The following is a 69421-nucleotide window of genomic DNA, read 5'->3' as shown; positions in this document are numbered from 1 at the left end:
TACAGGCATGCACCACCCCTGCTGGGCTAATTTTTATTTTTATTTTTAGTAGAGATGGGGTTTCATCATATTGGACAGGCTGGTCTTGAACTCTTGACTTCAAGTGATCCACCCACCTTGGCCTCCCAAAGTGCTAGGATTACAGGTGTGAGCCACCACGCCCGGCTCCTCCCAGTTTCTTAAGGTGGAAGTTAAGGTCATTCACTTCAAACCTTTCTTCTTCTCTAATATAGGTATTTAGTATTTTATGTGCCTTTCCAAGGACTGCTTTAGAGGCACCCAACAGATGTTTATATGTTGGGTTTTCATTTTTATTCAATTCAAAATACTTTCTTATTCCCCACTTTGATTCCTTCTTGACCTAAGGGTTATTTAGGAATGTGTTACTCAGTTTCCAAATGTTTGAATTTTCCAGATATCTTTTGGCTGTTGATTTCTAATTTAGTTTTATTATGGTGAGAGGACAAATTTTGTATGAGTTGAATGCTTTTCAATTTATCAAGACCTATTTTATGGCCCAGAATATGGTCTATCCTTATAAATGCTGGTGAGAGGAATGTGTGTTCTCTCGTTGTTGGGTAGAATGTACTGCAAGCATCTACCAGGTCAAGTTCCTCTCGTGGTGTTGTTCACATCTATATCCTTACTGAATTTTTTGTCTATTTGTTCTGTCAGTTATGGAGAGAATGGTATTGAAATCTCCAACTGTAATTGTCTGTTTTTCTATTTTTCCTTTTGGTTCTTTGAGCCTTTGCTTCTTGTATTTTTTATCTTTCTTCTTTCACTTTTTCACAATTATTATTTTCACAAAAAATAAAAATTTGCTTATTTTATTATTTATCTGTTTTGTATAATTTCAACGTTAGATATTCTAGATATGGAGGTACATGTTCAGGTTTGTTACATGGCTATGTTGTGTGATGCTGAGGTTTGTGGTACAGATCCTTTCACCCAGGTGGTGAGCATAGCACTCAATAGGTAGTTTTTCAACCCAAGTCCCCCTCCCTCCCTTCCCTGCTAGGAGTCTGTGGTGTCTATTGTTCCCACTTATGTCCATGTGTTCTCAAAGTTTAGCTCCCACTTATAAGTGAGGACTTGCAGTATTTGGTTTTCTTCTTTCTTCCTTTCTTTCTTTCTTTCTTTCTTTCTTTTTTTTTTTTTTTTTTGAGAAAGAGTCTCATTCTGTCACCCAGGCTGGAGTGCAGTGGTGCAATCTCAGCTTACTGCAACCTCCGCCTTCCAGGTTCAAGTGATTCTCCTGCCTCAGCCTCCCGAGTAGCTGGGATTACAGTTGTGCACCACCATGCCCAGCTAATTTTCATATTTTTAGTAGAGACAAGGTTTCACCAGTAGAGACGAGGTTGGCCAGGCTGGTCTTGAACTCCTGACCTCAGGTGATCCACCCACCTCGGCCTCCCAAAGTGCTAGGATTGCAAGTGTGAGCACACCGCACCCAGCCATGGTTTTCTGCTCCTGTGTTAATTCACTTAAGATTATAGCCTCCAGCTTCATCCATGTGACTGCAAAGGACATGACTTTATTCTTTTTTATGACTGCATAGTATTCCATGGCATACATGTACCCCATTTTCTTTATCCAGTCCACTGTTGATGAGCATCTAGGTTGATTTCAAGTCTTTGCTATTATGAATAGTGCTGCAATGAACCTATGACTACATGCATCTTTTTGGTAAAATGATTTTATTTTCTTTTGGGTATATATCCAGTAATGAGATTGCTGGGTTGAGTGGTAGCTCTGTTTTAAGTTCTTTGAGATTTCTTTGAGATATCTCCAAACTGCTTTCCACAGTGGCTGAACTAATTTACTTTCCCACCAACAGTGTATAAGAGTTCCCTTTTCTCTGCAGCCTCACTAGCATCTGTTATTATTTGACTTTTTAGTAATAGCCATTCTGACTGGTGACAGATGGTATCTCATTATAATTTTGATTTGCATTTCTTTGATGATTCGTTATGATAAACATTTTTTCATGTTTGTTGGCTGCTTGTATATCTTCTTTTGAGGAGTGCAAGTCCTTTGCCCATTTTTAACAGGGTTATGTGTTTTTTGTGTATTGACTTGTTTAAGTTCCTTATAGATTCTGTATATTAGACTTTTGTTGGATGCATAGTTTGCAAATATTTTCCCCATTCTGTAGGTTGTCTATTTACTCTGTTAATAGTTTATTTGCTGTGCAGAAGCTATTTAGTTTAATTAGGTCCCACTTCTTAATTTTTGCTTTTGTTGCAATTGCTTTTGAGGAGTTGGGCAAAAATTCTTTGCTAAGGCTAATGTCAGTAAAGGTATTTTCTAAGTTTTCTAGAATTTCTTTACACTTTGAGTCTCTTACATTTAAATCTTTAATCCATTTTGAGTTAATTTTTGCATATGGTGAAAGGTAGGGGCTCACTTTCATTCTTCTGTATATGGCCAGCCAGTTATCCCAGCGCCATTTATTGAATAGGGATTTCTTTCCCTTCTCCTTGTTTTTGTCAGCTTTGCTAAAGATCAGATGGTTATAGGTGTGTGGCTTTATTTCTGAGTTCTACATTTTTTTCAGTTGGTTTATGTGTCTGTTGTTGTACCAATGCCATGCTGTCTTGGTTGCTGTATCCTTATAGTATAGTTTGAAGTCAGGTAGTGTGATGCTTCCAGCTTGTTCTTTTTGTTTAGGATTGCTTTGGCTATTCAGGCTTATTTTTTTTTGGTTCTATACAAATTTTAGAGTTTTAAAAATAATCCTGTGAAAAATGATGTTAGTAGTATGATAAAAATAGCATTGACTCTGTAAATTGCTTTGGGCAGTATGGCCATTTAAATAATATTGGTTCTTCCGATTTGTGAGAATGGAATGTTTTTCCACAGATTTGTGGAAATCTGACTTTGACTTCCTTCAACAGTGTTTTATAGTTCTCCTTGTAGAGATTTTTCACCTCCTTAGTAGGTGCATAAATGTTTAGAATTGCTATGTTCTCTTGATTGACTGCTTTATCTTCATGGCGTAGTCTTATTTCTTCCTGTAATTTTCCTTGCTTTAAAATGTACATTGTGTAATATTAATATAACCACTATAGCTTTCTTATGTCCAATGTTAGGGTAGTTTTATGGCCTTAATTATGTCTTTTTTCCACCCTCAAATTTATAGGTTGAAGCTCTAACCCATGATGTGACTGTATTTGGAAATAAGATCTACAAGGAAGTAATGAAGGTTAAGTGAGGTAATAAGGGTGGAAGTCTTAATCTGATAAAGCTGTTATCCTTGTAAAAAGAGTAAAAGATATCAGAATGTTCTCTCTCCACACCTATATAGAGGAGAGGCCATGTGAGGATGCAGAAGAAAGAGATAATCTTCAAGAGAACCCTCATCAGGAATCAAATTGTCCAGGACCTTAATCTGGGACTTCTAACGTCCAGAACTGTCAGAAAATACATCTCTGTTGTTTGAGCCACTCAGTCTAGAATATTTTGCTATGGCAGCCAAAGCTGATTAATGTAAATGGCATAGCTTGTTTCTTTTCTTTTATTTTTTTTTTGTCTCCATATTTACAGTATGTTTCTTGCCATCTGTGTATATTTGAGTCCTTTTTATATAGATCTGGCAATCTGTGTTTTTTAATGAGAGTGTTTAGACCATTTACATTTATTGTGATTATATTGTTAGGTTGAGTCTATGCTTTTGCTGTCTGTTTTTAATGTTGGCATTTTTTTCTTTTTCCATTTTTAATTTTTTCCTACCTTTTAAAGATAACTTGTGGATATTGTTGGTGACTATCTCCTTTGCTGGCTTATTATATATAGCTCTTTTATTGTTATATTAGTGGTTGCTTCAGGGCTTATAGTATATATCATTAACTTACCACAGTCTATTTTCAAACAATATGCCATATCATGTATAGTATAAAACCTTGTAACAGTATACTTGAATTTCTCCACTACCTGCCTTGATGGTATGGTTGTCATACATTTTGCTTACACATGTTATGACCCCTGCATTACATGCTTTTGTTTAAGTAATTATCTTTAAAAACAGTTAAACAATAAGAATAAATTTTAAAATACTTACCTGTGCAGTTACCATTTCTGCTTGTTCTTCTTTGTGTAGATTTATGTTTTTATATCTGGCATCATTTTCCTCGTTCTTAAAGGATTTCCTTGAACACTTTTCCACTGCAGGTCTGCTTGTAATGAGTGCTTTCAGCTTTTGAGTGCTGGAAAAAGTACTTTGCCTTTATTTTTGAAAGATACTTTTGTTGACTATAGAATTCTAGGTTGACTTTTTAAAAAAGACTTTACTTTTTCAGAGCAGTTTTAGGTTCACAGCAAAATCAAGATGAAAGGACAGAGATTTGCCATATACCCCCTGCCCCCACACATGCACAGCCTCCCCCACTGTCAACATCATCCACTGGAATGGTACATGTGTTACCACTGATGAGCCTACATTGACAAACCATGATTACCCAGAGCCCACAGTTTAGGTTTCACTCTTTATGTAGCGCAGTTATATGGGTTTTGACAAATACATAGGGACATGCACCCACCATTATAGTATCATATAGAGTATCTTCATTGTCCCTCAAGTCCTCAGTGCTCCACCTGTTCATCCCTCCATCCCCACTAACCCTCGGCAGTTAAAAAGTATTTTCACTGCTTCCATAACTTTGCCTTTTCCAGAATGTCATACAGTATGTTATACATAGACTGTATGTAGCCTTTCCAGATTGACCTTTTTTTTTTTACTTAGTAATATGCATTTAAGTTGCCTCCGTGTCTTTTCATGGCTTCATAGCTCATTTCTTTTTAATCTTGGATGATATTCCATTGTCTGGAATATTATTTTATTTATAATTGTACTAATTTATTTATCTACTCATCTACCAAAGGGCATCTTTACTGCTTCCAAATTTGAGCAATTATGAAGAATTTTTCTTCTGCAATGTCTCTAATCTATTAATCCCATCCAGGGATTTTTTTTTTTTTTTTTTTTTTTTGAGACGGAATCTTGCTCTGTTGCCAGGCTGGAGTGCAGTGGTGCCATCTTGGCTCACTGCAACTTCCACTTCCTGGGTTCAGGGGATTCTCCTGCCTCAGCCTCCCCAGTAGCTGGGACTACAGGCGGGTGCCACCACGCCCAGCTAATTTTTGTGTTTTTAGTAGAGGTGGGGTTTCACCACGTTGACCAGGATGACCTCGATCTCCTCACCTCGTGATCCACCCGCCTCGGCCTCTCAAAGTGCTGGGATTACAAGTGTGAACCACTGTGCCCAGCCCCCATCCAGGGTATTTTTAATCTCACACACTGCAGTTTTCATCTCTAGAAGTTTGATTTGAATGTGTGTGTATGTATTTTGCATGTCTCTACTTAAATTTTTGAGCATATGCAATACAGTGATAATAACTTTTTAGTGTTCTAACATCTGGGTCAGTTCTGAGTTCGTTTCAATGAATTTATCTCCCAATGTTGTATTTTTTTATTCTTTGGGTGCCTGGTGATTTATTGGATGCCAGAAATTGTGAATTTAGTCTTTTGTTTTTGTTTTTATTTTTTGAGATGGAGTCTTGCTCTGTTGCCCAGGCTGGAGAGCAGTGGCGTGATCTCAGCTCACTGAAACCTCTGCCTTCTGTGTTCAAGTGATTCTTATGCCTCAGTCTACCCAGTAGCTAGGATTACAGGCGCACACCACCACCCCCAGCCAATTTTTTGTATTTTTAGTAGAGATAGGGTTTCACCATATTGGCCAGGCTGGTCTTGAACTCCTGGTCTCAAGTGATCTGCCCGCCTCAGCCTCTCAAAGTGCTGGGATTACAGGCATAAGCCACTGCATCCAGTGTGAAATTAGTCTCCTAAGGTTCTGGATATATTGTATTGCTATAAATATTCTTAAATTTGTTTGAGGTTCAGTTCAGTTAGTTGGAAGCTATTTATTCCTTTTGGTTCTTGCTTTTGTTAGGCAGGTCCAGAACAGGGCTCAATTTAGGGCTAAGTATTCCTCAGATCCTGCGATGAGTCCCAGTGGATGCTCAGTCATAGTTTTCAATTAACAAAAACATTCGTAAATAAAGGAAATGATCAATGATCAAATGGCATCCCAAAGGCGAGGGGCTGATAGTCACTTCCACTGTTGTGCAGTGAGTACTCACGTCTGCTCCCGAATCCTGAGTAGACTGGGAGAGCCACACGACATTCCCAGGTTACATAAATAGGACCTGGTTTGGGTTTGGTGACTACACCTGCGCAGGCAGGAGGGGTCTCGACTCCTTGAAGATACTGGTATTTTTGTCTCTTAATAAAAGCTGCACTGGCTTCTGTCCCTTCTCCTGGAAAGAATTACAGCAAATGTTCACCCGCCCTGAATGTGCAGCTTATCAGCCCCTAATTAGGTTGCTCCAGTAAGAAATGGATTGTTTCCACTGTGATGGGAGTGGATCTAACATGACAGTTATTTATTCCTTTCCTATTTCAAACACATTCAAGAGGCACTGAGAAGGGCGCCCACTGACTTTCCAGCCAAGCATGCCAGCTTCTCCGTTGTTGGGCTGCAAGGGCTGCCAGCGCCGGCAGCTGTGGATCATTCCTGGGGTCCCTTACGGCGCAGGTTGAGGGCTGTGAAGGGCCTGCAGGCAGCTGAAAGGGGAGTTTTGCGAGCCGCTCCCTTGCCCTTCACATCTTTCCCACCCCATCTGCATCAGCACCATTCCAAACCAGAGTCCTGGAATGCCAGCGGGGTTTGTCCGTTCCACACAGGGGCTCGATGGTGCGTTTACTGATAATAACTCACTTCAGGAGCTAGTGCAGTGGCTACGACTCACTCCTTCTTTCACATGTTGAAGATTAGGCAACATTATGAATAACTTGTTTGCCCACCTTGCAGCATTCTTCAGGATTTTAACCCAAATTCAATGGCTTTAGCTCTTTGGTCTATTTCTGGACTTGTGGTTGATGCCTTGTTTCTCTGAGGCTGGAGAACAGTTTGATGTAACATGGTTGTATTTTTGGGTCCTTGAAAATCTAAGGACACCTGGGTCAATTGAGTCCTGGGTTGGTGGCCTCCTAGGTCTGTTGAACCTTGGGTCTATTGCATCCTGGTTCTGCTGTGTCCCAGGTCTGTTGTCTCCTGGGTCTGTGGTACCCTGGGTTGATTGTCTCCTGGGTTGGTTGTCCCCTGGGTCTCTTGTGTCCTGGGTCTGTTGTACCCTGGGTCTATTGCATCCTGAGTCTGTTGTACCGTGGGTCGATTGTCTCCTGGGTTGGTTGTCCCCTGGGTCTCTTGTGTCCTGGGTCTGTTGTACCCTGGGTCTATCGCATCCTGAGTGTGTTGTACCCTGGGTCGATTGTCTCCTGGGTTGGTTGTCCCCTGGGTCTCTTGTGTCCTGGGTCTGTTGTACCCTGGGTCTATCGCATCCTGAGTCTGTTGTACCCTGGGTCGATTGTCTCCTGGGTTGGTTGTCCCCTGGGTCTCTTGTGTCCTGGGTCTGTTGTACCCTGGGTCTATTGCATCCTGAGTCTGCTGTACCCTGGGTCGATTGTCCCCTGGGTCGATTGTCCCCTGGGTCGATCCTCTCCTGGGTTGGTTGTCCCCTGGGTCTGTTGCCTGCTGGGTCTGTTGTACCCTGGGTTGATTGTCTCCTGGGTCTGTTGTACCTTGGGTCTGTTGTATGCTGGGTCAGTTGTCTCAGGAAGTTGCTGCTGTCTGTAGCTATTGTTTCTCTTTGTCATGGGATGACCTGATCAGGCTGCTTTCCTGAGGCTTCCTTGTGAAACTGAAAGAGTCTTCGGAGAACTCCAGCCCCTACACAGTGAGACTTCCATCACCAAGGCCTGTCAGAGAGAGCCTGCGTCCACTCTTGGCCGCTCCATTTTTGAAAAGAGTTGCGTTTTTCCATCTGCATTTCACCTGTCCATCCAACAGCCTTGCACTGGGAACACGGGGGCACTAAGCCTGAGGTAGGGACTTGGTTCCAAAGGCACTTCTCACCGGAAATCGGCCCCCCCGTTTATTTCTGTGCAGGTGACTCATGCTCATTAGGCTTAATCACAATGATTAGATTCCCGAGATGCACAGCAAGTGATTTCAATACTCATGAAATATTTTGTTAAATGACTGTTTCTACAACAACAGAAACGTGATATTTCCTTGATTATTAGTTGTGCGGGGATTGGGAATGAGACTTATTTCTTTGATTCATTCTTTTTTAAGCTTCCAGTGAACTCCTTTTACTTTGCTTGTTCCTTCAAGCCTGAGCCCATGCACATGTGTGTGCACTCCGGCCCTCTTCATACCTGAGCCTGCGCCCTGCAGAGAGCAGGTGAGGCTCCCACACCCCTGGGCATCTGGGGCCTCCCCTTCCAGCTCCTGCAGGCCTGTAAGCCTGGAGGTGGGGCTGCCTCCAGCTTTCCTCTCAGGTGGGCATTATCCCAAGGTGGCAGTGCACCTGAGATGTCACAGAGACAGTCCCATTCTCACTCTTTCCCAGCACACCAAGGCGCGTGTCCCTGAGGACCTCCCCATTGGCGGCACAAGGCCCCCAGGAGTCAGCCCACACCTGCTTCTGCAGAGCAGAGGCTGCAAAAGGCAGAGCGGCTCCAGCCCCTGCCCAGGCCAGACCCAGAGCCGGGGGTTCAGCTTCTCCCGGTGGTGCCCAGGCAGACTCCAGGGCCTGCCCTGTGCCTCCCGCACCCTGGGTCCCCCTTTCCCGTCGCGTGTGGGCATCCTCGCACACCCTGGCTGCTCTGTCATCTCTCCTCCTCTCATTCGTTGGGAGGGGCTGGGCCTGTCAAGGCCTTCCCAGGGCCTGGAAGCTTCCGAGCCAGCAAGGGGCTTACAGGACAGGGCTCCCCTTCCCCTTCTAGTCTGCCATGTGGACAGGACCACAGGGTCAGAAGCAGATCTCTAGCCTTTCTGATCAAGTTCACCAAGCCAGGTCCTACCATGCCACAATAGCTTTGCTCCCACCCACCCTCCTTCTGGTACCTCCTGCTCTAAACCAACTGAAAAGCACTCCATCAGCACAGCTTCACGGCCACCCCTTGGCTCTGCCACTGCCTGATGGGCATCTGGTGTGTCCCACAAACTCAATTCCTGCTGGGCCATCATTGTTGGCCTTAGGGGTTCACCTGCATGAGGTCTCTGCCCCCAGGGGATGCCTGGGCCCCTTTCTATCATGCAGCCTCTGACTAGCCCCAAGTTCCTGCTCCAGCTCTGGGGCTCTGGGACTGCGCAGACAGTCTGCGGGAGGGGGCAAGCTGGCTCTGCCCACCTTTCCACTCTGCCACTTCCTCTGAAGCCCCCGCCGCTGGTCTCTGAAGCCTCTGCTCATGTATGGAAGAGGACGCAGGGGCCTCCACTGACTGTATTCTCAGGATTGGTGTGGACCGAGGGAGCTCCCAGCAGCAGCAAGTGTCTCGATGGTGTGCTCTTGACAATGGTGCCCGATGGTGGGGGCACGGAGGGTCGCCAGCCCCGGGCAAGATGCCAGCATTACTGTGGGCACCCTGGACTCAGGCCAGTGGGAGCCATTTATCTGCACGCTTCCTCCGGCACTGAGGGTCACTGCCCAGGCTCTTCGTGGCTGCACCTGCAGGAGCTCTGGTCTGATGGCCATCAAAGGGCTTCAGACCTCAACCCTCATGGGCACCTAGATCCTTCATGTCTTCTTAGATTCAGGAAAAAAAGATGCTCGTGGTAGACAAGTGAGGAAATGCAGGGACACAGAAAGGAAACCCTCACCCCGTCAGAGAGATAACGGTGCATACTGACACGGTTTTGGCTCCGTGTCCCCAAACCAAATCTCACCTTGAATGATTGGCGGCCTCCCCAGCCATGTAGAACTTTGAGTCCATTAAACCTCTTTCCTTTATAAATTAACCAGTCTCAGCTATGCAATATCATCTTTGTTATTTCTTATTTTTGTAGAGATGAAGTCTTGCTATGTTGCCCAGGCTGGTCTTGAACTTCGGGACTCAAGCAATCTGCCCACCTTGGACTTCCAAAGTGCTGGGACAACAGGCATGAGACACTGCACCTGGCCTCCTGCCTGCCCAGATTTTAAAGAAAAGTGCAGCCATACTGTTCTGTTAGGGAGACGTCTCCTTAAACTTTGTAATACCCCTGGAGCATCGTCCCAGGGCGGTGGAGCCTCCTCTGTTACCTTCACAAGTGAGTGCCTGGCGCTGCAGTGGGGACTGCAGGATCTGCCCAGCTGTACTTCTACCCATTCCTAGCACTTCCTGGGAGCAGGCCCTGTTCTGAGTACCTGATGCTGATTGACTTTTTTTTTTTTTTTTTTTTTTTGAGATGGAGTCTTGCTCTGTCGCCCAGGCTAGAGTGCAGTGATGCGATCTCGGCTCACTGCAAATTCCACCTCCCGGGTTCAAGCAATTCTCCTGCCTCAGCCTCCCTAGAAGCTGGGATTACAGGCATGTGCCACCATGCTGGGCTAATTTTTGTATTTTTAGTAGAGACGGGGTTTCACTGTGTCGGCCAGGCTGGATTTGGAGATCAGCCTTGGCCTCCCAAAGTGCTGGGATTACAGGTGTGAGCCGTTGTGCCAGCCCCTGATTGACTTTTCATTATCTGTAACATGAGCAATCACCCCACTTAGCAGATAAGGAAACTGAAGCACGAGATGGTGAAGTAACTTGCCCAAGGTCACACGCCGCTTGCCCAAGGTCACACACCTGGTCAGGAGCAGAGCCAGGGTGCAAACCCAGGACGGCTGGCTCTAGAGTTTGTTCTTTGGCCAATTCTGGGGTGAACGGTGTATTTCCACCTTTATCAAGGGTCTGATTTCCTCCCACATGTAAGGAGGTGGAATTTCTGAAGCAGAGTAGGTGCACATTAACAGGCTGCTCTGAAAGCTTTCCAACATTCAGAAAAGCAGAGCAAACTGCTCCGGTACAGGGTGGGTTTCTGTCGTCTGAACATCCAAACTCCAGAATGCTCCAGAATTCAAAACGCTTTGAGTGCCAGCATGATGCCACAAGAAGAATTTCACCTCATGTGATGGGTCGCAGTCAAAGGCTGTCAAAACTTGGTTTAATGCACAAAATTGTTAAAAATATTACATGAAATTACCTTCAGGCTATGTGAGTAAGGTGTATATGAAACATAAATGAGTTTTGTGTTTAGACCTGGATCCCATCCCAAAGATATCTCATTATGTATATGCAAATATTCCAAAATCCAAAAAAAAAAAGAACGGAAAAATAGAACTCTGAAACCCTTCTGGTCCCAAGCACTTCAGAAAAGGGATACTTGACCTGTATTTCCCATCACCAGATTCAAGGACTGTCAGCCACATTCTGTGGAGCCTGAGAGCCAGTGTCCTTCAGGTCCCCGGCTGCTGGGGGCTGCATGGTCAAGGGCCATGTTCCTGCTCTGAAGTTCATCCCTGCATTCACACCAAAGACAGGTTCCCCACAGTCTGCGTCAGCTGATAACTGAGTGCAATAGGCATACTAAGGCAGTTGGTCCCGGGAGGACCCCCCATGGCCTCCCCAACTGTCCTCACTGAGGTCCAACATGCCCCACTCAATCCAACACCAGGGCATCCCCTTTGTTTTAGACACTGTGTTGTTGCAGAAACCTGGACATTTGTCCTGTAGGGTTTTCCACAGGCTGCACTTGTCTATTAGCTATTTTCGAGTGTCATTTAATGTGTTCCTCTATCCTGAATATTTTCTGTGAGCTGGAAGATGGCTCCAAAACACTCATCAGATCCAAGTTCCCATTTTCTTTTGACAAAACACGTCCTTGGTGGTGCCGTGTGCTTGCTAAGGCGTCACTGACTGGGGGTGGCTGCCCTCAGCCTGACTCCCACATGGGGAAGTTCAGCATTACCAATGTGTCCAGGGATGGCCATCAGCAAAACCTGAGAGCACTGTCACCCCATGTCCTGGGTGGCTTGTCTGTGGCCACATGGTGCACCTGCCCTCCCCAGAGGAGACAGGGGCCACTCAGGCTGGCAATGCTGGCACAGTCCTTATCTGTGCGTCAAGCTGTAGGAACTTTCATGATTGCCTTTCCTGCCAGTAAACATTATATTTAATTTTCCCTTAATATTTGATACGTATAATTCTATAACATACAATTAGACAGCATCATAATGCAAGGATGCCCCTGTAAAAAATAAAGCAGAGGTTCCTCTTCAAAGACATCCCCCCCCCCGGTTTAATTAGGAATAAATAGTAACTTCTCTTAGGAACAAAATTTATTCAAAGATCTGTGCTAACATTCTTAAATATCTTCTCGCCATAATGAAGAAATCAATGTACTTTATGTTCTTAGCTCCCACAAACACCCGTGAGTCCCTCCTGGAGCCAGAACATCACAGCCTCTGGTCCAGCCGCGCTGCAGCCCAGGAATCCCGTGAGAGGTTCCCTCCTCCCCTTTGCTGACAAGAGGCTCACACGGCTTTGTAATTTGCATTTCTTTGAGTGCTAATGAGGATGAACATTTTTGCGTGCTTATATTTTTCTTTTGATATTTGCTTATTGGCATTTTTAAACCATTTTTCTCCAAGTGGAGGGACTTTATCCTTTTTTCTTCTGAGTTTTAGGAACATATCTTAATAAAACATAAATTGTCAAATTCATCCATATTTTCTCCTTGTGACTTCTGCCTTTTGGTCTTTGCCTAGTAAACTGTTTTTCCATCCTGAGGTTATTTAAAATGATATCTTTTTGAGCTTCCAATATTTTATGTTTTGTACAAACTGTACATTTTAAATCTGTCTGGAATTCATTTTGCTGTAGAGATAGGTAACTAACATCATTTTATAAATACTTCTTTAGTGGTCTCAATACAGTTTAGAGGATAATTCATTTGTTACCAACAGATAACAAAATACCATTTTTATCATACGACAAATTCTTCCAGATGATTCTTGGGCCTATTTCTAGACTATTCTATGATTCCATCGATCTCTTTCAATCTCTCTCTCTCTCTAAGTAGCATACTATTTTATTAATGTAAAACTATTTGATAAGACAACGTTTCTTGGTTATCTATCATTTTATTTTTTAAGAAAAAAATTTCAAATCAAACATCCATTTTGTAAAGTTCTACTGAGATTTTCATTGGAATTCTAATTTTTTATCAATTCACTTCGTGAGGTTTGACATCTTTAAAAAGCTGAGCTCTCCCCTCTGGGAACATGATATTTCTTTCCATTTATTCAAATCTTTCTTCATTTCTCTTCTTTGGTATCTGTCCTGAATATATCTTGTTAGTTGCTGACTGCATATTTTATTTCTTTTGTTGCTGTTATGCATGGAGATTTGTGCGGCTAGTCCTTTTTGGTGTATAAGACAGTTACTTATTTGGGATAGTGATGTTGTTCTGAATTATATTATTACTCCTAGTAATGATATCCTGTGTTTTAAAGTAGACCATCCTAACTTTTGCAGACAATCATGTTGTTTTCCCTTTTCAGGTATATCAGAACTTCAGATTTTAAAATTTATTTGGACAGGGCCTCAAGGCAGTTCTGTCTTATTTCACTCTCCCCACCCCCTCTAGCCCTTTCCAGGAGCTAAAACCAAGGCTAGCGCTGGAGGGAGGGACCAGTGGCCGCTCTAAGCATGAGACCTGCTGCTGCCAGGTTTGGAGCAAAAGGCCAGGAAGGAGGTCCCACTGGGCTGGGATGCAACTACAGTCCTGGTTCTGGCCAAGTGGAAGCCAAAATAGCTTCATTTCAGAGTCAGGTTTTCCCACTTTGAAATGGCTAAATTCCACTATGTAGCAATGTATTTAATAAATTAGCTATTTTGATGTGGCTTTTATAGGTGCTTACGATACCAAGAGGAACAATTCACCTGTTCATTCATGCATTCTTTCAGTAGCTATCTACTCTGCATCTGGCGTAGTCCTAGGCTCTGGGAATTTATCAGTAGAGAAAATAAGCAAAAATCCATAAGGTATGTGCCATATGAATACAATGCTGGGATAGGGAAATATAATATTGAAAGAACAAAAAATCAAAGCACAGGGAAAGTGAAGTTCAGGCAGCAAAGCCTGGAGTCCTGCATGGTTACTAAGATGGAGCTGCATTTGGCCAGGCGCGGTGGCTCACGCCTGTAATCCCAGCACTTTGGGAGGCTTAGGCGGGCGGATCACGAAGTCAGGAGATCAAGACCATCCTAGCTAACACAGTGAAACCCTGTCTCTACTAAAAATTAAAAAAAAAAAAATTAGCCGGGCATGGTAGTGGGTGCCTGTAGTTCCAGCTACTCAGGAGGCTGAGGCAGGAGAATGGCGTGAACCTGGGAGGTGGAGCTTGCAGTGAGTCGAGATGGCGCCACTGCACTCCAGCCTGGGTGACAGAGCAAGACTCTGTCTCAAAAAAAAAAAAAAAAAGATGGAGCTGCCTCTGGGGCTGTGCTGGCCTCCCTGGTCACCAAACAAAAGAGGAAACAAGATGAACACATGGTATGCTTTTCCCAGAGGCAAAACACAGACCTGGTTCTCATGTTCTCTTTCTGTTTGTGGCCTTGCTGATTCCCAGAAGGAACTTGATCTATGAGAGAAACAGAGATGCAAGTTTATTTGGGACAGACTCTGTGGGTGCCTGAATGCCATGGTAAAGATCTGGAATGAATGCAGTGAGCACTGGGCAATGGTGTGGAGAAAATAGCCCAGAGCTAGGGGCCAGATTTGTTATCTATTTTTTGAATACTAAGTGACTTTCATCAAGTCATGTTGCCTTTTTGAGCCATGGTGTTTCTATAAAAATTGAACAAGATTCTCTCTCCTAAAGTTTGCTTTATTTAATGAATTATTACATTTGAAAGTACTTCTTACATTGTGAAGTGTTAGAAAAGTGACGATGATAGCAGTGATATCACTTTGATCATTGAAGTGGGGAAGGGGATTGGAAGGAGGAAGCCTGGAAGAAGGAGATCAGGTGGGGGATCACAAATGCCCACCCGGGGGGCCCAGCAGGGGATGCTGGGAAGCGTGGAGGCAGCCTCCTCAGCATCATGTGCGTGACCCACTCCTGACTCCCACCAGAGCCCCAGGAACAAGGCAGAGAAGAGGGGAGGCAGGAGAGGAGACCTGGCGGATCCACGGGTGGCGTGCCTGTTACCTACCTCGATGTCACAAGCCAATGCAAATATACTGGGATGAAACAAGCACCACTGTCTATTATTAGTGTCTGGATTTTGCAGGTCTGCACTTTACATCATGGCCTCCGCTTCCTGATGTTGGGACCTCTGCTGGTAGGATGTGATGGGTGGAGGGGGTGCTGGGGGCCAAGAAGTCCAGAGCCAGTTGTGACTGCGGACCAGAGCACTTCCAGGTCCCCTTCCTGTGGCCTGGGCTCTTCCCAGCCCCGTGGCTGGGTTCCCAGAAGGAGCTGTCCGAGAGAGAGCATTTGGTGAGCAGGTGCATGCCCTGGTGTCCTGGCCTCAAGAGTTACACCCAAGACAACATCCCTCAGCTCATAAATAAATAAGTAAATAAATAAATAAAATGTACTGCAATGTGGCTTGTGGTGTCCTGAGTCTGTGGGCCCTCAGAGGCTGCTTGGCCCCTCTCTGAACCCAAAGCTCCCCTTGGCCTTGGCATTGGATTCTTCCAGAAGTTGAGCTGCTCTAGAGCAGACAGGACTGCATCAGAAGAATCCCGTTTTCTGCTCCCAAAGTCTGCCCTCCTTCTTGCTGTCTTCCCCTGCTTGGGACATCCAGGCCTGGACGCCCCTTCCTCTCACCTTGGAAGCCCCTCAAGAGCACCTCAGTAGGGAGCACTGCCTTTGAGGAGTGAGAGCTCCTCTTACACCTTGCTTTCTGGATGCCAGCCATGTTTAAATAGAGAGATGCTTTTGTTCAGTGGGACTGACACATACAATGACAACTTCATAGTTACATCAATTCTGATAAGTACTTTTAAAGCATTTGGCACTAAAGTGTATTATTTCAAAACAATTGAAATTAATGTGTAGAAATAAAAAACAGTATGCATATCCAGAATCTGACACTTCTGTTCTTCCTGGGGGAAGCAGTTCGTGGCGAGGTCCCTTTCCTTCCAATTACAGATGCGGCCTGGTTCTCAGACTCCTTGTCAGTAGGAGAAATGTTTCCATCTCCAAGGGTGGGCTGTGCCTCTCCCGTCACACCACAGAGCCCATGGGACACGCAGGCCAGGAGCGGTGAACACCGGGTCTATGGAGCGTCCTGGATCTGTGGTACTTCCCGGGGGCTTGGGCCCCTTCTTCTCTGAGTCTGTTGGATTCCGGCCTTATTTTCCTTCCTTCCAGATTTGTCTCCATTTGGTATTCCATGCAGTCAGTGCCCTCCAAGGCTGGAAGGCCAGTGGAAGTCTTCCTGTAGGATCTAATAGGTACATAGAGGGCCAAAGCCACAGTGGGCGGAGGCCTTTCCAGTTAAGTGGCAAGAGAGCCAAGCTGCCCCACTACATCCTCAAGGCAGAGTGCTGTGCTGCTGCCACTGACTTTATGCTAAACGCTGGAATGCGGAGGCCTTCACAAGGGACCCCCAGTCTTTTACCAGCTCCTCTTTCGAGTGTGTGCTTTGGAGAGCTGCTCTTCACCAACACCACTTGGCTTCTGGGACCCGGGAGGCTGATCCCGCTGTTCTGGGACTTCAGGATGGCCAACGGCAGCCTGGATGGGTGCAAAACAGAGGGGCCAGGTGGGAGGCCTCTCCTGCATCGAAAGCCCTCCAAATATAATGAGCCAAGGGTTGCATCAGTGAAACATAACGCTGGCATCTTAGGTGAGACCCTCCCTTGTAGGCCCTGTAGAACCCCAAATCCTACATTTGTTAGTAAATGGCCATATTTTGGAGAATTTCTAGATGAGCTAAAGAGCGTCTTGTCTCTTAATCCGTTTCTTCAGGCGGAGGCGCCGGGGACCTGGAAAACATATTTAACCAAATGGATTTTTGTTTCCTATCAGAGCAGTTCAAACTCAGCCCTGCTGCAGGCCCAGAACTTCCTATTTATATCACAAATAGCCCTGCTTCCAGCCTTGGAAAAAAACTTAAAGATGGACTCTCTTCTCTTGTGGAAACAAATGATTAGCAGTGATTTGTTCCCGGATGTGGGCGTAGTGGTCAGGAAGCATTTAGGATGATACCTAAGGATCCTCCAACAACGCATAGAAAAGCCTTGATCTGGGTCCACCCTCAGACTCTCCAGAAAGAGGAGTGGGGTCCCTGTGTGGCCAGGTGGGCTTGAGGACCAGGGTCCTGCAGGGGAAATAACAGTGGCTGATGGAAAAAGAGGCGGCAGCCAGTCAGAATTTTGTGAACTTGCTGTCTTTGCTCCCAGCTTTTCCAAAGAAAGCTGAGTTTAGATCCCAAGTGCATTGTGCATGCCCAGGCAGGGACGCCTTCAAGCCTGGGCCGCAGCTGCCCTGCAGTTTGATGTTCAGTCTGATCTCAGTGCCCTTCATCAGGAGCTAACAGCCTGGTGCTCGGCGGTGGCCCACACATGCTGGCTGAAGGAATGAATGAGCAGATGAATGAGTGAGTGAGAGGTTACGACATGTGAGATGGGGCCTGGGCAAAAGAAGAAGCGTCTGTGCAGGTAAAATGAGACTGAGTCTGGGGAGAGATACAGGAAAGGTAAGTTGGATAGTAGAAAAATGTGTGAGCCTTGCCAATTAACAAAAGAAAAGAAAAAAGTATACCCAATATCCAATATCTTCCCATATCTGATATTGCTCAGTGTAGCTAAAAGGGGGGACGTTCCATGGAGGAGATGGAACCCCAGGCTCTTGCTCAGGCTCTAAGACCCGACACCCCGTGTAGCTTGTGTTGTTCTAGTGTGGACACCCAGCCCCTGGGAGCCCAGGTAGAGGCTTGGGCAGACTGGAGGCTGGCTCTGGAAGGACTGGGTGTGACATCTGGGGAAGATACTGAATCTTGCTGCAAGTCAGTTTCTGCATTCCTAAGGCAGGAGTTTTCTTTCTCATCCCTGCCTGAGGATGAAGTGACTGGCAGATGCTCAGTACAGGTCATGGTACCCCGACGTGGGACCATCACTCAGTGAACCGCAACTCACCCTGGGCAAGACCGACATGCACGCAAAAGGCTACATTGCAGATATTTATTACAGTTTTCCCTGTTCCAGGAAATCTAAGACTGGCTTTGGAAGTTCTGGGATGTAGCAGAAATTCCAGGGTTTTGTAATCTGATCTCTGACACCTTCTGGGCTGAGCTGCATGACCCTGGACAAGTTCCTCATTCAGCTGCTCTGAAGGCCAGGGCTGTTTTGCTTTTCCTTTTGGAAAATGGGGGTCCTGAAGCCCACTTGCTGAGAAGCTGGAAAGACTGGAGATCACACAGGCAGGGCCTCCGTATAGGAAGCCTGCAGTGGGGGCAGCTATTGTCATTGCTACTCTTGTCATTCATCTGTCACTCACGGAGGGGGAGGAAGATGACAACAGAAACGAGGTGAACTTCGCTCAGCAGGTGCCCCACAGGGACCTCCCTGCCAAGTTCCCTGCAAGGAGGGAACGTCCTCTGGATTTGGAGGCTCTTCCAGGAGGAGGCCTTGAGTGGGTCCTGGAGGGATTCCAGGCTGTGCGGAGGTGGAGGCTCCGTGGGTGGGGCTGGAGCTCGAGCCTCCCGGGGCCAGATAGTGTGGCTCAAATGTTTACCAAACCAATTATTCCTTCGGGCTGCTTTTGACGCACTTCTGCATTGGCATCTATGAGCCTGGGCAGTCTGTGAGCCGCTGTAGACCAAACTCCAGCACCACCCACCATGGCCTTAAGTACAATGTAAACGATCAGCAAAGTTTGCAGAGGCTCCAGGGCAACAGCTCTGGGGAGGATGGGTGTGTCTCAGGGACTGTCCATAGTCAGCGTTCCTATGGAGAGGGAGAGTAAACACACAGGGCCCCAGAGTCCCTAGAAAGAGATAACCTTTTCTGCACACGAATGGCAATCAATTGGCTAATCCTCAATGAATGCCAAACTCTCTGCATTCAAAATCAATTCCACAGTTACCAACGTGCAGGCATGATCTCAGCCACGTGGCCTGAACAACCTGGTGCCCTTCCCACCCGAGCACCTAAGCTAGCAAAGAAAGCAAGCCCACCCTGAGGCTTCCACCCTCCACCTTCCCAAGAGGCAGAGGGAGACCGGCCGCGAGGCTCACCTGGGGCCTTGAATTCTAAGTCCCTGGAGGCACCAGGAACCCCCTGGTGCAGACGGAAGCCCCAGCCAGGGGCTGGGGAGATTTTCATTTAAATGGAGATTTTGACTTTCTGCTCTTGTCTAGCTTGGAATACTAATTAGAGCAAGTGCTTGGATAATTTAGAATGCGGCACATTTGCAGATTTGACATTTTCTTTCTCTCTCTCCTTTTTTTTGGGGGTTGGGAGCATTTTTTTCCCCTTTTGTAATGTTGAAAGTCTAAAGTGAAACTCAAATCTGCCCCTTTCCAAAATCTAACATCACATGACTCCAGGAGAAGGGATGATAGAGGAAGAGACCTCCACCAGTCTCCCCAGTTGTATCCCAAGCCCATGTTCCCAGATTCTGTAGATCCTACAAGACGTCCCACATGGAGCCAAGGACAGCCGCAGGCAGCGTTGTCTGAGAAGCTCCCAACACATCTGGGGTGGGGCAAGTCCAGCTGGCTGAGGGTGTCATGCACCAACTACGCAGGGTACGTCGGAAATGGCAGAGGAAATGGCCTTTTATTAAAAACAAACAAACAAAAAAAAACAACAAAAAAAAACATTTAAAGAGAAAGACCCTAACTGACGCCACATGCCAGGACGGACATGTCCCAGTGCTCAGGGACCCTCTGTCCTGACTCTAGTCCTGTGCGGGAGGGAGGTGCTCCCCGCCTGACTCCTGCCATTGCTGACTTCCTCGTCTTAGGCCTGGCTAAATGCTCACCTGTGTGTGGTGCATTGTTGATGAGTGTTAGGCCTTGAACTCTTTAATGGATTTGGAAGGTACCTTTGCATGTGGTGTGAGTCAGGATCTAACTGAATCTTACTGTGAAGGCCCATGTTCCCAATCCCTTTTGTGGAATAATCCACCCCTCCCTTGTTGTCTTTCATCCCTTTTTCTTTTTTTTTCTTTTCTTTTCTTTCTTTTTTTTTTTTTTTTGAGATGGAGTTTTGCTCTTGTCGCTCAGGCTGGAGTGCAGTGGCTCGATCTTGGCTCACTGCAACCTTCATCTCCCCGGTTCAAGTGATTCTCCCGCCTCAGCCTCCTGAGTAGCTGGGATTACAGGTACCCACCACCACACCCAGCTAATTTTTGTATTTTTAGTAGAGACGGGGTTTCACCATGTTGGCCAGGATGGTCTTGAACTCCTGACCTAGATTGTCTGCCCTCCTTGGCCTCCCAAAGTGCTGGAATTACAGGCGTGAGCCACTGCGCCTGGCCGTTTTATAATTTCAATCCCTTGCTGAGCAAAGGACCTCTTAGGGATATCGGTCCTGTTCCAGGAATGTTTTCCTGTCCTGGCATTAGTAGCTTTATTTCTATAGTTTTGGGATACGGTTTGGTATCTGGTAGGACAGATTCCCCTTATTATCCTTCACTTACATATTAAAATATTATTATATGCTTTTCTACCCCCAGATAAACTTAGGGATGATTTTTACCACATTTTAAGAACAATCTTCATGAAAATCTTGATTGGAATTAAATTAAATAGCAAATTAATTTAGCAAAAACAATATTCAATATTTTCTTTTTATTCAGCAAAAAGTACTGTGCTCCATTTATTCAAATTATCTTTTATTCCTTTCAATGAAGATTTATTCTTTCTTTCAGTTAAGAACCATATGTTTCTTATTAGTGTATGTTTCTCATTGCTTTTTTGAATATTTCGTTTTTTCTGGCCTTGATCTAACTTCATTAGAATGCTCGCTGTGGCGAGGGACAAAACAAGCCCCAGACAGAGCTGACCAATAGAAGCGGCATGGCCCGTGCCGCTGAAAAGGCCGGAGGCGGCCGTGTCCTTCCTGGTGTGCTCAGCTCTCTAGCTGGGCTCTGCTCTCCCTTGAAGGTCAGCTCTGACCCCCACCTGGCTCCCCTACAGCTGGAGCCTGGCCCAAGGGACCTCTGCACAGCATCTTCCAGGGGAAGGCACTCTCCCACTCCTACCCCAGGCCTGAGCACTCGTGCTCCTGAGGATGGAATGACACTCCGTGGCCCCTGTGATGGGATTAGCGCCTTTGGCCAAATTGATCAGAACTCCTCGGGGATACGGGGCTGGGGCTGGCCCCTTGGTGGCACATGGTGGCTTCACAGTGGAGAAGGTGCTCCCCAAGGGGAACCTGTGTGCTCTTAGGACGGGAGGGCGATGCTGGATTTGGGAAGGGCCCCACAAAAGTCCAAGGTGTTTAATAGAATTAGGGATTTTAGGTGGAAGACAGGGGGAGCTGGGGAGATGGAAAACTCAAGCCCCAGTGGGCTGGATGGTATTTGGAGGTGGGGCCTTTGGGAGATGATTAGGTCATAAGAACAGGGCCCTCATGAATGGGATTAGTGCCCTAATAAAATAGACCCCAGAGGCTGGACAAGGTGGCTCACACCTGTAATCCCAGCACTTTGGGAGGCCAAGGAGGGTGGATCACTTGAGGTCAGGAGTTTGAGACCAGCCCGGCCAACATGGCAAAACCCCATCTCCACTAAAAATACAAAAAATTACCTGGGTGTGGTGGCACATGTCTGTAGTCCCAGCTACTCAAGGGGCTGAGGCAGGAGAATCACTTGAACCCAGGAGGCAGAGGTTGCAGTGAGGTGAGATCGTGTCACTGCACTCCAGCCTGGGTGACAGATTGAGACTCCAAATCAAAAAAAAAAAAAAAATAGACCTCAGAGAGACCCTCCTCCTTCCTCCATGTGAGGACAGTGAGAAGGTACCAGCTGTGAACCAGGAAGCCCTTCCCTGGGTGCCGAATCTGCTGAGGCCTGGATCTTGAGCTTCCAGCCTTCAGAACCCTGAGAAGTCCATGTCTGTTGTTCCTGAGCTGCCCAGTGCCCTGTCCTAGCAGCAGGGTTGGACTCAGGCACCCAAGGAAGGCTGCTGCTGGGCCCACAGATGCTGGGGTCAGCGGGGTCCTGGGAGAAAGGAAATCTGGATCTAAAATGGGGAGAGCAAGAGCAGACCTGATGGGACCTGAGTCTCCCTCCCCCGGCCTCAACCTGGACGGTGCAGTGGCCACCTTGGCCATGGAGCTGCACAGGGGGAGCCGCTGCAGGCTGAGAAGGAGCAGCTGCCGCCGGCCCCTGCAGTGAGTCTGCAGGGCTGGCCAAGGCTTTACAGGGACTGTCAGAGCCTGGCTGCTGCTAACTCGAGGCCAGGGAGCTCCTGGAGCCCAGAAGATGCCCTGAAAACCGTGGCACTGGCTCCAGTCCTCAGAGGCTTAGGCTCCAAAGCCAACTGTGCCCTGTACTGCCCGCAAGGTCATAGACAGACCCGGGGAATGAGGCATAAATCAAAACCGCAACCCCTGCATTCAAAATAAAGGTCATCATTTTCCTGGGAACCAGGATGGCCCAGGATGGGTGCCCAGCTTTCCATACAAGCTGTAGGAATTGCATTGCAATGGCAAGGAAGCTGGGTTTTGTTCATGTATTCAATTAATCCAACAAAAATGCACAGAGGCCTTCCTCTGTGATGGCCAACACAGTGTTTCAGAGAGAGAAGGCCCATGCTGGGGCTCTGTGCCACGGGGTAGAAAGGCTACATCCCCAACAAGATAAAGAGCTGCCTAGGTCCTGCGTGTGAGGAACCAGGGGAAGAGCATGGGTGTGGCTTCTGCCAGACTGAGGGACCCCCAAGGCCATGCTCCGGGGCGCTGCCGAACCGCACCCACAGTGAGCAACAGATCCAGGCAGGAGAAGATCTGGGCAGAGAGCTTCCCAGGCCTTGGAGACTGAGTCTGCATGAACCTTCTCTCATTCCCAACCTACGCGGGAGTTGATCATCATTGGAAGGTTCCAGGCCTTGGAGACTGAGTCTGCATGAACCTTCTCTCATTCCCAACCTACGTGGGAGTTGATCATCATTGGAAGGTTGCTTAGGAGTCTGGGGATCATACCTGTGGGCTTGACAGATGCAATGATGATCTTGGGAGGGGCATATGTCTTGCCCGTCCCCCAAATAATAATGGCCGACGCACCACAGCACTTCCAGTGCGCTGAGCCTGTTCTAAACCTTTCACATGTCATAACTCAGCTAATCCTCACAGTAATGCTCAGGGGTAGAGAGTATCTCTACTTCCATTTCACAGATGAAAAAACAGGCCAAGAGAGGCCAAGCAATGCACCCAAGGTCCCAGCTGGGGAGCAAAGGGGCTGCAGTCTCACTCCCAGGCACTCTGGCCAGGTTTTCAATCCCCACTAACACCGTGCCTGCCCTGCTGCCTCCTGGACACTGTCCAGCAGACCCATGCCCACGGGGACTGGCCTTGCCCAGGGCTGGAGGCTGGGACTTCACCACTCACAATGTCCCCTCCTCTGCGGACAACGCCCAACCCTCCCACACAACTCTGATGTGGTCCTCTCCTTCATTACCTCTACCCTTCCTTCCTTCCCTCCTTCCTTTCCTTCCTTCCCTCCTTCCTTCCCTCCCTCCCTCCCTCCCTCCTTCCTTCCTTCCCTCCTTCCTTCCCTCCCTCCCTCCCTCCCTCCCTCCCTCCCTCCTTCCCTTCCTTTCTTCCTTCCTTCCTTCCTTCTTTCCTTCCTCCCTCTTTTCCTCCCTTTCCTCCCTCCTTCTCTTTCTTTCTTTTCTTCTTTTTTTTTCCTCATGAAAAGACAAAGAATTGGTCCCTCTAGGTACAGTGCAGCCCCTATACCCCATCTCTTGATCCACAGGCTGTGTGTATATCTGTGTGTATATCCGTTTGCTCCTATTATAAATCCAGGTTTCAGTGAGAGAATGTGTTCTGCGCAATTTTGCTTTTGAAAATTTGTGGAGATTTGTGTAGCATAGATGCAGATAGAGTGTAATGTTTATGAATTACTGAAAATGATAAAGACTTTCTCTCTTTCTGGTATTATTTTATTTAGTAATTGAATTATTTCAATTGTTTTAAGCTTTGTCACTGTTCTTATTTCTATACCCATAAGATTGTGAGGTATCCAAAAATCGTTTATTAAGCATCCAATGTGTTTCTTTCGTTTTCTTCATATATTTCCAGGCGTTTTGGACTTGTATTTTCATGTTACCTTGGTCAGCGCACGTGGGATTCTACTTTATCTTCATTGTAGAATTAAGATATTAACAACATACATTGGCATTTTATTCCATTTAATTCCATTTATATTGAAATACACAATGTTAGAAATTAACATTGTCAAGTCTGTTTTTAGTTTGCTTTTGTCCAATAGCTCTTGGGTGATACTTTAATTTTAACATTCCAACATTGTTTAGTGTTGTTTGTTTGTGCAATGACTTTGAACACACACTACCTGGAGTCAGCCACACTCCATTGGGTAAGGGGACTGTCCTCCTCAAGGAGACATCGCCTCAGACCCCAGCTGCAAATTCAGGGTCCCCAGGTCACTGTCACTTCTGACCAGCTGGCTACAAAGTCGGGGGTCCCCAGGAACTTCTTCAGTTTCAATAAATCACTAAAACAATTCACAAAACTCAGGAAAGTGCTATAGTTATAATGACTGTTTTATTATAGCATAAAGAGACAAATAATAGCCAGCTACAGAGAGAGCTACCTACAACAAGGCCTGGGAGCTTCCGTCAGCCCCAGGGACCGGTTGCCCTCCCGGCACATAGGTGTGTGACCATTCACAGGGAACTGCCCATCAGGATGTTCACCAGAGCTTCCGTGTCTAGAGTTTTCATTGGGGTTCCATTCCACGGGCATGACTGACTGAATCAACAGCCCGGAAGTGGAACTCAACCTCCAGCCCCATCCCCTTCCTGGAGGTGAAAGACCAGCTGATATGCCATGGCTCAAAGCAGTTCCCCCCTCCACACCTGTCCTATTGCATGGGTGCTCTTTCTGGTAGGACCAGCCCCATCAGGTGCCATCTCCTGAGCACAGGTTTTCTAGGGGGTCTCCCTTAGTCACTTTCTTGGCATGGACTCAGCTGTTGTCCAAGGACACACTATGAGTAACAAAGACACTTCTATCAATTAAGAAATATTAAGAATGTAGAGGTTACCTCGCAGGAATGGGTGAGAGGTGTGGTGGACAGAGACTGGCCAGATTCATTATTACACAATGCATCAACAAGTAGCTTCTTTCACTTTATCCTGAGCCGAGATGTTTTGGTCTGTCTTTTATTAGAAATGTTGAATTTTCTCATATCCAGTGCTGTGAGGGAATGGTCCGTTTTCACTCAGCACTCTCTCGTACTTCCCTCAGCTGGGACATGTGTGGCCCTGCTCATCTCACTGACCCTGCACTGGGGAGGCAAATCCCCTTCTCGGACCTACAGTGATTCCAGAGCCTTCTCTTCTGCCCTGCCCTTGGAACTGGAGTTGGAGGCTATACTCTTCTTATTTTGTTGATATTCTGGGATTTTCCACCCTGAGTGTTCATGACAACTTCAGTCTGTGATGGGGGGGTAGGGTGGAGAAGACTGTGAGTTCCAGCTCTGTCACTAACCTGCCCTGTGTGTGAGCAATTACACATGCGTGTGTGTGGTGTGTGTGAATGTGAGTGTGCATACATGAGCCAGGGCAAAGTGTGTCATCTCTCAAAGCCTCTGGTTCCTTACTTTGCATTAGGACGATATCCTGGCCACCCATCAGTGGACGCCCACATGGCGCTGGCCTTCCATGTGGTATCTGGTCCCCTCCTGCTCTCTGCAGAGTTGGCCTCTGCGTGTTCATTTCACAGATAGGGACAGCGGCTCACAGAGGCTAGGGAGCCTGTTCAGGTGACATAAGGAGGGGACCTGGCTGCACTCTGACCAGCGGTGGCCTAGGGTGGCTCCTATCAGCCTCTAGGATGCAGCCTCCCTTGCTAAACACAAAGCCACATTCGCAAACTGTCCACCGAGCTCTATGAAGTTTAAGCTCAAAGAACCCCAGGAAAAGGGGCTAATGAAGAGCCTACTCCTGCCTTCCCTGGGGTGATCAGGTTTCACTTCGTTCAAGGGAAGCCCCCTTTCCCACCGCCTCTCCCCAGAACACAGCGCTCTGAGTACCAGGTACTGTTTCAACGTTTGCCTCTGATCCTTCCCGTGTTCTCAGTACAGCTGAGCTGCACTGGAATTTTCCAAAGGAACGTTGCTCAGATCTGAGGGAAAATTAGAAAGGAAAACCACAGCAGCACAAATGGCCCATAAATAGACCTGCTCCTAAATGGCAGAGTTCTGGGTTCTTGTTTCCCTGTGAGCACACAGAGGGCTAGGAGCCCCCTGTGCTGACCCCATTGGATCCCCCGACCTGGGGCAGGTGGGCCCAGTTCAGCCCAGCTGCCACCCTCCTCACACAGCTCCTGGCTTTGTGGGCCAATGGACACATTGGCCCTTTTTTAAGGAAAGGGGCCTGTTCCCTCTGCATGAGAGCTGCAAGAAACTTGGAACCTCTTTGTGCTGGCCTTGAAGCCCACCTGTGCTCACCGTTCCTCATCATTCTGTTCCTTGACTTTTCCAAATGCCTGCAGCTGTGGTGAGCAGAGATTCCCCCCCACATCCATGCCAGATTCTTTGATGCAAGCAAAGAATGCTAAGCCAGGGTGGAGACACCCCTGCCCTGGGGAGCACAGGGTGCCCAAGGAGGTTCTCTTCAGGCTGGGGACCCCCACCCCCAGGCAGGTGTGGCTTTTTCCTAGAACACACAGAGTACCATCCTTCAGACGTGACCTGCTTCTCCAGGGGTTCTCTCTGAGCCATGTTGTCAGGTGCTTGCCAAGGAGGATGGTATGAGAGGGTTGACTAAACTCTGTTATAAGTGAAAACACCTCATCCGTCCAGTCAAAGGCAAGTGCAGCGGGAAGAAAAGGCCACTCCAGAGAGTACTGCTGTCCACCCAACTGGTTCCGCATGACAATGGGGACCAGTGCTTGCCAGCTTTTGTTCTGCTCTTGGAGCTGTGCCTCGCTTACAGCTCAGATAAGCCGAGGAGAGTTTAAAAGACAGCAAGCACTCTGCTTGGGTGGTTATCAAAGCAAATTTTGTAGGAATTCAAAAACCAGAAAGCATCTTCCAAAGGTGTCCGCTGAAACAGTTTGCCTTCCTGCATGCATTCATCCATTCCTGTTCATACATACCTCCATCATCATACATCCGTCATTCCTCCATCCATTATCATTCATCCATCAATCATCCATTCACCCATTCATCCATCCATCATCCATCTATCCATTCGTTCATCATCCATCCATCCATCCATCCATCCATCATCTATCCATCCATCATTCATTATCCATCTATCCAGTTATTCATCATCCATCCATCCATCCATCATGATACATCTGTCACTCCTCCATCCATTATCATTTGTCCATCTATCATCCATTCACTCTTTCATCCATCTATCATCCATCTATCCATTCATTTGTCATCCATCCATTCATCCATCCATCTATCATCTATCCACCCGTCATTCATTATCCATCTATCCATTCATTCATCATCCATCCATCATCATACATCTGTCATTACTCCATCCATTATCATTCATCAATCTGTCATCCATTCAACCATTCATCCATCCATCATCTATCCATCATCTATCTATCCATTCATTCATCATCTATCCATCCATCCATCCATCCATCATCTACTCATCCATCATTCATTATGCATCTATCCATTCATTCATCATCCATCCATCCATCATCATATATCCATCATTCCTCCATCCATTATCATTCATCAATCTATCATCCATTCAACCATTCATCCATCCATCATCTATCTATCCATTCATTCATCATCCATCCATCCATCCAACCATCCATCATCTATCCATCCATCATTCATTATCCATCTATCCATTCATTCATCATCCATCCATCCTTCCATTCATCCATCCATTCCTCCATTCATCCATCCAGCTATCTATCCATCCAGCTTCCATCCATCCATGCATCCATCCACCATCCTCCCTTCTACACACTCACCCACCTATCACCATGCCTCCTCCCTTCCCTTCATTCATCCGTATTTGTTGGACTCCCTTTTGGTAACCTCTCACCACCTACCTTGTTATCTATCACTATGACCTACTGGCAGATAGTGCCTGGAATTCCAATATTATATCGTTACTCTTTCTTGCTAAAATTTCTGATCCCTCTTAGAATAAAATGCTTCCAAAAATATTTTCAGGTATTGGCACTTCAGGGTGATTAAACTTTGGAGGGTGAAGCTGCCGCCCTCCATGGCCTCCTTAGTAGTCAGCCCATTGCACACAGCACCCTACCCTCGCCCCCAGCTGATGGAGTTCTTGTCTTTAGGTTGCAGTTAGGGATGTGAGATCCAGGTGGGACATGGCCCACCCCCACCAGGGGAGGAGGCGTGCGGATCAAAGACAGCTACATGCGTTTCATTGCTCCTGGAGAGAGATTGGTCTTTGGAGGGCGCATGGCCTAGTTTTGGCTGAGATGCAGGAGGAGATGTGCTGGGCAGTGCTTCCTTTGTGGAGTCAGAAGACAGAGCAGCCTTCAGAGGAAGCCTGTGTCATTCCCCTTCTTCCTGAAGGATGTCATGACTGGAAGAGGATCAGCTATCTTGCAAACTCAAGGCAACAGGCACACTTGCTGTAGACGGTAGGACAGAGACAAAAAGAGCTTGGTTTCTTAATGGCCGTCGTGAGTCACTGCCCAGCCCCGACCACCTACCCTGAGGTCCCAGATAGCTTTGTCTCTTCAGGACACTGCTGGCCAGGCATTCTGCTACCTGACCTGAATACATACCAATCGATACAGAAAAGGAAGGTGAGAGGAGCCCACCTGCCAGAGGGTGGGAGGGGCGCCTCTGTGGCTGGCGTGGGCATTCAGGATGCTCTTTTGCAGAGAAGCGCTGATGGCAGGGGAGGCATTGGAGGCCTTTTCTCTGTGGGGTGTTGGGCCGGGGGCATCCAGCTTATAGAAGAGAGGCTGGCGCTCTGCAGGGCCGGGGAGAAGGCAGCCTTCAGAACCAGACGGGGCTGAGTTTACATCCAGCGTCTCCTGTTCCCTGTGTGACCCTGGGCAAGCAGTTAACCTCGCCGAACCCCAGTTTCTTCATCTCTAAATGGGAATAACCGCGTCCTGACCTAAATAAAACCCTCGACAAACAGTAGGTGCCTTGTAAGTGGCAGCTCCTCGCCTTAGGTTGCGGCGGTGGCGGGGGAGGGGTCAGAGAGGACAGGGCAGCTATTTTCAAACATCCAAGGACCTGACCCCTTTTCCGAGGACAAGGGAATAGATTTGTTCTGTGTGACTGACTGAAGGGAATAGACACAGTGGTGACAGACGGAGCTTCAGGACAACAGGTTCTGAGGAATACAGGAAGGAACACTGCAGCTGCTGGAGCTGTTCAATAGGAACGGCTGCTTCATGAGGCCCCGGAGCCTTGGAGCAGAGGGTGCCATCCACTTGTCTGCCCTCATCTCCAAGGGAGTCCTGGACCAGGCGAGAGGTGGGCCTTGGTGATGACTCGGCCGGTACAGCCCTGGGGTGCCAGGTTGAGTGGGCGACGGGTGGAGGGTCAGGGACAGCACCTTGCCACTGTCCACATTGAAGTCCTTGGTGTGTGTCTGGAAGCCAAGTCCCCTTTCCCCTTCTCATGGTGACTCATGCTGTCTGTTGAGAGCACGAAGTTGCCGCCTCTGGATTTTCCCCGTAACCAGCCTTCCCTCTGTGTTCCAGACAAGGTGGGCCAGGTTCCTCTAATGGCCCCCAGATCAAGAACTTCTCAGTAGTTTCATGTAACTCAAGGGAGCGCAGGAGGCATTTCCAGTCCCACGTAGCATCTCATATGCGCTAAGTGCAGCCCTGGCCTCCGCCCGGGGCTTGTGTGCGCACGCCCAGCACAGCTGTCAGGAACAGGGTCTGGCACCTGGCAAGGACTCAGGTGCTGGGCAAATGTGCTCCCTACTAGCCCTGGAGGTGTGCTACTGACTTCTGTTTTCATTCCCCAAGGTTTTATTTTAAGTAAATCCTCAAATTGGATTAAACCCACAGCAAATGATCATCACCACGTTTTTATTTTTAACTAGTTCGCTTGGGTTTCGTGGATGCTGGATATTCAGGACGTTAGCAATGTTCAGGAAGCTTCTATTTCTTACTGGCTTTGGGGGTTCCATGCAGGGAAGACCCTTGACTAGGAGCCCCCTGGGGGGATTGGGGTCAGAACACCATCCAGGCTGCCCCGAGGCTTTGTCCTGGGACCCAGTGACAAAGGCCGCCTCGTGGTGGAAGGAAAAGGGGATCAAAGGACTGTCCAGAAATGCGGGACCTCATCTGGCTGGCATCTGGCCACACACTCCAGAGTTGGGGAGGAGGCAGGGCCCAAGGGAGAGGTGGGAGAGGCATCCTTTTGGCTTTGGGTCTGGGCCACTCTGGACAGCTGGGTCCTCAGAAACCAAGTCCTCCTGCCCAACATGGTCTGACCCACATGAACAGGGCCAGGGTTTTCAAGTAGGAGTTTGGGGCCACAGCTTGGGCTGGATAGATAGTGTTGCGCCTTAGGGTTCTAGGGCCTCAGCCATCCTGTCTCGACAGTTTTGAGATACACCTGAGCTTGGAGGTCCAGAGATGTCAGTTCCACCCCCGGTTCAGATCCTTAGGGCATCGTTTATAGCATGATGAACATGAGGATGCCCTGTGAGGCCATCATGTGCAGGGAGCAGGTGGCCATTGCCAGGCCCGGGGTGGCCAACCCATGCCCTCTGTGCACCTCCTGCCCGAGGGCCCCCTGCCCACTCCGGAGCCCCTGCTGTTCCCATTCCTGGCCCGGCAGTGGGGAGCCTGTGCCTCTGGAGCTGAGAGTGGGACTATGGGCTGCCAGCTGAGGAGAAGAGCCCTGGGGGCTCTGCCCTCTGGTCCACTTCCCATGTTAAGAATAAAATTCTTCTGAGGCTTATTCCAGACGGTAAAGCAGTCTCTACTCACAGGGGCCCCTGCAATGAGGTTTTGCAACAGGGGAGAAAGATTGTGCTCCATTTCAAACACAAGGAAATGTGGGGATTCAGAAGCAAGGCTCCAGGTGGAATTGGTGGATGGAAGATGGCTAAGAGGGTGGGTCACTCTGTCTAAGCTGACCAGGCTGGATTCTGGCTAGAGGCAGGCCAGGGTGACCGACATCACCCAGAGGAAGGTAGGGGATGAGGAATCCGGTCAGGCATTGAGGGTGCTCAGACATCGAAACTGGGGCTTCTGGCTAAACTAACTTAGGGTTCTTGCTAACTTTGAACTCTGCCAGCATAAAGGCAGGAGCCCAGGGTGAGCCTAGGTAAATAGCAGGCTCAGTGCAGCCTGGCTAGAGCTGTTAGGGAGAGAGTCTGTGTTCCCTGGCCCGGCCTCCTGCAAGCACCTCCGTTTTTAGCTGTTTCTTTGGTTCTGCTGGCTCTGCCCACATGAGGAGTGCTTACCCTGACGTGGGTCGGATGTTCGTCCCCTCTAAGTCTCAGGTTGAAATGTGACTCCTGTGTTGGAGGCGGGGCCTGGTGGGAGGTGACTGGATCACGGGGCTGGAACCCTGCTGCATGGCTTGGCCATCCCCTTGGTGATGATTGAGCCGTCACTCTGAGTTCACAAGAGATCTGGTGGTTGAAGAGCATGGCGCCTCCTCCCGCTCTCTCTTGCTTCCACTCTGGCGGCAGAAGATGCCTGCTCCCTCGTCACCTTCTGTCATGACTGGAGGCTCCCGGAGGCCTCACCAGGAACTGAGCAGACGTCGGTGCCATGCCACAGCTTGCGGAACTGTGAGCCAAATCAAAGCTCTTTTCTACATAAATGACCCAGCCTCAGGTATTTCTTTATACCAACATAAGAATGGCCTAATACCCTCCCCTGAGCAGGGGCATCTGTGGGCTTCCCAGGCCTTCCTCACCCATCTCTTTGTTTGGGCCTCTCCATGCATCAGTGACTTAGCCGGCATCTCCTCAGTCCACCTCCTGCCTGGGTGTGGCTCCCTCAGCCCCTCCCATGATGCAAGTGTGGGTCCCGGGCTCTGCAGGCAACTGCCCCCCCATGGAGCTGCCTCCCTTCTCTCCTTCCACTCCATTGCTCCTTTTACCGACCGAGATGAAACCCCTTCACCTGAAACTGTGGCAGAGATGGTGCTCTGCCTACTGCCTTCCACTTAACATTACATCCTGATATTTTCCAGCCTCTGTCGTCCTTGTAATTAACATTTAATGATTGCAAAGATATTCACAAGGGCATCCACATGCAAAAAAATATATAAATGTAGACACTGACCTTACACCTTTCACAAAAATTAACACCAAATGGATCATAGACCTAAATGTAACATGCAAAATGGTAAAACTTTTAGAAGATAACATGGGAGAAAACGTAGGTGACCTTGGATTCAGCAAGGAGGTTTTAGACACAATGCTGAAAGCACAGTTCATGAAAGAAAAAAAAAAAAGGTAAGTTGGGCTTCATTAAAATTAAAAACTGCTGCTCTGTGGAAGACACTGTTAAGAGAACAAAAAGACAGGCCACTGACTGGGAGAAAGGTTTGCAAAACACATGTCTGATAAAGGACTTGTATCCCAAATATACAAAGAACCCTTACAACTCAACTACAGGAAAGCAACCCAGTTAAAAAGTGGATGAAGCTGGAAGCTATCATTCTCAGCAAATCACCACAGGGACAGAAAACCAAACACCGCATGTTCTCATTCATAAGTGGGAGTTGAACAATGAGAACACATGGACACAAGGAGGGGAATACCGGGGCCTGTCGGGGGGTGGGGAGAAAGGGGAGGGAGAGCATTAGGACAAACTCCTAATGCGTGCGGGGCTTAAAACCTAGGTGACAGGTTGATAGATGCAGCAAACCACCATGGCACGTGTGTACCCATGTAACAAACCTGCACGTTCTGAGCATGTATGCCTGAACTTAATGTAAAATAAAAAAAAAATGAAAAAAAGCAGGCAAAAGACTCGAATGTACACTTCACAAAAGAAGACAGATAGACACAGGTAAGCATATGGCTCCAGGGAGTTGTAAACTAAAACCATGAGACACCCCTGCACACCTATCAGAATGACCAAGACCCAGAACACTGACTCCACGAAATGCTGGCGAGGGTTCAGGACACCAGAAACTCCCATGCATTGCTGGAGGGAACCCAAAATGGTAGAGCTGCTTTGGAAGACAGTTTGGTGATTTCCTATAAAACTAAACATACACTTACCATATGGTTCAGCAATTATACTCCTTGGTGTTTACCCAAATGAGCTGAAAACTTCTGTCCACACAAAAACCTGCACGTGCATGTCGATCGCAGCTTTATCCACAACCGTGGAAGCAACCAGGATGCCCCTCAGCAGGTGAATGGATGAGTAAACTGCGACACCTCCAGACGATGGAATATTACCCAGCACTAAAAAGAAATGAGCTGTCAGGCCGTGAAAGGGCCAGGAGGAACCTTAAATGCATATCACTAAGTGAAAGAAGCCAGTCGGAAAAGGTTACAGACCGTATTATTCCATTCAAAGGACTTTCTGGAAAAGGCAAAATGATGGAGACGGTAAAGGACCAGTGGTTGCCAGGTGTTTGGCAGGAGGGAGGGAGGGATGAATATGGCTGCACAGGGGGTTTTAGGGCAGTGGAACTATTCTGTACAGTATTGTAATGGCAGATCCACATCATTATGCATTTGGCAAAACCCATAGAACACATAGCAGAAAGAATGAACCCTAAGGTGAACTATGGACTTTGGTTAATAATAATGGATCAATCGTGGTTCATCAATAATAACAAATGCACCATACAATGTAAGGTGGCAATAATAGGGAAGGTGGGTTTGTGAGGGAGAGGGCTAGAGGAGGGTAAGGGAACTGTTTAACCTTCTGCTCAATTTTTCTGTAAACCTACAACTGCTCTAAGAAATAAAATCTATCTCAAACAATATATTCACAAAAGAACCATATACTTAGAGCCTTCAAAGTTGACGGATTTATGGCCTTGTTACACATTATAGTTGTGAAAGAGATGGCTGATTGCTCCCAACACCTGTATCCCCAAGTTTTAGCTGGGCACAAAGCTGCCCAAATTAAATAAATATTTTCTCAACCAATTTTACAGCTAGATATGGTCTGCCTGGCAAAGTTTTGGCTAATAAAATGCATGAGGTTGTGCATGCAACTTCTCACAGGGAAGTGTACCTGATCTCCCCTTTGTCTCCTGGCCGGTGGGAGCACAGATGTGATGGCTGGAGCACCATGCAACCATTTGGGACCCTGACACACTCTCGGGAATGGAGGTCATTCATGGTGCAATGGTGAGATGTGAACCTAGGTCCCTCACTCTGTGGACCTTCCCTACACTCTTCCTCATATGCAAGAGTGACAAGCCCCTGTATGCACAGCACACTCCCCACCTGCTCTCCTGCCTCCCTCAGCCTAACCTAGTCCTGAGCAGCTCATTGATGAGCATCAAGCTCATGAGATAGTGAAGGAGTATTTTTCATTTAAACCTTCTTCCCATTGTCGATAGAGCCCTCGGGAATGAAAAATGTAGCATAAATTGAATAAACATTGACTAATATCCAAAAAATGCAGAAAGGAGAACAGCAATAAGTGTGGAAGAGCTGACACATATGATGGGACAGGGGCCAGAGCTCCGACGGGGGCTGCCCTGGGGGAAGTGAACCCTCAGGTCCTGTAGCCAGGCCCTGTGTGGACTTCACAGGCTCATTAGACCCACAGGTAGGTTGGTCTTCTCAAAGTAGCATTGACCCCAAAATAGCTGTACGTATAAAGCTACATACACAGACTTGTATATGTACTGCTGTGTATTGCTTTGCAAAATATTCCAATGTAAGCCCATACAAATTAAAAAAACAGAAATGCAGTCAGCCTGCATTATCTCACAGGATTTTCCACATGCCCTGAAACATCAGTGGTTCATGGCCCCAGGGTTTATGGAATATGGAATGTTGGCATAACCATCTCCTTCTTGCCAGGCAGTGAAGTGGATTCCTGAATTCTGTGACTGTGAATAATGAATAATGTGATTAACCCTGCAGGGCACAGAGTTCTGTTTGCCCACTTGTTGGAGTGACTTGAATTGAGATTCCAGGACAGGGATTGTTGAGTCACAGCACAGAAGCATCCCAGCGACACATTTCTGTCTGGAGGCCCCTGGTGTCTGGATACTGTGGCTCCAGGAGGCAGTGGGGATGGAGAAGCCCCAGCATGTGGCATGTGTCACTTAGAGAGTTGGCCCGGCTGGCCCCGAGCCCTTCCTGCACCCACGATTGGAAGAGGAGGGTGGTCTGGCCATCCTCGTGCTCTCTCGGGCTGGGCTTTCTCCCAGAGCCTCACCCACCAAACCCCGCACACTCAGGCTTCCTCCCCTCCCTCCCTTCCTTTCTTCCTCCATCTCCCAGTCTTTACTCCTCTTCTTCTTCCTGCTTCTTGTTCTTTTTATTTCTCTGTCTCTGTCCAGTGAGTCACCACCTGGGCTCGCCACCTTCTATCTTCCTCGGAGCCAAATCTGCCAGGGGACTGCGCTGACAGCTGCTCCCTGAGAAGGGGCTGGGGTGCCCCTTGGGAGCAAGTGCAATGCTGCAGGGTTTGTGGGCACAGGCATGCATCCAGGCAGGGCTCAGGTGGTGTGGTATGGAGCAGGAACCCTGCTGGGGAGGCAGCAGCTCCTCAAGGGCAGGGCTGGACCTTGTCTTCTAGCCATTCATTCATTCGACAAACACCCATCTAAAGCCCATTCTATGCCAGGCACTGCCCGGGGAGCAGAGTGAACAGGACCAGGGCCCTGCCTTTCTGGCGCTGGAACGTCAGTGTTGGACACCAACAACATGCAAAGAAGCTGCAAAATGGAATGCCTTACAGCCAGGATCAACGCTAGGAACAATGAACACGGCCACAGCTTCTTTGTCACTGTCCTCATCAAAAGGGGTCCACTTCTCACCCGACTGTGGGCTGCCTGTGACTTCCTCCGACCACAGAGTGTGGGAGAAGTGACGGTGTGAGTCCCGAGGCTGGGCCTGGAGACACCTCGCTGTGGCTCTCTGAGGCTTCTGCCCTCAGAACACCATGGCAGGAAATACCTCCAGCCTCTGGGGATGGGAGGCACATGGAGAACCGAGGTGCCCCAGCTGGCAGCCAGGGCTGCCCAGCCCCAAGAAACCACAAGCACCGAGCCTTGGGTTGGGTGCCCAAAGCTGGAGATGGGTGGCGCCATGCAAGGAAGCATGGCACAGGGTGAGAACCTCGAGCCAGCTGGGAGTCACAGTGACTGGGGAGGAGGAGGCGACATTTAGGCTGAGACTAGAGGATAAACAGGAGTTATTCAGACAGAGGATGCAGGTCCGGGCATCCCAGGGAGCGGGCACAGCCACTACCAAGGTCCCGAGGAAGGAAGTGGAGTGGATTACCTGGTGACAGGGAGATGCCGGTGGCCATGCATGGTAGGTGGGCTGGGGTTTCTGTTCCGTGTCCTGGCATTCTCTGCAGTCCCATGTCTGGCCTCACGCTCAGGGCATCACTGGTCAAATGAATGCCTGTTGATTGATTGACTGCACCTGCTATTGGTGTCAGCGCCTTAAACCCACAGGTGTTTCCTGCTGTTTCGAGACCATGGGTCGGCTGGCTGTTGGGCTGCTCTGGTCCCTGCTTGGCTGGAGTTGGCTGGAACTGCTTCTTTGTCTGAGGTCAGCAGGTGGGCTGGTGGGGCTGGGTGGCCTCGCCCCTGCATTTGGTGGCCCATTGGCCATCAGCCAGGGAAGGGGTGACCCTGCACCTCTGTGCAGTCCTGTACTGGTGCTTGTGGAGGAGTTGGGCTTCGAGGAGAACCAAGAGCTGCGTTTGATGCCTTGGTTCCTTTTGTGTGTCAAACAAAGAGTACATGGGTGACCTCAGAGTTCCCGAAGGTCCAGACACCATCTCTGCCTCCCTCTCATGGCGAGGGCTCCCTGGCCTAGCAGGTTGTCATCTGAGCTTGACAGGTAGGCACGCACATTTACAACCATGTTCCTTGGCCAGCCTGCTCCCCAGAGCCCCTGGCAGACATAGCCAGTTACAGAGATGTTCCCTGGCTGGCCTGCTCCCAGAGCCCCGTCTCCATGATGAAGGAGGAGCCTTTCGTCCCTGTTGGCAGCAGATCAGGAAAAGCTCTTCAATCGTGACCGTGCTGTGCCTGAAAAGAGAGGAAGTCAAAGGGTCCAGAGACCCCTCACCCTGGGGAAGAGCCTTGCCTCCCTCAGGGCAGACACGGGGGCTTTCCCGGGTGGAGCCCAGAGGTGGCATGGCCTTTGTGACCCCACCTCTAGGAGAGGCCTGCCCCAGCTTCTCTCCAGCACACGGTACTCCCGTGTTCTAACTTGGTCTGTAGCCTGGAGTTCCTCCCTGTTACTTGCTGATCCCCCCACACCCCCACTGTGGACAGAGTCACCATCATGCACAAACCTGATCAGCCTCTCCTCTGCCCACTCCTCTCACAGTTCCATGTTCCCTGGAGATGCTTCGAAGCTACCTAGGACCCGGACCTGTGCTGACAGAGTGCTAGCCTCACAGTGTCCTCTGCCTGGCTGAGTCTGACTCCCTCAGAAGCCTGGGTATTGACTCCCTTGTCCTCAGTCCTGCTGAACGTATCCTGGAAGGCGGCCTAGAGTAGGAGAGACCCCGACTTAGAGTTGCGTGTGGCTGGATTCCAGCATGGCGTGGACCAGGAGGTGTGACCTCGGGGAGTTATTCTGTCTCCCTGACTTGCATGTTCCTTCCCTGTAAAGTGCAATACCAGCTCTCTCTCACCTCCTAGAGACACCATGAAGGGGAAGGTCAGGGTGACAGCAGACACAGTCGGGCACAAAGCAGGTGCTTAGCAAGGGCAGATGTGGGTGTTGGACAGGTGTTCAGCCCCTTCCTTCCTTGAACTCTTCTCTCTTCCTGGACCTTGAACTCTAAGTTTGTTATTTATTATTATTATTACTGATATTTGGTTTTTTTTTTTTTGGTACAGAAAGAAATGGAATAGACCAAGCAAAGTTGGTTTTGATTCATTTGCAAGTTTTCCCATGTGCCACTTTCTCATTTTGTTCAAAAAAACTAGGGAATCTGTTATTTTCTTTCATCCTTTCTTCTCTGTCTCTGTTGATCCTATTTTGTTTTTTGTTAACCAGAGTGCCCTCCTAGGTACCTAAAGGATTAGGATTACGTCTCAAAGCCAGAGCTCAGAAAATTGCATCAACCTATGACAGGCACAAGCTGGCCAAGATGACCCCTGACCCCTTACACGGAGACCCAACCAAGGAGTGTCTCCCTGCTCAGCTCCCGCTGCTAACAAGAACCGGAGTCCTGTTGTTCCTGACAGCTCCCTCCCGTAAGTGAAAGAGGCAATATGGACGCAGGGGATATTTTCGGTAAGTAGGGCTGAGTTTAATACATTCTCAGTGTTAGCACATTGTAATGCCAGACTGCCTAAAAATATTCTGCTTGAGACGCGTTCTTAACAAATAGAGGAATTAACTCAGGCTGCGATTAAGTTATTCCTCCCGGTTACTAGTTTCTCTTGTCTTTATTAAACATGTTGGTCAGGTCTCTGGGGCTCTGAGAGGGTGTAGGAGGGGGACTGAAAGCTGGTCCCCTAGAGGCAAAATGTCTGGGCACGAGTCCTGGGCTTGCCATGTAGCTGTAGGACCTTGTGCACGTTATCCAGCCTCTCTGTGCCTCAGTCTCCTCATGCGCTTGTTACATAGATTTCAGGTATACAGTATACTGGTATGATATGCAGAGAGTGGAGTATTATAGGTAACAGCTTCGTATATCTGTCATTGTACACTGCTCCTGCTGTTTGTAGTAAAAGCACCTAATGTCTTCTCTCTCAGAAAATGTCCAGTATGCAATGCAAGATTATTAGCCACAGTCTTCATGCTGTACATGAGGGCTCCAGATCTCCTTGTCCCATATCAGTGCAACCTTGCCATCTTTGACCCGTGCTTCCCAATACCCCCATCCTGCCTGCAGGTGAATTCTGTTCTTTCCCTGATTCTAGGGATTCAACTTTTAAAAAAGATTCTTCCTGTAAGAGACGGCATGCAGTGTTTGAGTGTGCACGCATGTGTGTGTGTCTGTATTAGTTTGTTCTCACTACACTGTATATACTATACTGCTGTAAACATACTACCTGAGACTGGGTAACTTATAAAGAAAGGAGATTTAATTGGCTCACAGTTCTGCATGGCCTGGGAGGTCTCAGGAAACTTACAATCATGGCAGAAGGCAAAGGGGAAGCAAGGACCATCTTCACAAGGTAGCAGGAGAGAGAGAGAGAGAGCACAGGGGAAATGCCACACTTCCAAACCATCAGATCTTGCGAGAACTCACTCGCTATCATGACACGGTGCCAAGGGGGACGTCTGCCTCCATGATCCAATCACCTCCCACCAGGACCCCCTTTTGGCATGTAGGGATTGCAATTCAAGATGAGATTTGGGTGCGGACACAGAGCCAAACCATATTAGTGTGTGAGTGTGAATGTGTGTGTATGAGTGTGTGTGTGAGTGTGACTATGTGTGTGTGTGAGGGTATGTGTGGGAGTGTGTATGTTTTTGTGAGCATGTATGTGTGTTTGTGTATGTGACTATGTGTATGTGTATGAGTGTGTGAATATGAGTGTATGTGAAAGCCTATGTGTGAGTGTATGTGAAAGCCTATGTGTGAGTGTATGTGAAAGTGTGTGAGAGTGTGTGTATAGGAATGTGAGTGTGTGACTGTGTGTGTGTGAGTCTGTGTGTGAAAGTCTCTGTGGGTGTGTGTGTGACTGGCTGAGTGTGTGTGAGAGAGTGTGTGTAAGTATGTATATGAGTGCATGTGACTGTGTGACAGTGTATGTGTGAGTGTGAGTCTGTGTGAGAGTGTAAGTATGTGAATGTGTGTGAGCGTGTCTGTGTGAGAGTGTGTGTGAGTGTGAGTCTGTGTGAGAGTGTGTGTGAGTGTGAGAGTGTATGGGAGTGTGAGTGTGTGAGTGTGAGTCTGTGAGAGTGTAAGTGTGTGAGTATGAGTGTGTGTGAGAGAGTGTGTGTGAGGGTGAGTGTGTGAGAGTGTGTGAGTGTATGTGAGTGTGAGAGTGTGTGTGTGGCTTCATTTAATACATTCTGCTCCAGGTTCACCCATGTTATTGCAAATGTCGGTGTCTCCTTTTTAAAGGCCCAGAACCTTTCCCTCCGTGTCTATCGCACATTTTCTTTAGGCACATTTCCATCCACAGAGGATGTTTTTCTATTGTTTCCATCTCTTGGTGCTGCAATGAACCTGGGAGCTCAGGTGTTTCTGTAAGGTGCTGGTTTCTTTTCCTTTGAATATATACTCAGAAAAGGGATTCCTGGGTCTTGGGTACTTCTACGTTTAATTTTCTGAGAAAGCGTCATAGTGCTCCCCATAATGGCTGCACCAGCCTCGGTCTATTCATTTATAATATGAGGATAACTGAGTGACTGCTCCAAAGCCTTGGATTTGTGCCGTGTCTAAAACGGTCTGTGCGCGATGGTGCTTCAGCAGTGTTCACATAAACAGCTGAGCCAAGAACGACACAGGGTTACGGGTGCCAACCCCCGTGCAAGCAAAAGTCCGTGTATAACTTTTGACTCCTCAAAAACCTAACTACTAATAACCCACTGCTGACTGGAAGTCTTACTGATAACATAGCTGATGAAACATATTTAGTATGTGGTGTGTGTTATATGCTGTAATCTTACAACACAAGCTAGAGGACAGAAAATGCTATTAAGAAAATCCTAAGAAAGAGAAAATGTATTTACTCTTCATTAAGTGGAAGTGGATCATCATAAAGGTCTCCATCTTCATTGTCTTCGTGTTGAGTGGGCTGAAGAGGAGGAGGAGGAGGAGGAGGGTGTGGTCTTGCTGACTCAGGGGTGGCAGAGATGGAAGAAAAGTCCGCGTATATGTGGACCCACACCGTTCAAATCCGTGTTGTTCAAGGGTCAGCTGAAATTATTAACAGTAAATAACGTAGGAGCTTTGCAACGGAGAATGTTGCATTCATGCAGGGCTATATTAATTGCTTTGAGGAAACTTCATTCCCTGTAGACCAGGACCAGAAGGAATTGAGGAAGGTAATAAGTGTTATTCATGGTGACTATTTCATGGCCGGCAAGCTTCACACATATCATGTCACTCAGTCCTGACAACCCCCATGAAGGCTGGTGGGGCTCTTCCCATCTGAAAGACGAAGGGTTTGGCCTTCAGGAGTTAAGCATCTTGCCCAAGGTCCCATAATTAATACATGAAACAGCCTGAGTGCATGTTCTTTCTGGAGTGCCAAGCTCTAGCTGGGGGTGCAGAAAACCTGCTGTGGGCAGGGAGGCGTGGTCCTGAGCATCTCGCCGAGATGGATCTGAAGGAGCCTGTGTTTGCACACCACATGCCTGCAGGGAAACAGGAAAACACAGCCATGCCCTGACAAGAACTTTGGGTCTCGAGTCTCATGTGGGCAATTTTCCAGGAGCAAGCCCTGAGGGCTAGGGCTAAGGTCCAGGAGTTCCGAGTGGCATACGGCAGAGAGGGCGTGGGGGAGTTTGGCAGGGAAGGGGCAGCCGGTGAGGAGGAGGGGGATGTCAGTTCAGCCTCCACAGAAAACTGCTAGACTCAGGGAACTCTGAAAAATGGAGTAAGACGCATGCCTGAAATCATCTCTACCAAGGACAGGAGCCAGAGTCTTCACGCCTCCTTTCCCCGTCAGCCCCCAGCGCTGGGGGACAGGGCGTTCTTGTCTGGCCTGCAAGATGTGAGAAGTGGACTCTGCAGTCTGAAGCACCCTCCCCACAGCAAGACACAGGTGCTGGTTGCAGGGACTCAGCCCGGCAGGCCCAGGGGCGTGAAGGAGCCACAAGCGGGGACGCTGGGGTCCCACAGGACCTACTGAGCAGAAGCCCAGACCGTGGTTCTGAGCAGAGAACGCTCAGGTCTGTCCTGTAGAAAAGCTTACGGAGGAGACGTTGACAGGAGAGATAGCTGGGGCCCAGCCTTGGAAGGACAGAGAGCGAGAAGTGTGAAGATGCTTGTTGCTTCCTGGAATTTGGTTTAATTAACGTCTTGGTTTTTATTCTTCTTAATCAGAAGCATGATCTCAAAGACCCGCATCTGACTAATTACTTCTGCCATTGCAGAGAAACGTCTCAGAGCTGGGCTGGTTCCAGAGTCTGTGCTCCGCTTCTAATTCATCGTCTGCCATAAAGGATCCATCAGGGCCGGATGCTGGGGATGCCGGCAGGACCTGGAGCAAAGTCGTCTCCTGCCTCTGGGACTTGCTGCACTGATTCGTAATGTGGGGCTTCAAGTTCTGCTCAGATGTGAGTCCTGTGGTCACAGGACTGTCTGCTCCACTGTGCAGCCCCCCAGCCAGCGTCTCCCCATGGCTTCACAGAACACGGGCCTGCTGGGGTGTAGCCCTGCGTGCACCACGTTGCCATTGGCTGACCCATCACCCCTTCTCTTCCTCATCCCTGCAGGTTTCTCTCTGGACCTCAGAACCCAGCACAGACCCTGGTATACAGTAGGGGCTCATTCGACGCTTAGGGAAAGAATGCTACAGGGGCGCTCACCCACGGCACCTGGAGTGTGTGCACTTTTCTGTAGTTGCTTTGCACTCGGTATCCCTCCTGGAGACTGTGTTTCCTTAAGACATAGAGGGCGCAGCCTGCCTTGGGGGCCTGGGGGGCTCACGCGGCCAGCAGAGCTGAGCAGATCCTTTATAAATGCCACCCCCCTCCCCATTCTGGGCAGCGTTTGTGGCCAGCACCATGGGAACCTCCCTTTGGCGGATCTTTGAGAACAATTTATCTAAGATTTCAGGATGTGAGCACACGGCTGAGACACCCTTCGACCTCACCTTCTGCAACTGTGGCACAACCTTGTCCAGGCCTTCCTGATTCTCCAAGAAACACACAGCTCGTTCATAACTTTCTACTGTGTTTTGGGGCTGCTGGTTGCTTCGCAGGGCCGTGGGGCGATTTGACTGACAGACTCGGTCTTCAGTTCCTTAGTCGTGGAGCCCCCGGCCATGTGAAACTCCTGAATTGCAGGATGCCCAGGACACAAGGAGACACAGGGGCTCCCAACAAGAGTGGCCCTCGGATCCCTGGGGTCAGTGTGAGCTCTTCCCTCGGCAGGTTTTCTACAGACCCCTCCAGCTGGCCCTGGAGACTTCCGGTGTCGGGCCTCTGCTCTCTGTCTGTCGGTCTCTCTTGTCTCAGGGAACCTTGGGCTAAGATCTTCGGCCCTTGGCTGGGCGAGGTGGCTCATGCCTGTAATCCCAGCACTCTGGGAGGCCAAGGCAGGCGGATCATGAGGTCAGGAAATTGAAACCATTCTGGCTAACATGGTGAAACCCCATCTCTACTAAAAATATAAAAATTAGCCAGGTGTGGTGGCGCATGCCTATAGTCCCAGCTATTCTGGAGGCTGAGGCAGGAGAATGGCGTGAACCCAGGAGGCTGAGGTTGCAGTGAGCCGAGATCACACCACTGCATTCCAGCCTGGCGACAGAGTGAGACTTTGTCTCAAAAAAAAAAAAAAAAGAAAAGAAAAGAAAAGAAAAAAGATCTTTGGCCCTCAAATTTCCATTCCTTCTGGCCAGGGCTCAGAGGGTGAACAGAAAGACAACACTCTTCCCAAATGCTTCTTTTTCACTGAAATACCCAACTTCCTTCAAACTACACAAGGGCAGTTTGGGAGGACGAGGCAGGAAGATCACTTGAGGCCAGGAGTTTGAGACCAGCCTGGGTAACATAGTGAGATCAAATCTCTATATCAAAAGAAGAATTTTTTTTTTTTTGAGACAGAGTTTCACTCTTGTTGCCCAGGCTGGAGTGCAATGGCACGATCTCAGCTCACTGCAACCTCTGCCTCCTGGGTTCAAGTGATTCTCCTGTCTCAGCCTCCCCAGTAGCTGGGATTACAGGCAAATGCCACCACACCCGGCTAATTTTTGTATTTTTAGTAGAGACGGAGTTTCGTCGTATTAGTCAGGCTGGTCTCGAACTCCTGACCTCAGGTGATCTGCCATCCTTGGCCTCCCAAAGTGCTGGGATTACAGGCGTGAGCCACCATGCCTGGCCAAAAAAAATTTTTAATGGAACAGTTTCAAAGTCATAGACACTTTTGCATACTACCTTTGTTCTTCTAAGTTCTGGGACTACACGAAACATGACCAAAGAGATTTCCTGTATTTCATGAGGTGACGTGTGGATCTAATCCAAATACATCTGGTAAGTCTATCTGTGTTCTTTGGTGAGAGGGGAAGGGCACACTGGACATTGCACAAACATTCACAGCCAGTGGCTGTGGGTTCCACATGGTTTTTTTTTTTTATTTAGATGGAGTCTTGCTCTGTTGCCCAGGATGGAGTGCAGTGGCGTGATCTCGGCTCACTGCAACCTCTGCCTCCCAGGTTCAAGCAATTCTCCTGCCTCAGCCTCCCAAGTAGCTGGGATTATAGGTGTGCACCACCACACCCGGCTAATTTTTGCATTTTTAGTAGAGACGGGGTTTCACCACGTTGACCAGGGTGGTCTCGACCTCCCCACCTCAGGTGATCCACTGGTCTCAGCCTCCCAAAGTGCTGGGATTATAGGTGTGAGCCACCACACCCGGCCTCATGTGCTGTTGTTTTTGATCTTGTTCCTGAGACCTCCACGCCAGTGCATGGGAAGTTGAGCCTGAGCCTTGCGCCCTGTTCTTATTAAATGCCATGCTCCGATTTTGGGGAGGAGAACTTGGCCTTGAGCACAATTCTGCTTGCAGGCTTGCTATTTTTGCAAGGTTTACCCTATTCTTAGTTACTTTTAAAAATAAAATTGTCAACAGCTTTTTCTTCCCCTGTAACATTTCCGCCACCACCAAAGATCTTAATGAACTGCGCATTCAATTACATGAAGAAGGAAGCCAGGCAGTGGGGGTGAGGTCTGGCCACAAACACCGAGGCGAAAAAACTCCCAAGGCAAGATTTAGGCACTTGCAGGAGGGACTGTCACTGGGGGGAAGAAGCCTGTGACTCGGGAATGCTCATGAACACATCCAGCTTGTTGTCAACCCTGATGATTTTGGTAAAATGGCTCCAAGAAAGAAGACTTCTTTCTGGAGAGAAAACATCGATTCTTACTCGGGCTTTATAGAGGCAGCTCTCAGGCTGTGCGCGAAGGAATAAAAAACACAATCGACCCCAGCTCCTCGGTGGTTCTGGCCAAATCCATGAAAAACCAGCAGGGAAGACCTGGCTTTCTGTGGCACTGCGGCTGCCGGCGGGCAGCCCACAGCGGCTTCTCCAGCACCGTCCTCCAGCCATTCCCATCTTAGCCAATTTTTCACTGTGTCCTTCGGTATCAGCCTGCAATTAGGAGGACAGCTTCTCGTTGCTTCCTGTAATCATTAAGGTGATGCCTTGACCGAAATAGTTATCCTTTCTGAGCCTCATTTTCCTCACTAAAAAAAGTAATAATCGGCAGGGCGCAGTGGCTCACATCTGTAATCCCAGAACTTTGGGAGGCCGAGGTGGGCAGATCACCTGAGGTCGGGAGTTCAAGACCAGCGTGACCAACATGGAGAAACCCCATCTCTACTAAAAAGACAAAATTAGCCGGGCGTGGTGGCATATGCCTGTAATCCCAGCTACTTGTGGGGCTGAGGCAGAAGAATCGCTTGAACCCAGGAGGCGGAGTTGCAGTGAGCCGAGATCACACTACCGCACTCCAGCCTGGGTGACAAGAGCAAAACTCCATCTCAAAAAACAACAACGACAACAACAAAACTGATAATCCCTACTCTGCCAACATCATTCATTCATTCACTCATTCACTCATTCACTGTTGCAGATCAAGTTCTCCAAAAAGCCGGCTGTGAGGTGGAGGTTAGCAGGTAGGATGCCTGTGCAGGGCCCATGGGACCCAATGGGTAGAAGGGAGAGAAGGGGGAGTGAGCTGGGTGAAGGCCCAGTGACTACCTCAGTTGGACCCAAACGGTGGCTGATGAAGGCCGTGTGTAGGCAGCACACAGAGAAGCTGGCAACACATCCTTCCTTGAAGGGGGTCATGGTGCACACCAGAGGGTCTGTCCCACTGTTCGTGGATGTGGCCATGACCCAGATTTGGCCCCAGCCCCTTTGGGGCTCTCTGTCTTGGGTGGACAGGAGAAAACAGCCCACATGGGTATGCCATGAAGAGGACACTTCCCCTTCCACATCAGGGTGGGTGGCATATTTTACATTCCATCAGGGCACTCAGTGAGGGGATGACATTGTTACGCTGGAGGACAATGCTGTATCTTGGGTGGCAGGATGGAGGTGTTGCTTAGGGACAGGACAGCAGGTGGGTTAGGCAGGCCAGGGCTGGTTCTGAGAGAGATTCCTGGGATCTAAAGTTAAGCCCCAAGAAGGCAGCTGCAGGGAAGCTGGACAAGTTATATTGTCTGTGATCTCAACTCCTCCAGCGGACCATGAGCTTCAGAGGGTGGAAACCAACCCAGATCTTCACGTGGCACGGCTGCCGCAGGTGAACCATCAGGCAGAACTGCTGTGGAAGGGATGAGCAGCGATGACAGATGAAGTCGACACCAGCAAGAAGAGGGATGGCTGGCATCTCAGACGGCTCCGCCCTGTGCCAGATGCATGCCCAGAGTCCCACGGCCGCCTCCTTCCCTCCTCATCCTCACTGAACCCCCCGGGGGTGCCTCAGCTGCCTGCACATTTCAGACAAAGAGACTGGATGAGAGGGGGCCGAGACCTCATGGCTGCAAAGCAAGGGAACCTCGGCTTCGCTTTCCTGCCGGACTCACTTCAGTCCATTCCGTGAGGGCTTCCGCCAGGGAAGAGAGGGTCACAGCATGTTTCAAGATTGTCTCCTGGCCTGGGATTGCAGGGTTCATGGACATGGGTCTGCTTGGAGAGGAAGCTGGCCTGTGCCTTCCGCTGTCCCTTTCAAGAGCCCTGGGGGTATTTGGGGCATGACTGTTTGTTTGGGTCCCAGAAGGCTGCTCCTCCTGTCTGGCTGTCCTGCTCCTTCTCTCTGTCCTGCTCCTCCTGTTGGTCCTGCTCCTTCTGTCTGTCCTGCTCCTCCCGTCCGTCCTGCTCCTTCTGTCCATCCTGCTCCTTCTGTCCATCCTGCTCCTTCTGTCCATCCTGCTCCTTCTGTCTGTCCTGCTCCTCCTGTCCGTCCTGCTCCTCCTGTCTGTCCTACTCCTCCTGTCTGTCCTGCTCCTTCTGTCTGTCCTGCTTTATCCCCAAGCAGGGTCCACGTGTTGCCCCCAAGGCTGCGGTTTCCACCGGCTCTGCTGACACTCTGCCTGCTGCCTCAAAGCGTTTTAACTTCTCATTTGAACTTCTGTCTGCCAGAATGTGTTCTCCTGGGGGAAGGGGAGAGTGAGCGGGTGCGCAGTGCAGGGGAGGCTGCAGACGGGGGAGGCAGGAAGGCGAGATTCGAAGAGAGAGTGTTAAATAGCACTGCCCTGAGGGGAGGAAGCCGAGCAGCTGACGGCAGCCGGTGAAACAAAATGTACAATTCGGTATCTGGAAAAGAGAAAGTCATGGGCGGTTTCTGAAGGCGTTAGGGAGGGAAGGGGCAAAGGCCTGGTGAGAGCGGCTGAGTCTGCCTATCCCAGGCTTCCCAGCCATCCGCTCCACCTGCCTCTGCTGCCCCGTCCAGCCGGCCGGGACCCAGGCCCAGTTTCCTGCCCTGCAGAAGGGCTCTTCAATCAGCTCCTGCCTCACCTGCATTCCTTCTGCTTCTCCCCAGGCTCCTGTCCGTTCTCAAAGCAGCAGCCACAGTGGCTGGGGCGTCATTTGGGAAGGTTAGGGGAGCGATTTGGGGCAGCGTCATCCATGTGCCCACCGCTCTCCCTTCATCAGGGAGGGAACTGCCACTCCCCCTTCATCAGGGAGGGAAGGGGCTCCCACTGCTCCTGGAAACAAGTCACATTTCTCAGACAGGCTCTCGTCACCAGGCTCCCCAAGTCTGATGCTGTGATGCCCAAGGCCACAACCCCCCAGGCCCTTGCAGCTTCCCCAGACTGGGCTGGCCATGCCAATGTTTGTGATCCCGCTGAGCCCACCACGAGCCCTGAACCCTTGAAGGATAGGAGCCTCTGACCTTGGAAGGAAGGACTCACATGTGACAGTTTAAGAACTGGGTAGTTCAGCCAGTTTACATATAACCAGCACGACAGGGTCCAGCCAACAGGACATCCCCTTCAGCAACTCCTTCAGATGCTTTTATAATGAAGACCTGTGGTCAGCCAATGGGTCGTGTTTGGAACATTTTTCTTAGCAATAGCATTTTGGAGCAGAAACCTCATGGACGTGAGGGTGAGCTGGAGCAGTCAGCAACTGAGCCGCAGCCCTCCATGGCTGTGTGGCCCTGGGGAAGTCGCCTCCGCTTGCTGAACTCAATGCAGATCCTACGGCTGGCTGTGAGGACACCACATGTCATGAGAAGAAGGCAGCTGGCGTGAGGCTGGCCAGCCCTGGGGGGGAGCATTTGTATTAACACAACAATCAGGATGCCCCATGGGGCTCATCTCCAAGCCCTCCAGGTGAAGCCCAGCTTCCAGGAGCACCAGGGGTCCCTGACTCTTCCCACGGTGCTCCCTGGGGGCAACCTCACCCTTAGGGGGACTCGCTCCGAAGGTGAACCTCTTCCGAGTCCTGAGGTTTCCATCTAGTAGGACCTAGGACCACTCCACCTATCCAAGACAGGCCCTCCTCGTGCTTTCACGGGGCAAAAATGTATTTCACCAAGTGGAAAAATGATTCCCTCATTGGCGTCTCTCCTTGGCTACTGCGAGGCTCCAGTGTGATAGCTCCTGCCACGCAGATGGTTGCTGAGATCCGACTTAATGGTGGGTGCCATTAGAGGCAGGTGCTCCTTTCACCGCCTCAGTGACATCACAAAGAACCCGTGGAGGGGTGTAACTGCTGATCTGTCTTTACAGGAAACTGAGACTGGAGTAATTTTCCACCTCGTCCAAGGACTCAGGGCAGCTCATTGCAGAGCGTGGGTTCCCAGCTGGGCCTTCCGGATCCCACGTCTGCCCTCAGCACTCACAACACATCCTGGTGCCCCAGAAAACAGAGAAACATCCGCTGTTTTGAATAGAATTAGGAATCCTACAGTTTAGAGGTAGAGAAGTGAGAGAGCAACGCCATGGGAACAACCGTGGCGTTTAGAATTTACTGGGGACCGGCTTGTAGGTGTCTTAAGAGGAAGTGGCTCTGGCAGGGGCCTGAAGACCCCCAGCTCAGGGGCAGGGCCCAGCTTCCTGGAGGCTTGGGCCTGTCTGACAGAGCCTCCCTTGCTGTTGAGGGGTCCTGGTGGTGTTTTCCCTGGGTCTGGGTTGCTGGAGTGCAGGCGGAGGCCTCATTTTGGGGCACCGGGAGACGCATCACCCTCACTCCCTCCAGCAGCTCGCAGCAACCCCCTCTGCAGAGGCGGCCCCAGGGATGTCTCTGAGAGACAGTGGGAGAAAGCTGTAGGGAGGTTCCCCCTTCTTGGAATCCCTCTCTCTCCCGCGCCCTCCCTCTCTCTCCTGCTGTTTCTCACACCTCCTCTCTCCCTCTCTTCTCCCTCCCTCTCCCTGTTTCCCTAATGGTCCTGTCCCTCCGCACTCTCCCTGTCCCTCTCTGCTTTCCTGCCTCTCTCCTCCTCCTTCCCCTTCCAATCTCTCTCTCCCATCCCCTCTCCAGGTCTCTGTCTCACTCCCCTCTGTCTCTCTCCCTCTTCACACACACACAGGTGCACAAATGCACACACCCACAAACACAGCCCACAGCCATCATCTCCTGAGATAACTGTGGCAGAAACACGGAGCTGCCCCAAGGCTCCGCTCGTGAAGGGAACAGAGAGGTTCCTCGGAGGCTTCTCTCTGAGCCTGCGTCCCACGAGCTCCCTTCTCACCTCCACTTGCAGCTCGCCCTCTCTGCACCCCCAGCAGCCTGGACCTGGGCTGGGAGGGAGGTGGGGCTGCACTGGTGCAGAGGCCGGGCCCTGCTCAGGGGGCCAGCCTCCCCCACCCCCGTGCTTGGGGGAGCAGTCTACGTGAGCTTCGAGTGGTTCTGGGGGCTGCACCCCCAGTACAGCCATCACCAGGGTCTGCGGAGACATTTGTGGGTGGACGGGATGCCGTGGCCTGCTCTGCCCTGGCATTTGAACCCTCACCATCCCTGCCCTGACGGCCCAGCTCAGCCACTGGAGTCTGGGAGGAGGGAGGTTCTGCTTTGCTCTGACAGATGCCAACACCATTGCAGGCCTGAGGTTGTTCTGCAGAAGACAGAGCCCACATGCAGGGAGACGGGGCAGGACCCTTCTTCCCACCCCCCGGTATGAGCCAGGCCCCACACCAGTGCCCAGCCAGGCCTGCCTAGGGGTTGCCTGGGTGCCAGGGGGGCCAAGGCAGTGCCCGGTGGGACAGAGCCTGCCCAGACCCGAGGGGATGGAGGGGCTGGAGCCGCCCACCTGGGAACGAAGGACCAGAGCCCGGTGAGCTCTGGCCCGCCTGGGTCAGGCCGGCTGTGCTTCTGTCCCCACGGCCTCCCCCATCCTCATGGCCACCCCCATGTGTCAGAAGCCATGGTGGAAGCAAGTCTGTGAGCTAACCCAGCACCCGGCTCAGCCTCCCTGAGACTGTGTGTCAGTGTGTGTGTCTGCGTGTCAGTGTGTGCATGGGTCTGTCTGTGTCTGTGTGTGTTTGTGCGTTTTTGCATGTCTGTGTCTGTGTGCATCTGTATGTGTCTGTGTCTGTGTGAGCCTGTGTGTCTTTGTGTTTTTACATGTCTGTGTGTATCTGTGTGTGTCTTTGCATGTCTGTGTGTGTGTCTGTATGTGTCTGTGCGTGTCTGTCTATATTGCATCTGTGTGTCTGTGTGTGTGCATGTGTGCATGTCTGTGTGCATCTTGTGTGTCTCTGTGTGTGTCTGTGGTCTGTGTGTGTGTGTGCATGTCTGTGTGTGTGTCTGTGGTCTGTGTGTGTGTGTGTGCATGTCTATGTGTGTGTCTGTGGTCTGTGTGTGTGTGTGTGTGCATGTCTGTGTGTGTGTCTGTGTTCTCATTTCAGACGGGTTTGGGAGCTTAGAAACTCAGACTTCACATTCCTCAGTTGTAGGATGATGATGTTCGATTGGACCATGTTCCAAGCCACTTTCCACGAGAAAATTCTACGCTTTCACAATTGCAGTCAATACTGCACCCTCCTACCCTCAGCCAATCTGGCCACATGTCCTAAAACCACAGCCTGCCACCCAGTTCCGTCCACAAGCTCAACATGCACAGAAGGAATGTCTACTGGAAATTTCTTATCACTTGACAAAATGGCAGGCTCATTCAGAGACTTCCAACGTGAATCTCAGACCCTTCCTCAGAAACCCATGCCAGGGATCAAAATCTTCCAAACAGATCAACTGCTTTGTCCTCAATGGAAACACGATTGTACAGACGCTTGGGTTTGGGGGTCGGACTGGTGAGGGCTCCTGTCGTGGCGAGGTTATTGACAGGTGGGTGGTCTTGGGCTGGAGTTTGGGGGTCGGACTGGTGAGGGCTCCTGTCGTGGCGAGGTTATTGACAGGTGGGTGGTCTTGGGCTGGAGTTTGGGGGTCGGACTGGCGAGGGCTCCTGTCGTGTCAAGGTTATTGACAGGTGGGTGGTCTTGGGCTGGATGCCAAGCTTCTATGAGCTCCATTTCCTCCTCTGTCATAAGAGAGATAAAGGTAACTTCATTCTCAGTTGCTGTGACATTTAGCCCTAATTAATACGCATTAACCACACAGAAGGCGGAAGCAGCTCATGGGGCGACCGCCTGTAAGAGGACCACATCGATTCCTCCCACCCACCCCGAGCCCGAAGCACTGGTGTTTCCCCTGGGAGGGGAGAAGCCGATTCCTCCCCTCCCTATGGAGCCTGCTAGCCTCAGTCTTGTTTCACCAATAGGATGAGGTAGAAGTGCCACCCTGGGGCTTCAAGGTCCTGGCATTGCCACTTACAGGGGGTCCCTTGGGACTCACTCTGGAGAAAGCAGCTTCTGTGGAAGAAGCCACACTCACTCAGAACTGCCACGCTGTGTGGAAGCCCAAGTCAGCCATGCGGAGAGGCCCTGGGGATGGGCACCATGTGGCTAGAGTGAGCACTTTTCCTGCTGGGGAAAAGTGAGAAGGAGGAGGAATCTTTATCCAGAGCTGATTATATCCAGGCCCTCCTTCCACCCAACAGTATCCTGCTCACCAACAGATTTTGAGACTCTGAGAGGCTGCTGAGAGTCTGCTGCCCTGGGCCCTGCTGTGAATGGTCTCCCTGCCTCCACAGCCTTGGCCCATGGAGCCCCCTCCCCGAGGGAAGGGGCTGATTTTCCTCCAAGCCATTACTGGTCATGAGCCCTCACCCCATCCCCACCCAACCAACAACTCAGTCAACAGGAACAAACAAAACCAAAACCAAAAATGCTGCCTTCCTGCCCATCCACAGTGCTGCCTTACTGCCCATCCAAAGTCAAACAGGTCGGGGAGGTGTTTTCGAATGCTCTGGGCTTAGGTGGGTGATCTAATTTTTAATTTAGCTATGTGCAGAGGTGGCTTGTAGAAAAGAAATCCACTCAGGGATTGACTTGGCACCACTGTGGCTGTGCCCGGGGACCCATAAAGGGCTGCCCCACAATCAGCCCTCCCGGGGGGGATGCACACAGGAGACCCCCTGGTGGGCCCTGTAGCCCCTCACCTGCAGCTGTCAGCTCTAGTGAGGAGAGGACAGCTGTCCTGGGCATTTCCTCTTAGATGTCCTCGGTCCTTGGAGGCTGCCCTTCCCACCTGTCACAGGTGAGTTTTGCCCCCACATTCACGTGTTGAAGCCCCAACCCCCAAGACCTCAGCATGGGACTGTTGTTGGAGACAGAGTCTTCAAACAGATGACTAAGATTCCATGAGGTCATTACAGGGGCCCTGATCTCGTATGGAGATATCCTTGTAAGGAGAGGAGAAGAGGATACAGACACCCAAGAGGAAGGGCTTGTGAGGACAGGGAGAAGGCGGCATCTGCAGGCCAAGAAGGAGGCCCCAGGAGGAGCTGCCCCAGCAGGCACCTGGCTCTTGAGCCTCTGGCCTCCAGGACGATGAGATGGTGCCTTCTGGTGCTGAAGCCACCCGGTCCGTGGAATTTGCTCAGACCTCCCCAGCAGGCACTTGGAAGTATAGATCAGGCCTTACCCAGCTGAGCTTCAGGCCAGCATTGGAACCAGTCACCACTGGCCGCATCACCCCACAGTGGGGACACAGGGACCTTGGGGCTGCTTTTGTACCTCCCCAACCCCTACAGTCTTCCTGGGCCTGAGGCTGGGTCTGTGTTGAATGAGTCTTGTTTCTTTCCCTCCAGGGGTTCACCTGCCACAGGGCCCAGCTGAGGTGTGTGCCCTGCCAGGGAGACAAGTGTCAACATGTCAGAAGCTGGGAGTGGAGGGGTTGATTCTGTCCTGGGGCCTCCTGCATGGAGGGCCCAGGTCTTGGGGTGCAGGGATCTGTTAGCCTCCTGGTAAGCGCCCGTGTGGTTCCTCTCAGCCTGCAGGCTTCTGGAGGGATGCGCCTGTCTTGAAACTTGCACAGTCCCTGCCTCAGAGCTACACACACGCAGGCCCTTCGCCTGGGCACTGCAGCTCAGGGCAGGGGCAGGGGACTCACAAGGGTGAGAGGGAGCCGGCGGCCGCCCAGAGCCCACAGGAGCCTCCAGCTGCAGGGGAGAAAGGGAAGGCCTGCTCTAGGCCCATGCTCCACTGCGGGACTAGGACCTGGAGCTGGGGCTCCCAACCACATGTTCGGTCTCCCAGACGACCCTTTCCAAAGGACACCAGTGCAGCCGGGAGACCCTCACAACCCAGCACCACACCCTGGGAGGCAGCCTCAGTTGCTCCCCTCCAGGGACAGAAAGCCACACTGTGCCTCCTCTTTCCTTCAGTTCACAGAGGCACAGGGTGGCGAGGGTGGGGGTCTCCACATCCCTGCATCCTGTGGGAAGGGCTAAGGGAGCTTCCATCTCTATGATGAGCAAACAGTCGGGAACTGTGGCCCCAGAAGGCACAACCACTGAAAATCTGGCAACCTTCAGCAAAGGGTTAAATACATGAATGGGTGACACATGCGTGATTGGTTACCAAGGGCAACCATGATATTTTGGGGACATCTTTGGTGAGGGTGACTTCTAGGGAGAGAACAGAGCCTGAGGTCAGGGCCCCGGGGACACAGCCACGCCTGCCGAGGAGCCAAATGCAGGATGGGACCTTGGATTTCATCCCAGCCCGGCTCAGCCCTGGGCAGGCTCAGAGCTGGACTGGCAAGGGCCGGTGCCAGCCCGGGAGGCGAGGGCAGAATGCTGGGTAGGTGGGTGCGGTTTGTACCCACTCGGCCACATCGTGGATAACCTTGGAGGAGGCCTCCCCCGAGACCTGGTTGCCTTCTCTGAGCGATCGAGACATAATGAACCCCTTTCCCGCTCGAAGAGGGACTGTCATTTCCCCGGGTGGCCACAGATGAGACCACAGGCTGGGCGTCAGACCACGGGCGGGAGAAAGGAGCCCACGCCCCTCGGGAGGTGGGGCCTGTACCGACTTCTCCTGTACCTGCGAATCCCTGTGAGGAGCCAGGCGTGGCCTCCTAAGGGGGCACCAGGAACGCGTCACCCACTCCTTGGTTGATTTATTCCACCTACAGGTACAGAACGAGCACCGACTGTCTGCTGCCCTGGCCCCTGGGGGTCATGTATCAGAGGGAGAGGAAGAGAAGCCAATGGTGCATGGGTACCGGTGCGGACGGACAGCAGGATCCCTGGGCGCCCAGCAAAGATGGGACCATATGACGGGCCAGGGTCCCTGGGAGCGGTGGCCCCAATTGAACGTGAAAGGGTGAAGGGTTTGGTCCAGCTGTGGAAAAGACATGGAAGATGGGGAGGCACAGGCATCCTGGGAGAGACCCGGGGCTGAGGAGGAGTCGGCTCGTGGATGGGACCCCGTTTCTGTGCCTGCCCCCGACCCTGGGCACTGCCACCACCAATGCCCTCTTTTCTCCTGACACCCCAGGCTGCCTTTGTCTCTTCCAGGCTAAGACCCAGCTTCTGTTCAGCCTCCACTACACCTGCCTCTGGGAATATCAAGTCCTGGTCCCTTGGACATTCTGACGCAAGGAACGCTTTCTGCTGCCCCTCCCATGAAGGGCCACCCCGGGAGGCCTGGGAGCCTCCACTGCCCTCCCAGAGGGGTGTGAGCATCCAGGAGTGCATGAGAGAATCAGCGCCCTGCCAAACCTTGACCAGGGAGCCGTGGTGTCAGGAAGGAGGTGCCCAGTGCTACCTGTCCCGCCTGCTGCAGCCTCTCACGCTGGTCTCCTCGCAGCACCCCCGAGGCTCTGCGCCCGAGCTCCTGCGCCCTTGCAGAGCAGCCCCAGGTGTGTCTGCCCCACAGAGGCAGGAAAGACCCAGAGCCGCGATTCCAGCAGGAGCAGGTGGATGCACTGGAAGCGATGGAGCTGGAGCCTCTGCAGAGCTAAGGTGTGGTGTGTGCGCCGCTTCCCATCCGTCACGCACGTCACCTGTCACCCATGGGAGGCCTGGGCGTGGCGAGGATGGCTGGAGGCGGGGGAGAGGCTAAAAGGGGAAGCAGAGTGAGGCTGGAGGGAGGCGGGTTGGGGTAAGCCGCATGGGGAGGAGTCATTGGAGGTGGGAGGTGGTGGGTTCAGGCCAGCGCTGGGGGGCAGGTGGGGCCCATGGCGCCCGGCCCGTTAGGGGCTAAGTCTGGGCCACTGCAAGCCACAGCCCCTTCTCCAGATGCAGTGGAGCTCGCCAAGCTCTGGCCAGGCCTGGAGGCCCTGGGGCTGCTCTGCCCTCCGTGGGTGGCCGCTGGGCTATGGTTAGGGGGACAGGAGTGACAGGGAAGGACCAGACCCTGTCCCCGGCTCTGAGGCAGCACTGGCCCACCCACCTTCCCTCTCCGGCACCCTTGGTACAACGAGGACAACCCCAGCCTCTGCTAGCACCAGGCGCCTGCGAGGGTTTCAGGGTCGGGGTCGGCCTCTCCCGCTTGAGCGGCAGCGCTGCCGGGAAGAGCCTCTGTCTCTCCACTTAGACGTCCACATGGCAGCGTGGGATACGCGTGCAGAACGCGTGACTGTGGAGGAGAAAGGATTTGCTTCCTCCGTGGGAAATGCTGGACTCTTTAACCTCAATAAAAGTGGTGCGTAGGTGGTGTGTGTGTGTATGGTGGAGTGAGCGGTGTGTGTATGTCATGTGTGTGGTGGTGGTGTGTATGTGTGTCTGTGTGGTATTTGGTATGTGTGTGGAGTGTATGGTGTGTGGTATGTTTGTGTGTGTGGTGTATATGTGGTGTGTGTGGTGTGCATGTGTGGTGTGTGGTGAATAGTGTGTGTGTTGTGTGTGTATGGTGTGTGTGGCATGTGTGGTGTATGTGTGTGTATGGTGTGTGTGTGTATGGTGTGTGGGGGGTGTATGATGTGTGTGGTGCATGGTGTGTGTGTGTGGTGTGTATGCGGTGTGTGGTGTGTGGTTGTGTGTAGTATATATGTGGTGTGTGTTTGGTGTGTGTGATGCATGTTGTGTGTGCTGTGTGGTTGTGTGTGGTGTGTATGTGGTGTGTGTGTGGTGTGTGTGGTATGTGCATGTGGTGTCTGGTGTGTGTGTGGGTGGGGTCTATGGTGTGTGGTGTGTGTGAGACAGGAGGGAGGTTAGATTTCAGAGGCTCAGGCACACATGTCATCAGCGGTAGCAAGTCCCTGCATGGTTAGATAGCGGGGTTTGCGTCTTCCTTCCCACCTTGCTATGATCTGGGAACACTGCCTCCCCCTCTGGTCCCCCTTGGTGTGGGGCAGCTGGGTCCTGCCCTCCATGGCGTCTCCCTGCAGGGCAGACAGGTACAGGGAGGCTGGGGACAAGGGAGGAGGGGGCCTGGCAGTTCTGCTTCTTCCCTCCTCCCCAGGTGAGCTGAGCTCAGGACTCGCCTGGCACTGCTCCCCTGGGGACGTCCCTGCCCGTGTGTCCTGCTGCAGAGCATCCGCCGCTGACCAGGCTGGTCCACTCCATCCGGACTCCAGGTGAGGAAGGTGCCCCCTTGCCCTCAGCCACCTCCTCTCTTCCCATCCCTCAGACGCACCAGCAGCAGAGGGCGTGTCTTCTCCATCTACCAGGCCATGTGCTACATTTGGAAGGGACAGGAGGCCTGCAAATCTGCAGATCCGAGCCAAGACACCCCAAAATCCAGTGCCCTGGAACTTAGTTCCTAGGAAATTATGTCTAGAAAAATAACACAGCACTGACTACTATGGCTTCTGGCACGGGGAAGGCAGGAGGCAATGGTCTTGTAATGCCTGGCTGGCCAGGACCTGAGCATTTGGGCTTTTACCCTATCAGGTCGAGGCGGCCGAGCTGGCCTGGCCCGTACGTGGGCATCTGCCTGTAGAGCGCAAGGTTTGTTTCACTTTTAGGAAGACAGGGTCCTGGCAGACAGCCCTGGGCCTGGCCGTGGGGGAGGTAGAGCCTCACACGTAGTGGCCATGGCTCATGGGGTCAGAGGAGGGTCCCAGCCATATGTTGGTGGGCTTCAGAAGCCTGGGTAGGCAGGTGGGGCAAGGATCTAATTGTAGAGAAAGAGCTTTTCCAGGATTATTCAGCCTGGGTATGCAGAACAACAGCATTTATCCCTTTCAGGGGCCCAGCAGCTGGGTTTGGGGTGCGTGTAAGAACCCGCTGAAAATCCAGGTGTGCTTTTGGTGCAGGCCTGTTGGACAGTGCTGGGCCAGCCCCTCCAGGCTCTGTTTTTCACACAGGGCCAGGGGTCATGCAGATTCTTGTCCTAGATTCAAGGAGTTCCACAGGCTACTCCCCCAAGCCCACAGCGTGGTCTCCAGTTCGCTTAATATAGAGTCAGGAGGAGGCACGCTTGGAAGGCAGGTCCTTCGGCCTTAGAAAGTCCACAGCAAGGGGCAATGGAAACAGCCAGAGAGATGGGGAGGGGGAGGCGGAATGGCTGCTATGCTGTGACAGAGGATCTGCTCAGTGCCAGACAGCGTGGAAAGGATGGGGCACTATAATGCAGGCTGGCGTGTGACCTTGCATTATAGATGGTGTACTCAGAATGGACGTCTTGTTCAGGGAGTTCTTCCTCTAAGTGTGTGACCTCAGGTCATCACGTGGGCCACAGGCATTGACTGACTGACAGAGCCTGAAAGCCAAGCCCAGAGGAGTTTACCCAAAGCCCAGAAGTTTTCCTTCTCCCAGATCTTCCAAGTCCAGAGACTTTGGAAACACTAAGTCTCAGGTTCTGGAAAGGTCATTGTGCCTGGGATCATTGCTTCAAGGAGCAGAGCTTGGTTTGTTTTCCAAGCCTGGTGGGTTTTAGGCCAGGGTTGTGTTCTACTCTCTGCCCCATAACACCCAGCAGTCTTTAACATTAAGCTGCGGAGTCACTGTACTGAGCCAGTGCCACTTCTGAGTGAGAAGTGGCCTCAGGCCCAAGCTGGTGGTGGACAGAGCCCACTTCTGCCCTGGCCTCAAGAAGCAATCTGGCTGAGAATGAGCAGAAGAAGGCATTGGAGATGATGAATTTTTGATTGTTTATTAACAAGAGCAAAGGGACTTGGATCTCTTTGGGCACCAATGTCTTTGAACTTTTACTTGCAAGATTTAATCTTCAGGATTTAATTCTCCCCCTAGGATGCTGGTAATGGTGGAGGGTTAATATTCCCATGTAGTTAGTGCCTTGCTATGTTTTTGGCCTTTTATTATGGAGCATTACTATGATTCCCTGTTTCCCATTTTACTCTTAAAATATTTTCATATTACCTTTAATTTCATTGCAGAACCACTGATGGGTTGTATTGGATGACATAAAGGATGATATTAGCTATGTGTAGCCTAATAACACGTCATCTCACACTTTAGCAGTTTAAACAATAAGCCCTTGTTATCTCAGTCTCTGTGAGTCAGAAATTCATGTGCACTTGGCTAAATCCTCCAGCTTGTGATCCCTGATGAAGTCGCAGCTAAGCCTCCTATTGTGGCTGCTGTTTCATCTGAAAGCTTGAGCGGGAAATAATGTGCTGTCAGGCTCACATGTTGCTGCTGGCAGGATTGAGCTCCTCTTGGGCAGCTGAACTGTGGACCTCAATTCTTCATCAACTGTTTGCTAAATTTCCCTCATTTCTTGCCACATGGGCCTCTCCATAGAGTGGCTCAGATCACGGCAGCTCAGAGCAAGCAGATGAGAGCAACAGACAGTCCCAAGATGGAAGCTGCAGTCTTTTTGCAGCCTAATATCAGAAGCAATATCCTATCACTTTTGGCATATTCTACTGGGTAGAATCCAGCCAATAGGTTCAGCCCAACTCATGAAGGTGGGAGAATGAATTCCATAGATTCCTGAGAATCATCTCAGAAGCTGCCCACTACAGATGGGAAGTCATCTATGTGTTGCATTTTCAGCTTTGTGTAGGTTTTGCATGGATTTAATTCAATACTCTTCTGAGGCATTTCAGGGCTTTTAGGGGACAAAATCCAGACTGTCTAGCAGCAGCTTTAGGGGGCTATCAAAAGACATAGGTTGGGATTAGAGGAGTGAACTTATGACAGTGGTGGTAAGAATGTCTTGATGGTCACTTTTGGCTCCCAATAGCCTGAATGGTGGTCCCGCAAGATTCAGAGGAACTAAAAAGCAGAGGATGTTAGGATAATGCTTATTGCCCCTCCAGATGTTTCCTTCCCATTTTCCACTTGATCCTTCTAGGGGATCTTCTTTGTTGAGAAACCACAGACGCTCTTCCAGTTATCAAATATAACAAATCAACCAACAGTTGTCAGCTTAAACCAACAATAATTATTTGCTTTTCCATGGTTTCTGCTAGCCAGAAATTCTGGAAGAGTTTGGCTGAGCAGTTCTCATCTGGAATCTCTCAGGGAGTTGCAGTCATGTGTTCACTGGGGCGCTATCATCTGATGGCTTGACTGGGGCTGGAAGATCTACTTCCAAGATACTGCTGTCCCATGGGGGGGGCATCTTGTGCACCTCCAGAACATGAGCTGAGCACCCAGTGCCTAGAGCCAGGGGCAGGACAGAAGGAGGCTCTCCCATGACTTTACAGATTCATGGGCAAGAAATCAGGTACGCCAAAGTAAACAGACAATAGTGCCCTGAAGGAGTGACATGGAGGGCTGGTTTCCCCAGACATGTGTGCATGCCTGTATGCACCTGTATGTGTGACTGTGTGTGTGTGTATATATATAATATATATGTGAATACGTGCATGTGTGTGCATGAGTGGACATGTACATGCATGTGTGTGTGTGTGTGTGTATGCATGCATTAGTGTATGCATACATGCGCGGGGGTGATCACTGAAGGTGTTTTTGAGAATGTGATACTTAAGCCAAAATTTGAACATGAAGATTAGCTAAAGGGAAAAGGGGTGAAAGAATATTCTAGAAGTGGGCAAGTGTGCACAGGAGAGAGCAACGAGTTTGGGTCTTGCGGGAATAAGCTGGGGCAGGCTCCCTGGGAACTGGGCTTTGGCCGGGTGTGTTGGACAGAGGGAGAGAGGGTTGATCAGTTGAGGGTCCTCTGCATGTCAGTGACTTGCTTCTAGCAACTGGGAGGAAGTTCGGGGGATTCCAAGCCAGAAAGGGACCAGCTGGTGAGCAGCAGGTGGGCAGGTGGCCCCTCAGTCCAGGTGTGCGTTGGTGAGGCAGGTGTGAGAACTGAGGCAGTGCTGGGGTCAGCTGGGGACTAAGCTGGAGAGACAGGAGGCTGTGCTGGGGAGATCCGGCTATAATTTATATTTGCACCTGGGGAAGTACACCTGTGGTCGGATGGAGTGAAGGCAATTGTGGAGGAGGAGAGGGGAGAAAAAGTCCAAGAAGCCAGAATCTGGAGGGGCTTCATCTGTGGGGCCCAAAGTCACAGGAACGAGGCCGGGAGTCGGTGTCGGGGAGGCCACTTTCTGGGGTGAGCAGCCTTACTGGGGAGAAGAGGAGAGGGTGGGCAGGCCCAGGCGACCCCGAGCTTCTGTTTAGAGGACGATTACCAAGGCTAACTCAATCCAAATGGATGCTCAGCGGCAACTGGGTTGAACGTGGAAAAAGCAGAGAGACTTTCTGTAATTTACAGGTGAGAGGAGAAAGAGGCTTTGATTTTGACTGAGGATTCTCCCGGCGGTGTTACAGTGAGCGCAAATGAGCGGCGCAGTGAAGCCTGGCAGTTCCTCGGCACGCGCTGCCTGCCCTGCAGACCTCATTCAGAGCCGTCTTCCACATTTAAATCCAAGCCCAAATATGAAAGCCTAATGTTAATCTTGCAAGTAGAGATACGCTGCCCTTCTTTTTTTCTTTTCTCTTCTTTTCTTTTTTTTTTTCTGAGATGGAGTCTTGCTCTGTTGACCAGGCTGGAGTGCAGTGGCGCCATCTCAGTTCACTGCATCCTCTGCCTCCTGGGTTCAAGCGATTCTCCTGTCTCAGCCTCCCGAGTAGCTGGGATTACAGGCGTGTCATCACACCTGGCTAATTTTTGTATTTTTAGTAGAGACGAGATTTTGCCATGTTGGTCAGGCTGGCATCGAACTCCTGATCTCAGGTGATCCACCCACCTTGGCCTCCCAAAGTGCTGGGATTATCGATGTGAGCCACTGCACCTGCCACACCACTCCCTTCTTATCTGTGGTTTCACTTTCTGCAGTTTCAGTTACCCATGCTCAACCTCGGCCCCCAAATAGGTAAGGACAGTACAATAAGATAAATTAAACTTTATCATAGGTGCGTATATACAGGAAAAATATATAGTGTCTATAGGGTTCCTTACCATCTGTGGTCTCAGGCATCTACTGGGGGTGTTGGAATTTGTTTTCTGCAGACAAACGGGGGCTATTTCATTAGAGAGGTCATTATCTGCTTTGCAAAATGATTTACAGTGAAGGTCACCAAAATAGAGGCTGCTACTGCAGTATTTACTTGGCTTTGGTTTACAGAAATTTAAACGCATAAACTTTGTCAGCACCAGAGGCAGCCCCATTCTTGGGTTTTAGCAGCCCTCCAGCTAAGTGCCTTTAGCCTCGGATGAGCTACATGCAGTTTCCCTTTGAAGGGCTCTACCTGGGGACTGGCCACTCATTTCTACCTAATTCTTATGACCTACCATCTATTTGGACTTTGATCCAAGGAGAAATCTGTTTTCAAAATCTCTGGCAGACATGGCAATGATGCCAAATCCAATCTCGCTGCTCAAAGACAGTGCTCCATCATATTAAACCCAACCTTGGTCACTCCACAGGAGTGTGGCAGAAGGTTTCTGCAAAATTACTTGGTAGCTAAATACAAATCCTGAAGAAGAAACCCAAGCTATTTTATCTCTAGGAAAAAAAGAGATGAACCCCATCAAGTAAGGGACAGAAAAGTTACCTGCAAGGAAAGCAGGAGCTCAGATGCATGAATATCTGTGGGTAAGGAGATGCAGGTTGACCCTCAGAGACATGTCCAGCCGGAACACCTGCCTTCGTTCTCTGGCAGGTGAAGGTCAAGGTGGGAGCTGGGTGTGTTTAAAAAGAGGGCCATGCTCAAGACAGCATTAGACCCATGGAGGGGCTGTGCCTTCCTTGACATGGGCACGCTTTTCTTTTTTTTTTTTTTTTTTGAGACGGAGTTTCGCTCTGTCGCCCAGGCTGGAGTGCAGTGGCGCGATCTCGACTCACTGCAAGCTCCGCCTCCCGGGTTCACGCCATTCTCCTGCCTCAGCCTCCCGTGTAGCTGGGACTACAATGGGCACGCTTTTCAACATCAGCTTTCTTAAACGTGTGCTGCCTCTTACCCCAAGTCTGATTCCTTGCAGAATATGACATTTGTGAGTCACGGTAAGGTGGCTTTTTCATGGTCTGTGGCTTCTGTGATAAATGGCCAAAAAATGGAGTGGCTTTGAATAACAGACATCTATTCTCTTTCAGTCCGGGAGGCCAGAAGTGTGAAGTCAAGGTGTCGGCCTGGCCGTGCTCCCTCCGGAGTCTTCAGGGGAGGGTCCTTCCTGCCTCTTCCAGCTCCTGGTGGCTCCTGCAGTCCTTGGCTCACAGCTGCATCTCCCCAGCCTTGGCCTCCGTCTTCACATAATCATATTCTCTGAGTTTTCTCCTCTCTTTTCTGTTTTTCTCCTCTGTGTATCTCATAAACACACTTGTCATTGGATTTAGGGCCCGCCTGGCTAATCCAGGATGATCCCCTTTGGAGATCCTTAACCTTATTACATCTTCAAAAAGCCCCTTTTCAAAAAAGGTCACATTCACAGTTTCCAGATATAATTTTCTGGACATGTCTTTCTGGAGGCCACCATTCTACCCACTACAGATGGTGACTGTTAGGGGCTGAATGGTGGCCCTCAAATTTCATATGTTGAAATCCCCACTCCCAGTACCTCAGAATGTGGCTCTATTTGGAGATAAGGTTTTTAAAGGATTAATTAAGTTAAAATGAGGCTATAAAGGTGGAACCTTAGCTAATATGACTGGCATCTTTGTTTAAACAGGGAGAGACACTGGGGGGTGTGTGTGCACAGAAAAATAGCAGGTGAAGACACAGTGAGAGGGCAGCCTTCTACAAGGCAAGGAGAGAGGCCTCGGGAAACTAGCCCCGCTAGCACCCTGACCTTGGACGTCCAGCCTCCAGAACTGTGAGACAATAAAGTCCTGTTGGTAAGTCACCCAATCTGTGGTGTTTTCTTATGACAGTCCTAGCAAACACATACAGTGACCTAGCCTTTTAGGGGGACCCCTTATAGGCCAGTCACCTTGCTCCTTGCATTGAAATATCCTGTGGTGTGAGGAAGCCCAGACTGTAGGGTCAGGCAGAACTGGGTGTGGCTGGGTCTCAAATCTGCCTCCTGATTTTGGTCCAGTTGCTTAATTGATTTATGAGTCAATGGTCTCATCTACATAAAGGAGACATTAGTACCCACCCCACAGCCTTATTGCAAAGTCAACATGAAATTCTCATGAATGACACCTGGCAAGAATTCAACTGGTCACTGCTGTTGTGGATGTCCCCAGGACATACATAATCAATGGTTGAATATGGATATTCGACAGTTGGATATGGATATTTAATGGTTAGATATGGATATTTAATGGTTGGATATGGATATTCAATGGTTTCATTGAATCCTGGCCTCCAGCCACCTCTGTTTAGAAGCTCTTTCCTAGACTTCAGCCCATAAGCATAATGTCACTTGCTCAAGGTCGAATACTTGGTAAGTCACAGAGTATGGAATTGTCATCTCCATTTAGTTCCCAGAATCAGATGCTTACCTTTTAATTTCACTTCCCAGATACTGGTCTCAATGTCCCAGTGTCCCTTATCACCCTTGAGTGTTCCCAAGACGGTAATAAAATGAACGTGGATGTGGAAGAAGCTAAAGTGGAGTTAATTCATGTAATAAAGCTAGAATATTTTAGAAAATTAAAAAAAAATCAGGAAACAGAAAAATGACACATTCGCTTGCCACTTAGAACAAATAGTAATGGTTCTTCTGATACCCGGGGGAGATGTACTATAGATGAAAATGGAAAATGTTTTTCCAAGTTCCAAGAGCTTTCCAGTCTCCTCTCTGACTTTCCCGGCAGGATTAGGCACCCCGCTGTGCCCCACAGCCCCAACACCTCTGGAGGCCCTCTTGCTGGGCCATGTGTTCTAAGGGCGTTAGGGATAATATGACTTTGACCCATGGTATTCCAGGTCCCAACTCTGGCAGACAGGAGGTGCTCAATAGTTTCATTTTTGACTTGAAGGTTCTGAAGTGAGGTCTGATGGAGATACGCAGCATAGCAGCATGCACTGTGCGGGCTCTGGCCTGTGGGTGCTGCAGGCTGCAGGGCAGATGCTGAGTGTGTGCACGTCTCCCTGCAGCCAGGCTTCTGAGGTCCTGGAGACCCACAGCTAGGCTGGGAGCAGGATGGCTGCTGTGAAGGTGGTAGCTGCGGAAGAAGTGGTGGCAGTGGTCACAGCCCTGGGAGAGATGAAGGGGTCTACATGGGCCAGCACTGAGACCTGTCATGGAGGCCAACAGGAATCCCCATCCCTGGAGCCGTCTGCGTAAGTAGCAAGTCTCCTGCTCGAACCTAGCACAGGAATTACTGGCACTCAGCAGTCAGCTTTGTCAGTCAATTATTACAAAACGAAAATGCACACAAGGACATTGCAATAAAGTATATCAGAGAGTTGTCTGGACTCATCAAAGAATTTAGAATCTTCAGTCTTGAAAACTGCTGCAACATCGCAGAGTAAATACAGGCTTAGAAATATAAATCATATTTTAAAATCACTGCCTCTGGTGGAAAAGAACACTATTTTCACAGGATGCTTCAGAAGATCCAATTATTAGTAAAGAAGACAATTTTAAAATAAATTTTTCCCACAGTAAAGATATAAAATCAGAATTCAGAAGCAAACATTTGAATTATTCACAAAACATGAAGCCACTTCTGATTTATTGTGTAACTCTACAAGTTACAAGAAATGTCAGAAAAAATGCTAAACTGCCTTTATATAAGTTTATACTTGGAATTAATTTTAAAATTACACAAAACTGATTTGTATGAAGAGTTAAATCTTTTTAGAAAAAGTGTTCCACAGGGATGATCAGCTATAAATGCACTAAAATTTATATTTTGAAATAGTTTATCATAAATGTATCCCAATGTTTTCATGGCACATAAATATTGTAAAGAACCCCAGGAACTGACGCATCAGCATGAAATGATTCTCAAAAGTAAAAAGTATCAAAAATTATTTGCAATCTTGCATTTACCACAAGAGACTGACATTGTTTTTAATTATATTGATGAAAAATGAAGTTGCTGAAAACACGCATTTTGACAACTTAATAAACAAATTTGTAGTCAGAAAAATTTATGACAAACAAGACATTATATTAACAACATATCATTATCTTGCATACAATTATGACTTCAAAATATTATTTTGCAATTAAAAAGTTTCTTTTCTTACTTTCATGTCACTATTATCTCTATTATATTTTAGAAGTAACAAAGTATTTTAGAAGGAAAAGATTTATACTTTACGATCTCCAACAGCACTTTTTTTTTTTTTTTTTCCTTTTTGAAATGGGAACTGCATTTGCATTTTTCACTGGACTGGCAAGTTCTGTAACTGACCCTGATTACAAGATTACCCTAGAGATAAGATTCCTGGAAGCTCAGACTGAAAATAGAGACACAAATGAAACAAAAAGCAGAAATGCAATGAAATGATACCGCATGTTCTGGGTACTTTGCTCATGAGCACAGGCACCCAGACACCATGGCCCTGGGACTCACAGCCTCCCGCCCCCCAGACACCTGGGCCCTAGGACTCACAGGCACCCAGACGCCCAGGCCATGGGACTCATGAACACCCAGACACCCAGGTCCTGGGACTCACGGGCACCCAGACGCCCAGGCCGTGGGACTCATGAACACCCAGACACCCAGGTCCTGGGACTCACAGGCACCCAGACACCCAGGCCCTGGGACTCACAGCTGCCCCTACCAGACACCTGGGCCCTAGGACTCGCCGGCGCCCAGATACCCAGGCCCTGGGACTCATGAACACCCAGACACCATGGCCCTGGGACTCACAGCTGCCCCCCACCACCGGATACCTGGGCCCTAGGACTCACAGGCACCCAGACACCAAGGCTCTGGGACTCACTCACCCTCCCAGACACCCAGGCCCTAGGACTCATGGGCACCCAGACACCTGGACCCTGGGACCCACCTACCTAAGTCTCCATCAACCCAGGACGCTCCACCCTTTGGGGCCAGATCCTGTAAGCTCAGTGCAGAGACCTGGAGTCAGGACCCCAGCTCTGAGCAGACTCAGCTGCCCTGGGCTCTGTGAACTGGGCAAGCCATGACCCAAGCTGGATCTCGGTTTCCCAGCCAAGAAAGTCAGAACTGGCACTATCCATTTTCAGTGTCTCTTCCAGGGCATGTTGAGATGCCGTGTGAATCCAGGTATGAGTGGGTGTGGAGAACTTGACAGCCATTTTCATAAAAGAGAGATTCTCTCACTGCCTTCTCACCCCAGTGCGCAAGAATCCCAAAGAGAGTGAAACAGCAAAGAAAGAAAAGAAGAGAGAGCATGGAGAAGTCCCACCTAAGAATTTGTTCAGCTTATACAATTGCAAAAAGTGTGTGTGTGTGTCCGCACTGCTGTTGAATATCGGCTATTTCTACTCCTTACATAAGACTAACGGATGGGGTAAAATCTGCTGAGTGTATCAAAGACCCATTTTTAATTCATAGTGGGTTGGAAAAATAAAACTTACTTTTTTGAGAGAGAAATCTACAAGGAGTTTTTGGAAGCCAACCAGTTTAATAAGCACAGGCTCTAAGTAAATAGCTTAAAGAATTTATGAGCATCACTTTCTGCATTTATGTATAGCTTGTTGTGTGTGGGGTCCGGAAAAAGAACAAATCACTGCTTTGCATTCTTTCCAGGACTTGCAGGCTGAGTTCTTCCCCTGCGTGGCCTGAAGTGGCCCAGCTGTGAGAAGCCATTGTGAGGAATGATGTTTGTTTAATAGAGAGTGCGCCAGCATCGAACTGTCTGCAGGCTGAACCCCTAGGGAGGAGGAGAGGAAAGAAAGCCCGATGGCTTCAGGCTCAGGTCTTTAAAACTCGTTCTGGGAGAGAACACATTTGCAGAGCCCCACACTGGGCTCCAGGCTCCTAGAAGCAGCGGGAGCCTGCGTGGGGGCTTTGCAGTTCTTCATGGATCGCCGGTTTCATCTTCTGGGGCCCACCACGCTGACTTGTATGCAGCTTGCCTGGTGCCGACGGCCTCCATCCAGCACCCCCTGGACCTGCCTCCGAGTCTGGGTTTGGGGAGCAGAAACAGCATGATCTGGGGGACAGGGATGGTCCCTAGGGGTTGTTAGGCTCCTCTGCCCTCCACCCCACCCACGTAGGCACCAGATACGAATGCAAATGGAGTCACCTCTGGGCCAGCTGTCCTGATCCTCCTGGGCCCCTGGGGTTTCCCTCCTGACTCTGCTCCCTGGCGGTCTGGGCTGTCTATGTAGTCCTGCCTGGGAGTCCCAGGCAGGCTGGCGGAGGAGATGGTGTCAGGGCTGGGCTTGGGAGGATAGGAGGAAGTTTCCAGGAGTGGAGGGAAGGGGTGGGCATTTCTGATGCTAAAAGGGGGTCCCAAGGCCTGGAGTTGCCTGGGGCCTGAGGGTGGCACTGGGAAGTCAATAGCAGGCTTTTAAAAATATTTCTTATTGTGGTAAAATACGCATAATCATGAAACTTACCATGTTAATCATTAGGTATACAGTTGAGTGACACTAAGCACATTCACCCTGTGTAGCCGTCACCGCCCTCCCCTCCAGGATGTGCTCATCTTTCCAGGCCAAAGCTCCCCACCCATGGAACACTAACTTCTCCCGCCTCCCCGTGCCGTGCTGTGCTGTGCTGTGTTGTGTTGTGTTGAGCTGTGTTGTACTGTGCTGTGCTGTGCTGTGCTGTGCTGTGCTGTGTTGTGTTGTGTTGAGCTGTGTTGTACTGTGCTGTGCTGTGCTGTGCTGTGTTGTGTTGTGTTGAGCTGTGTTGTACTGTGCTGTGCTGTGCTGTGTAAGTGGGGCGTGTCTCTGGGCTCGGGCTAGGGTCTTGCCCTCTGCCTCAGCTGGGATGGGTTTGAGGTGGGCAGGGCGAGTGGGCAGGTGGAAGGCTGGGAGCATCTGGCTTTGAACGTGTCCATCATGTTCCCCACGTCCGTCCCTGGACAACCTGCACCCGTGGATGGTGCCCAGGAACCAAAAAGGGAAGATAAATAACCAGGCTGTGTTCATGTCAAGCCCCACTATGATCACATTAAGAACGAATGGATGGCAGCCTTGTCACTGGGAGGAGTGCAGCCTGGCACAGCCCAACGTGGGACTTCGAGTGTCTGATAAACACAGAGATGACACTGCCAAGGCTTCCCTCACCCCAGAGCATCCTGGCCTGGCCACTCCCGCCAGCTTCCCTGAGGGTGTGGACACAGCCCGGGGAGGCTCCAAGGGAGAGGGTCAGGGGTGGGAACGGGCCCAGGCACCCCTCTGCAGGGTCAGGGATTGGCCCCATCAGAGCCTGCTTCCTCCATGGGGCCCTCAGACGCCATCCAAGGCAACTTCTTCCATCCACAGTGGAGGAGAGAGGGTGAAGAAGAGCGGGCACCTGAATCTCAGACCCGGAAGCTGCCCACACCTCTATCAGGCTGGGGAGTGAGCTCCGTGGGGAGGGCTCCTATCCTGGGTGCTGGGTGGGGCATGTCCCATGGGGA

At 50.0% G+C, this 69421-nt stretch overlaps 2 long non-coding RNA genes across 3 annotated transcripts, besides 8 other annotated features; both read right to left on the bottom strand.

The window, feature by feature from the left end:
* Nucleotides 11373-11877: an enhancer, noted in NCBI's record as "H3K4me1 hESC enhancer chr22:48772927-48773431 (GRCh37/hg19 assembly coordinates)". NCBI's record gives its function as "activates a minimal SCP1, AML or CMV promoter by ChIP-STARR-seq in naive H9 embryonic stem cells {active_cell/tissue: H9 hESC(naive)}" and the evidence as "EXISTENCE:reporter gene assay evidence [ECO:0000049][PMID:30033119]".
* Nucleotides 11878-12384: an enhancer, noted in NCBI's record as "H3K4me1 hESC enhancer chr22:48772420-48772926 (GRCh37/hg19 assembly coordinates)". NCBI's record gives its function as "activates a minimal SCP1, AML or CMV promoter by ChIP-STARR-seq in naive H9 embryonic stem cells {active_cell/tissue: H9 hESC(naive)}" and the evidence as "EXISTENCE:reporter gene assay evidence [ECO:0000049][PMID:30033119]".
* Nucleotides 18594-19189: an enhancer, noted in NCBI's record as "OCT4-NANOG-H3K27ac-H3K4me1 hESC enhancer chr22:48765615-48766210 (GRCh37/hg19 assembly coordinates)". NCBI's record gives its function as "activates a minimal SCP1, AML or CMV promoter by ChIP-STARR-seq in naive H9 embryonic stem cells {active_cell/tissue: H9 hESC(naive)}" and the evidence as "EXISTENCE:reporter gene assay evidence [ECO:0000049][PMID:30033119]".
* Nucleotides 28237-37704, bottom strand: LOC105373081 (uncharacterized). The gene is made up of 4 exons (XR_938325.2): nucleotides 37506-37704; nucleotides 36476-37236; nucleotides 33272-33460; nucleotides 28237-28676 (listed from the first exon to the last, which is right to left on the bottom strand). It is a non-coding gene; the product is annotated as an uncharacterized LOC105373081 (long non-coding RNA).
* Nucleotides 41876-42463: an enhancer, noted in NCBI's record as "H3K27ac-H3K4me1 hESC enhancer chr22:48742341-48742928 (GRCh37/hg19 assembly coordinates)". NCBI's record gives its function as "activates a minimal SCP1, AML or CMV promoter by ChIP-STARR-seq in naive H9 embryonic stem cells {active_cell/tissue: H9 hESC(naive)}" and the evidence as "EXISTENCE:reporter gene assay evidence [ECO:0000049][PMID:30033119]".
* Nucleotides 42464-43051: an enhancer, noted in NCBI's record as "H3K27ac-H3K4me1 hESC enhancer chr22:48741753-48742340 (GRCh37/hg19 assembly coordinates)". NCBI's record gives its function as "activates a minimal SCP1, AML or CMV promoter by ChIP-STARR-seq in naive H9 embryonic stem cells {active_cell/tissue: H9 hESC(naive)}" and the evidence as "EXISTENCE:reporter gene assay evidence [ECO:0000049][PMID:30033119]".
* Nucleotides 46880-47505: an enhancer, noted in NCBI's record as "H3K4me1 hESC enhancer chr22:48737299-48737924 (GRCh37/hg19 assembly coordinates)". NCBI's record gives its function as "activates a minimal SCP1, AML or CMV promoter by ChIP-STARR-seq in naive H9 embryonic stem cells {active_cell/tissue: H9 hESC(naive)}" and the evidence as "EXISTENCE:reporter gene assay evidence [ECO:0000049][PMID:30033119]".
* Nucleotides 47506-48131: an enhancer, noted in NCBI's record as "H3K4me1 hESC enhancer chr22:48736673-48737298 (GRCh37/hg19 assembly coordinates)". NCBI's record gives its function as "activates a minimal SCP1, AML or CMV promoter by ChIP-STARR-seq in primed H9 embryonic stem cells {active_cell/tissue: H9 hESC(primed)}" and the evidence as "EXISTENCE:reporter gene assay evidence [ECO:0000049][PMID:30033119]".
* On the bottom strand, nucleotides 48293-48962 carry LOC105373080 (uncharacterized). Of its 2 annotated transcripts, none has more exons than XR_938324.3 (2): nucleotides 48707-48962; nucleotides 48293-48566 (listed from the first exon to the last, which is right to left on the bottom strand). It is a non-coding gene; the product is annotated as an uncharacterized LOC105373080 (long non-coding RNA). The 2 variants fall into 2 exon arrangements; XR_938323.3 differs by having other exon boundaries at nucleotides 48293-48510.
* Nucleotides 64988-65489: an enhancer, noted in NCBI's record as "H3K4me1 hESC enhancer chr22:48719315-48719816 (GRCh37/hg19 assembly coordinates)". NCBI's record gives its function as "activates a minimal SCP1, AML or CMV promoter by ChIP-STARR-seq in naive H9 embryonic stem cells {active_cell/tissue: H9 hESC(naive)}" and the evidence as "EXISTENCE:reporter gene assay evidence [ECO:0000049][PMID:30033119]".

Source organism: Homo sapiens, chromosome 22 (genome assembly GCF_000001405.40).
Source record: "Homo sapiens chromosome 22, GRCh38.p14 Primary Assembly".
Lineage (NCBI taxonomy): Eukaryota > Metazoa > Chordata > Mammalia > Primates > Hominidae > Homo > Homo sapiens.
This window is presented reverse-complemented; position numbering and strand designations above follow the sequence as displayed.